The sequence below is a fragment of the Vigna angularis genome, chromosome 3 (assembly GCF_016808095.1).
Source record: "Vigna angularis cultivar LongXiaoDou No.4 chromosome 3, ASM1680809v1, whole genome shotgun sequence".
NCBI lineage: Eukaryota > Viridiplantae > Streptophyta > Magnoliopsida > Fabales > Fabaceae > Vigna > Vigna angularis.
Window position 1 is genome coordinate 21087512 of NC_068972.1, and position 72089 is coordinate 21159600.

At 33.9% G+C, this 72089-nt stretch overlaps 5 protein-coding genes and 1 pseudogene across 6 annotated transcripts; 2 read left to right on the forward strand and 4 right to left on the reverse strand.

Annotated features, from left to right (window-relative positions):
• The first annotated feature begins 296 nt into the window (after positions 1-296).
• On the forward strand, positions 297-5494 carry LOC108324153 (E3 ubiquitin protein ligase DRIP2). The gene is made up of 8 exons (XM_017557003.2): positions 297-517; positions 628-868; positions 1543-1642; positions 2894-3224; positions 3361-3803; positions 3931-3981; positions 4852-4924; positions 5088-5494. Exons 2-8 carry the CDS (start codon positions 751-753, stop codon positions 5259-5261), a joined length of 1290 nt encoding a protein of 429 aa, XP_017412492.1. The 5' UTR covers positions 297-517; positions 628-750; the 3' UTR covers positions 5262-5494.
• A 3339-nt stretch (positions 5495-8833) lies between these two features.
• On the reverse strand, positions 8834-9887 carry LOC108325389 (PRA1 family protein D). Its single transcript, XM_017558457.2, has one exon. The coding sequence runs from the start codon at positions 9672-9674 to the stop codon at positions 9096-9098; it is 579 nt and encodes a 192-aa protein (XP_017413946.1). The 5' UTR covers positions 9675-9887; the 3' UTR covers positions 8834-9095.
• Positions 9888-9979: 92 nt separating this feature from the next.
• LOC108325552 (GABA transporter 1) lies at positions 9980-12674 on the reverse strand. Of its 2 annotated transcripts, none has more exons than XM_052875492.1 (7): positions 12370-12674; positions 12014-12136; positions 11766-11860; positions 11462-11603; positions 11213-11343; positions 10773-10988; positions 9980-10550 (listed from the first exon to the last, which is right to left on the reverse strand). In XM_052875492.1, the coding sequence occupies exons 1-7, from the start codon at positions 12533-12535 to the stop codon at positions 10149-10151; spliced, it is 1275 nt and encodes a 424-aa protein (XP_052731452.1). In that variant the 5' UTR covers positions 12536-12674; the 3' UTR covers positions 9980-10148. The 2 variants fall into 2 exon arrangements, with proteins under 2 accessions (XP_052731452.1, XP_017414128.2); XM_017558639.2 differs by having other exon boundaries at positions 11462-11648; positions 12370-12578.
• Positions 12675-16819: 4145 nt separating this feature from the next.
• LOC108325438 (pentatricopeptide repeat-containing protein At1g52640, mitochondrial-like) lies at positions 16820-18403 on the reverse strand. Its single transcript, XM_017558512.2, has one exon. The coding sequence runs from the start codon at positions 18386-18388 to the stop codon at positions 16820-16822; it is 1569 nt and encodes a 522-aa protein (XP_017414001.1). The 5' UTR covers positions 18389-18403.
• Positions 18404-20392: 1989 nt separating this feature from the next.
• LOC108324632 (CBL-interacting serine/threonine-protein kinase 5-like) lies at positions 20393-21332 on the forward strand (annotated as a pseudogene).
• A 2776-nt stretch (positions 21333-24108) lies between these two features.
• On the reverse strand, positions 24109-35088 carry LOC108326339 (uncharacterized). The gene is made up of 17 exons (XM_017559792.2): positions 34787-35088; positions 34025-34127; positions 32981-33050; positions 32834-32872; positions 32626-32743; positions 32478-32535; positions 31595-31659; positions 31398-31404; positions 31226-31286; positions 28626-28685; positions 28493-28512; positions 28331-28396; positions 27337-27504; positions 26457-26714; positions 25739-25951; positions 24981-25252; positions 24109-24635 (listed from the first exon to the last, which is right to left on the reverse strand). The coding sequence occupies exons 1-17, from the start codon at positions 34870-34872 to the stop codon at positions 24494-24496; spliced, it is 1806 nt and encodes a 601-aa protein (XP_017415281.1). The 5' UTR covers positions 34873-35088; the 3' UTR covers positions 24109-24493.
• Positions 35089-72089: the final 37001 nt, after the last annotated feature.

A 72089-nucleotide genomic window follows, 5' to 3' on the forward strand; every position in this document is an offset into this window, starting at 1 on the left:
AAATAAAAATAAAAACTGGTCATTTGAAGTTAAAAGTCAAAATGGAATAATTAAAAGTATAAAGGACCATAAATACTAACAACTAAATGTGAAGCTAAAAAATTCAGTTGAGGTGCGAGTACATTGACCTTGGGGTGCAGGTGAGCGCAGAGCAGAGAAATCCCCGCCAACCAAGCGATTACACGTAATAATCTGTTAATCTAGAGTGCGCAGCATAAGGTAGGATAGCGCAAAGGTGCACGTTATCTTTGCATCCGACATCACAATCCATCTGCTCGAAGAAATCGAACAAAATAAATGCAAAGTTTGATTGAGAAAAGGAAAAAAAAAAAGAATAAAAAGACAAAAGAGAGAAAACCAGTTTGGAGCGTTGGTTAAAGGCTTTTCTCCTTTCGATTGAGATCAACCTCAACAACACCAACGCTGTTCGAATCCAACAAGCTACCCCTAAATCCACGTCCAATCTCACCGACCCATCTCCTTTCTATAGCATTCTTCACCGATCCACACTACCTAGGTCCCTTTCGCTCCTTCTTTCTCTGCTCATAATATCTTATTATTCGGCCTTTGATTCTTGATTTCGGAGTGTTATATCTATGCTTCTTTGTCATGGTGGTGTTAATGCAGGTGATTCTGCCGAAGTGGACGTAAATTTGCATGCACTCTGGTGGATAGCATAGAATACACACAGACACACACACACTCATATACATACATACGTGAGGTCTGAGAGTTAAGGTTGGGTGATCCATGACGATGAAGAGGCTGGTGAGAGTGAAGAGGGATGCGATTGCAGCATGCATGACTTGCCCGCTTTGCAACAAGTTCCTCAAGGAGGCCACTGCCATTTCTCTTTGCCTTCATACGTGTAATTAATCGCTTCCTTCTTAATCTTTTCTCAGTATCCCTTCTATTATTCCTTCCCTTTTGCCTTTTTATTCACCGTCATCTCAATTTTCTCAAATTTTTATTCTTTCCGCGTTTTCCATTCATGGGGTTTGTCCCGGTTTCTGCGTTGTTCATTTGGGTTTGTTGCTTGTTATACTCAAGATGGGGAGTATTTGGTATTTGCTTAATTACAGATATGGGTGTTTTGTAAGTAAATACTTTTGAAAATTCTATTTTTACTGCTGTGAGTATACCCATGTTACACACCATTCAGAACGTGGTTGTTACACAATAGGAAGTTCTGTGCTTCGATTTGGCCCACTGTGTCAACAGCTAGTTTTTTCTTTTCCGTGATAGGAACTTTTCTTGCTTCTGTACTTTTCTGGTGTTTTTTTTTAGCTAATAAACTTTCTTGTTTTTTTTTAATGCCTATATATTTAGGAAAATAGTATCCAACTCTATAAACCATTCAACAATAGTCTTTCTTAATTTACTTGGCTTCATTTCTTATGTTGTTAATTGGGGAGGTTTATACGGTAAGTAACTATGCCTGATGGTTTTTCTCGATTCTCATGGACATTGTGATGTGAAATTTGTGTTTATTATGGATGCTTCATGGATGAAGGACAAACTGATCCCGTAGAATTTATGCAGTTTGCAGGAAGTGCATTTATGATAAAATTACAGATGAAGAATTGGAAAATTGTCCAGTATGCAACATTGATTTGGGCATTGTTCCGCTGGAGAAAATGAGGTCAGTCCCTTCAGATAATTGTGACTAATCCCTCTTTTGTTGTACTTTTTCTTCAAAAGGAAGTGGAGGGGGAGGGGGGGGGGGGAGTAACTACAAAAATGGAAGGTGTTGATTTACCTTGTTCTATTGTTCCGGCAAGAGATTCTGTTCTGCATGTCAATTTTTGAAAGCTGCTAAAATAGAGATGCAAGATACACCGTTTCATTTAAAAATTTAATTTATTGTTGACGTGTCTAAATTTGCACTTAAAAGCTGTCTAATACTGCTAAGTTGCTCAAACATTATGGAAAGAAAAAGAAAACAATCATGCTGCAATCAGATCTTCCTCTAGGTTGGTATTACGTTGCAACATCACGTAAGAAAGAGAACTGTTGATGTGATGTGGTCATCACATAAAGTCATTCATTTCTTAATTTTTTTGGGAACTTGCTCCCGAAATCCACTTGTGGCATCATAATAACTCGTTGTAATGTTCATGCAAGTGAACTATGACATCCAAGGGAATACAATACATTCAGCTTGTCATCCATAGATAACATAGCCTACTATTTTCGTAGTATGCTTGCAGTTTATTTTCTGAAGTTTTCCATTCATGTATACATTTTACGCGTCTGATGTTTGGCATAGAAAATACCAAAGCATTTAAGATGCATAAAACCAAAACTTAAAGCAAGAGAAAATTTTAACCATTGTGCTTTAACTCCATCAGATGGATTAATAATTTTTCATCTGAAGTATTAGCTTGAATCAGATAAGGACTAATCATAAAAATAGTTGTGATCCCATTAATAGATGGAATGGCTGACATAATTGACCCCATTATTTGGGGTTTAGAATATTCTTTAGCTGAGTATCTTTAAGTTCAATTTATTAGTTTTGCTTTGTCTGTAGAAGATTTCATTCCGAGGTAGGTTGCTATTGGTTTTAGTCCTTGCCCAAAATTGGTGGATTTATCCTATTTGCAAAGGTTTTGGACTATAAGAGCATATAATGTTAATATATTGGCAATACTGGATCAAACATTGTAGGCATTAGTATTGGTGAATTAGTTAGAGACAATACATAGATAGTTTTGCAAACTGTCTCAAGTCTCAACCAGATGTGAAAAACTTGCAAAACTTAATAATATATGCTTTATATTAATTGCCTTCATCACTATTCTTTATATGCATGGAAGCACACAACTAAGTTTTTTTTTTTTTTGAAATAGCTTTTCTCTTTTAATATGTTGCACGTCTTTCCTATTCCCAGGCCAGATAACAGTTTGCAGGATTTAAGGAACAAAATTTTCCCTTTCAATAAAAGAAAGCAGAAGGCACCTGTAGCCATCCCTTCAGTACTATTACCAGCTAGAAGAAAGGAAAGATCACTGTCATCTTTGGTTGTCAGCACTCCAAGGGTATCTACACAATCAACCATGACAGGGAGAAGAACAAAACCTACAAGAAAGGCACTAGGCCTGCAGGGCTCTGGTTTCTCTGTTGAAAAGCTCATTAAAAAAGAAGAGGAATTACTGGAAGATCGCCAAGATAGTTCATGCTCACCTGACACTTCAAACAAGTCTGCAAAGAGTGCGGGACAGGTAGGAAAGACGATCATGCTCTTCTCGTTGTGCTCACCATATATGTTTCTGTTGACTGTTTTATTTTTTTTTGGTTTATTTGTTTTCCCTGATGGCACCTGCCTAAGTTTACAATGTGTTTTTCTTATTGGTTTAGAGTTTGTCACCTTGTAAAAATAGTCAATCCATATGCAATAGAGGACTGCAGAATGGTGCTGAAACACAGGAAGCAAAATGGGATCTTTGGAAAACTTTGAATTATTTAGCAGAGGCTGCAAGTAGGAGTAAGTCTTTCAAGTCTAATGTGCAATCGTCTAATGCTAAACCAGAATCCGTGAAAGTAAATGACAGCGATAATAAAGTGCTGAAAGGCAAACATGAGGAAAATAAGCGCAAGGCAAAAGTTGAAGATGAAAAGATTAGCACTGATCATGTCTCTCCAGATACAGCAAAACCCAACAAACTGCGAAGAGTTCGCCCAAAAAAGGAACCTGTTTTTGGAGAATCTAGAATATCCCCTCAGGCTGTTCTGGATGCTAATGATAGTAACCTCTTATGGAATGACTCAATTTGGTTCTCCTTAGCAGCTTCTGAAAATCAGTGAGAAAACATAGCTTTGAAACTTGAATTAACAAATTCTATCTTGGCATCCAGTAATTATTATATATGTTTCGTAAATCATCTTTTGAATATTTCTACTTGTACTGAGTTCCCACTAATGTTTCAGGGAAGGAGATGCACCTTTACCCCAAATTCCTTCAAGTTATGTAAGAATAAAGTAAGTTCCTTGTCATTTTCTGGACCAATGTAGACAGTGTTACAAGTTAATTATATCTTTTAAATGAAAATATCCTTCTTTGCTATTCATTAATATTTATATAAGCCCATTCACAGCAGGGTACGGATTTGTTTGAACAAACTTTTTCGTAAGCCCTTTTAAGAAACCAAAAGGAAAAGAAAAAACTGAAATTAATTTCTTCATAAGCTCAATTAACTTATGCACAAGTTAAAAAAAAATTTTAAAAAGTTATGAGAGAACTTCTACATGTTAGTTAATACAAAAGCTAGTTTTAGTTATGAAGAAGTTAATTTTAGTTTTTCCTCTTTTATCATGAGATCATGTTAGAAGTTTGCCCAAATAGACTCATAGTAAACTTTCATGCAACTTATCAAATAACACCAAAGGAAGTGATTGGTTTGACCTTTGGCTGATTATGCCTCAGTAGTCAATGATCTATTATTCCATCAATTAGAAAGAGGAGAATTGAACTAGTAGGAACATATTCATATCAAGGTAATATGTTAGCTATTTAAGCATGATACTGGAAAAAGGAAATAGCAAAAGGACAAGCTTGATAAAAATCTGTGACTGTCCCAAGGATGGAAAGAGGCCATGGATGCACGAAATGATTGACCACTTCAAAATTAAAGAATTCTTTGAACAATTCTAGTGTCATGCAGGGATGCATCCCTCCCTCCCCTCTTATCAATAACTGTAGTAGCACTATTAGTGTATAATGTATTTTTCTCTTTTTGTACAAGTTTCTACTTTTCCATCTGGAAGAATGCTTGAGAAACTGGTTATGCTTTCAAATATAGAACTAACCGAGCTCTGATTTCTCATGTCTGTCTATTCATTTTGCTCAAGGGACGGAAGCATACCTGTCTCATTTATCCAAAAACTGTTAATGAAGAAACTGGGCCTGAAAAGTGAGGATGAGGTAAGTCTTTGTTGGATATGTAAAATAGATTCATATTCACGCAAAGGGTTCTGGGGTTTTAGCATTTGCATTTTGTTATCATTAAAGTGCATGACATGTTGCAGTATTCTATCTTTAAAGACGAGCACTTGTAGCTTATAGTCTGAAGTTACTTTTGTTGCAGGTTGAGATCAAATGCATGGGACATCCTGTGCTTCCTTCACTACAGGTACAGAATTTAGTTGAATTGTGGCTTGATACGGCATCTACAGGCCACAGAATTCCTGCAACCATAGGATCCTCAGGGAAAGATTTTGTGATGATCCTAACCTATGGTCGGAAGGTCCAACAACCTTGACCATGAGTTGCCAATAGCTACAGTACTATGTAGCAGGATAATAGGCTGAATAATTATGAGGAATCTCCTCTCCTTGTAGAATGCTAAATGTGGAGTAGCAGAGGATGATGTTGAGTTAGTTATGGTAGTGATTGATTTTTATAGAGCATGCCTTTTCATTTGCACACTGGCTGCCACAGATGGTTTCTTTCTTGGATATTTGCCACAAAATCACATTATATCTTCTTGTTAAAGCAGTGCAGTGTCTACAAATTAAGCAAAGGCAATCCACCATAATTTCTATAATCCACCCTGCATAAGCAATTATTTGTTTTACAATGTTATCCCTAAATTATAAGTTATAAATATATGATGTAGGATTTTAATAATTTTATTTTTATTTAATAAAATTAGTAAAAATAATAAATTTTATAAGTTTTTTTTTAAATAAGTAATATTCATGATTTTATAATTTTTAATTTTTAAGTATAAATCTATTAAAATTTTTGTAATCGATGTTATAACTAAAATAATAATGAAAATTAAATTTTAAATAATTAAAATTGTCAAATAAAAATAATAAATAAATAAACTTAAATAATGACAAATTCAGGCAATAATATAGCGGAAATATCATAAGCTATTAAAATATTTTGAGACAAATTTATATAATAATTTATATAATGTAAATTGTGAGATTGGAATGTCCTGTACCGTCATTGATTTATGTGAGCTGCGAGTCATGCATAATAAAACTAAATAGACAAATGAAACAAAATATTCAGCTCGTTCTACAAAATAATTTATCATTTCTCCTTTTTGTTCATGATTTACCTGTCTGTAGATGTTTTACATAAATATTCATAAGAATGTCTATTGATACTAACTATTCATACACGCAACTTTTTCTACGGCTATATACTTTTGGAAATATTTATATTAATTAAATCTATTTAATTATTGTTATACACATGTATTGATAAAATGATGAAAAAGTGTCTATAAGAGTTTGCAAATTGTCATGTCTAATTGAAGTGTTTTTTATTATTAGATTTCTAAAGTTTTCATTAATATTTGTTTATTATCATGAATCATAAATATTTTCTCAGAATTTCACTTAAGTGTTCTCATGTACAATACTTCAAACAATATATTTTGTTTGAATATTTTTTTTTTCTTGCTCTTGATTATAATTAGTACTATCAATATTTTGAAAATTATCGATAGCTGAATTGTGCTATAATTTTTTTTATCATTTGGATTTGTTTTATCTTTTTATGAACAATAGCAAATTCATCCAGAGCTTCAGGCTTAATTGATTATCTATTCTTCTTTTTCTTTAGTTTCTGAAACCATATTCATATTTCTATTTGACATTTCTATCATTTTAATTTTGTAAAATATAAAAGTCCACAAAATGAAGTAAAAAAAATTGTAAAGTTAAATAAGAAAACACGATGAAATGGACAAAAAAAATATATTAATGATGAATGATAGAGCATGGAAATAATAACAATTGCACGCATAAAACAATCTTTTTGGATTTGGTAAAAGTTTGATGTTGTATATTACTTCAACTATTCCAGTCTTCAAAATTGAAAAGAACATGATCACAGATGAAAAATAATATGAAGATGAGAATAATAACAAGGAAGGCACGAGATAAAGAATTTGTAGTTAAATATAAAATTTGCAACATATGTATAAAAGTCAACATAAAATAATCGTAATTATTTTTACTCAATTAGTAATTAAATTGGAAATAAGAAACATTTAGTTTGACGGTAAAATAATTGATATAGTCAATGAGATAAACAATTATAAAAAAACAGAAAAAGAAAAATAATTACACTTGTTTGTAATTGCTAGTACTCAGTTAATTCTGTATTAGTTAATCATACTTAATTATAGTGATAATAAATAAGAAGATTAAATAAAAAAATTGAATAAAATAATAATTAAAAATAATTAAATATATCTAAAAAATAAGTTAAAGAATTAAGGATAAAATTCACATAATATCTGTCCAGATGGGTTGATTTATCAAAATATGGGTAATTGCCATTGATAAACATTTAATGCCCAAGTAATTGCCAAACAACGATTTTTTGTCCTAAAGCCCAGAGTGACAGTCTCCTATTTCTAGCAATTATGTTCAAAATTATTTATTTATTTCCATCACATGTCCTGCACATACGAAGTACATACAAGGCAGTACTTATACACAGAAACTCCTATCCTATTTGTCCTCTTGGTACGTCTACAACATAACTTCTTTCTTCACACAATAGCTTCAAATAGAATTTAGAAAATAATACATAGATCAACAATCTTTATCAAATATACAACTATTAAGTAGAATTTCAGCACAACTAAGCATGTCCAACGAATATAAATTACCATGATTGATTTTATGACTATATTTTAACATGATAGTAAGAAATCTGTCAAGGAATCACTCTTAAGGAATAATTTTCAGGCGAAAAAAATCAATTTTTCCAAGCAGAACAGTCTAGTATGGAGGTAAGTGATGAAACATGGACAGATTACATATATTTTATATCTTAATAACCAACAAATATTTGGTAATTTAAGAACCAGATTCAGTTTGCGGGCAAAAATGTTATATTTCATTTCCTGTTTTCACTCATCAATACAAAAGTGCTATATCATTCTCAACAATTTCCTGTTTTAGAATAATTGCACAAGAAATAGTAAAAACAATAAAAAGCTGTTTGCACCACTTCCTATAGACACATATTTTAAAACAAAGTGAAAAATTTATAGTTATTGGTAAAACAAGAAATGAAAACATATTCTTTTACATATCCAATTTACCCATGACCCTAAGAACTACAGATCCAATCTTATGATGTGAAACATCAGGAAACCCATTTCCAACATTCCAGAAAAGAACCCACAAGGGTACTCAAGAATGGATGAGGGAAGAGTTTCAACCCTCAGTCTGATTGCGTAACCTTTACATTCTTCCCTTCCATGTTTGTGAGATTAGATCTCAACTTCCACCCAACAGTTAAACTAGGTAACCAAAAGGAGGCAACTGGCATTGATTAAATTAGGTGTCAGCTAAACAGTCAGGCAGTTACTTTGACATATTGTTTAACTAGACCATAATAAGTTGGCAATTCTGTGGTTTTCTTTTCAATTCTCTCAAATGTTGGACACTAGCAACTTAGTAAGTCTCAATCAATACTTGATTCACACAGGGAACTAGAAGACGCTCTGTAGCGCATTGTCTTCACAATATAACAAAAGCATGTCTATCAACAAAATCAAATCTCAAAACAACTGCAATCAAGCCACTCCAAAAAGCATAACATTACACAAAAGGAAGCCACTATAGAATATATGTTCTTAATTTAATCATATTATATACTCACAAAAAGAGCAAGAATAGCAAAATGAAAGTAAAAACAACAAATGAGTAACCAAAATGGTCCACTCTTCAAAGCAACCAAAATCTATCTATACTTACACTAGACAAAAAAATCAATTTTTATCCATTATTACTAACATATTATAAATGCAAAAAGCACACCAAACCAGACCATAAACCAAATTGGAACTCAAAATACAGAAATTGAATGCGATTGCTTCAACCTATGAGTACTTATTCAAGAATTTACACGAATTCAGTGAACACGAAAAAAGAAAGGGCCACCATCGAACCCATTCCATGCTAACAACACGGTACGTAAAACTATCATATTGACACAATTCACATTTCCAAGTGACCAAAACCTAAACTGGAGCCTCTATATTCTTCGAGTAGATGCAATGCAAGAAATACAACAACGATTAAACGAAACAAATTGTTGTATATACCACAGCCAACTATATTCTAGTTTGCCCTGTTCGTTTCGTTGGGCTACCGCCAACAACCGAGACCAAACCCCCATCAGAAACTTCCAATTCATCCATATACAAATCATCGGTGTTCCGAAACGCCGCATGCAGCGCCACCGCCGCCGCCGCAACGAGCAGAGCTGAAACCACGTTCAGCCAGACGCCGGTAAGGACGAGCGCCGTCACGGTGAGGGCAGCGAGCGCGGCAAGGACGAGGCGGTCGTCGAGCGTGCGGTGGAGCACGACCACAGGGCCGTCACGGAAGAAATAGAGAAAGAACCACGCGGTGAACACGGCGATGAACACGATGAGTGAAATCGGTTGAAAGAGGAGGCTGAGGAACAGGACGAAGAGCGCGATCATGACGTAATTCACACGAAAGTGTCCAAGATTGCGCTTGACACGAAGCGTGGCTTCGCCGAGGGAGTAGGGGAGCGTGAAGGAGCGCAGTGCAAGAAACTCCTGCCATGGACGCCGCGTGGAAAAGGCGGAAGGAGGCGTGGCGCGTGAGATGGAAGGGATTGAATTGTAACCAGAGGAAAGGGGCGAGAGATTAATAGACGACATTGGGTGGAAGTTGGAAACCCTAACCCTAACCGGAACGCGAAGAAGAAGTTGGTGTTCTGTTGAGGAGGAACGTGTTTGAAGAAAAGGTGCTTCGTGTCGTTTCAGTGTAATAAAAGTGTTATTTTGTGATTGTGACGAAGCTCTGTTAAGTACTTATCAACTATTCAGTGCGAAGCGAAGCACGTCGGTTACGGGGTTTTGCCATCTATAAAGGCGCCAAAAAATCAAAACAATAATGGGACTTTCATTTGACTATTGTTTCCGCTATCTATAAATAAATAAAAACCTTTTCATATACCTTTTCATGCCTTCTCTAACAAGAAATTGATCACTACCTAAATGCATAGTGGTATATTGTATAATGAAATTATCACCAACCATGATGTTTCTTAATATTTATAGCGGGATCAAGACTATGAAGCTGCTGATTTGGGAAAAAAATGTATGATAAATGTACAACTTAGTCCAAAATCCTCACATATCATGGAAGAACTTGTAGGTCTTGATATCTTCCACTATGAATCTGACTGCACCAATGCAACCCAAGATAGCAACTAATGAAAACCAGGTAGCTATTAAAATATTTAATGGTCGCAGGAAAGGGCCAAGTTTGGAGTTATTGGGCGTTTTTCCAGCCTTAAGGTATGCTAAAGCAGGGAACACAAAGTCCAAAGGAGTAAACCCAATTGCCCCACAGATGGACACAAAATCTCCAAAGAAGGGCATTGCGGCAGCAATAAGAGTAACAAGAACCATGTATATGGAAGTAAAAATAAGTCGTGTCAGCCGATTTCTGAAGGGAAAATAGCTCGTACGTTTGTTAGACTTGAATCCTGTTCCTTCCTCAAAATAGGCATATGTTGGCCTGCAGTATATCTGACAAATGATGCAAGCAAGGAACTCCATTAGCAAAGGAACTTGAACCATGATAGATATAAGTTTCGTATTCGGAATAACAAAAAATTATTAGGTCATCTCATATCATCATAACATTATTCATTCGTTCTGGTAAGTTAAAAAAGAACACTAGTGACATAAAGATTGATTGACATTACAAATGTTATGATATATGCTTATATTGAAGTGCAAGAGAGGTACCTGAAAGCATCCACATATTTGAATTGCTGCAAACAAATTTGCCATAACAACAGTCCATTTTGGAATAGACAGTGAAGCTAAAATATAAGGTTGGACTTCTGATCCAAATGCCCAGTATCCAGAGAAGGCCAATTGCCAGTAAGTCAATACAATGACAGTATATGCTGCTGATATGCTTTTGTACATATTCCTCTCAGCAGGCTCTCTCACCGTATTCTGCAAAAGGAATACACTGTCACAAAAGGCCCAGTGACCATTTACAACATCAAGGTTTTTTGGAGTCAATGATCACAATTGTTGTTGGCCACATTTATCTATAATTTTTCGCAACAACATCAGGGATCATGGTGATACCAGGACCGCAAACTAAAACCTTGTTTACAATATCAAGGCAAAAAGAACACGTATAACAATGTAAGAGACTTAGAACTAATAGGTACCTGTATTTCTGGAAGCATTGCATCACCAAATGAAAAGGCAATGGTCCCAAGCGCATTGAAGGCTTTGAAGAACTTAGAAGCAGAGCTACCGTGCAAACTATAACTTACTGAAGTCCTATCAATCTTCTTCCCTAAGACATGTTGGAAATCAAATATTCAAACAGTTTATGTCCGTGAAATAAAGAGGAGGAATCAATCAGGTGTTGAGGCTTTGACAGACAAGAAGAAAAAGATCCATCACCAGCTTACCATTGTAAATGGTAACACCAATGGTTGTACCAGCAAAGCCTATTGTGCTGAAAGTACAGAGTGCATTTACCCATCTCAGTGAGTGAATATCCGGGAGCTGGGAGAGAAGTAGTTCAAAGATTCCAAAGAAAATAATAAAATGCTGCAGGGTCAATGTTCCATTATCATGATAGTGCTTGTAAACTGCCTGTATAAAAAGAACATATCCACATCCCCAAAAATGGAAACAAATGGTTTTTATTGTCCATAAGAAGATTTACATAAAAAGAGTTGAAGTTAATTAAACTCTGGGTAGATGCATAACCTTAAGGCTGCTGCCAGCTGCAATTTGAATGGCAATGTTATTTCCCAGAGAAGCTACCTGCTGAAAAATGGCAATAGACCAGTACCCCCACAATCCTTCAGGAATCAATAAACAAGAAATTAGACTGTTGAATTTGACAATGATCATAGCTATTAATGCCACAAGCAGAGAAATTAAATAACATGTACATATTATAGGACTAACATAAGGATAAGGTGGTAAAGGAAACTATTTGCAGTAAAACCAACCGAAAATACTATGTGCCAGATGTCTGTAGGTAAAGTGCTTCTCCCCGTTCCATTTCCACAGAGAAGCGATCAAAAAGCTAGAGTACCAGGTGGCTAGTGTTGCACTCACCAGACTACTCACACCTGAAACCATTCATAGAGAGAAACACCAAAAAAAACCAGTTAACTAATTATCCAACATAAGTCGAACAAAACATACGAAAGTGACCTCATTTGAAATGAATAAAATATATAAAATTTGATCAGCACCCTGGTGGAGACAAAACGCCACTACTGTAGAATTTAATTATAAATTGTCTGATTATGAAATTTCCGTTAAGAACAATTCAGGAATGAATAAATAAATAAGAAATTACCAAGAGGCCAACCGAGAGAAGCAATAGCAAAGGGCAAAGGGGCATAAGCAGCAGGGGTGGCAATGGTGGTTGCAACATGGAAAGCTGCTTGCTTCCATGTTCCTTTACCTCTCACTGCTTCTTCTGAATCGCTTTTCTCTGTCTCCAATTCTCGCGTTGACTCCATTCTGTTTCTGCTCCTATTACTTTGTTTCTGCCTTTTCCCACTCTGTACACAGATATTTTAATTCATTTTATCTTTCTGTTCTCATTCATGTTGCAGTTGGAGTTTACACTATTATTCTCCATGTTTGTTGACATTTTTCCTTGCCCGTAGCCGAAATCATGGACACACAGAAAGCGACATAATTCTACTACAACCTTAGTGGCAGTTAAAAAGCAAGATTTCATGGTCCGACACGGAAATGGGAACTGATTAACTATTAGGAGCATTTTAGTCTTTTAAAAAGCGTCATGAGATGAAAAAAAATCAAAATCATTTATTTCATAGCAACAGACCAAACCACCATTCATTATTTATACAAGAGAGGTGATATTTTGACATTACAAAAGACAAACGAATGTCAAACATTTTTTAAAGAGAATGTCAAACAAACTTTTTCCTTTTTACAAGTTTCAGCTTAACACATTTCAATAAATATAACAAGGATAACAAGGATATAATGATGTTGAAGATGACATAAATATTATTTAATAATAAGAGTTAAATATGTTTTTAGTTCCTAAACTATCTGACGATTTTGGTTTTAGTCTTTCTTTCAAATTAAGGTACTTTTTGGTCATTCTCCTTTAGAAAAACATAATTTTTCGTCCTAAAAAACCAACGACGTTAAATAGAAGGTGAGTTGGCTAACGGTGGAGTGTCACGCTGTAATATTTGAAACTCTCCCTCTCTCCACAACCATCACCACCTTCGCTTCTTTTCATCCTCCGTCAGCAGCGACGCCGGCGTAGTGACACTTTTTCCTGTGGGAGGAAGAGAAAAGAGGTTTGGTGGCAGAGGGAGGGAGAAAAGAACTGATGACATCGTTGCTGACGGAGGATGAAAAGAAGCAAAGGTGGTGATGGTTGTGGAGAGAGAAAGAGTTTCAAAGATTACAACATGACACTCCACCGTTTGCCAGCTCACCTTCTATTTAAGGTCGTTGGTTTTTGAGGACGAAAATTATATTTTCTTAAAGGAGAAGGACCAAAAAATACCTTAGTTTAAAAGAGAGACTAAAACCAAAATCGCATTAAAAACATATTTAACCCTAATACTAATAATAATAATAATAATGAAATGGATGATAAGAAATTTTGACAATAATAATAATGAAAGTAATGGTAATTGTCATAACAAATTTAGAACTCTCATAGTATTAATAATTGATATTATAGTGATGAAAATGATTGTAAAAGCATTGCATTTGACGTGATAACGGCATAAAGATAATCTTAAACGATGATGACGTGATGAGAGTAATAATAATCATAATCAAATATTAAAAAGAGTAAGAGTAAGATAAGATATTTTATACCTTATTATCTTTTAACTAAATTTTCTTCTTTAAGATAAAAAGAATATACTGCATTGACAAGATATTATAGGCAAAATGATAAAGAAGAAATATTATCTTAAAGTTACATCAAACAATTAATTAGCAATGTTATGGACATCGGGTACGAAAAATATCAAAACCTAAAATTCCTTTATATGCAAATATATCAAAAATCGTAATGGGTTATATGAAAGCATTACGGATAAAAATAAAATAGAATATATACATATAGATGATATAAAAAGGTAAAATATACGGATATAAATAATTTAAAAAGAAAAATATAAATATAAATAACTAATAATAATATTATGTCTAAGAAATTTAAATAAAAATAAAATCAAGTTAAAACATCTCAAATTTCAGACTCAAAATTAAAATACAACAAAATATGATGTAAGAGTTGCACACTTGTTGCTGTTCCTTTTGCCACGTCCATTACGCAACGCTATTATGTAACACCCAAAGCGGCCACCATGTTAAAAACTCCACATTGCCACCGCCATGTTTATAAAGATAAACTACAACTGTGTCTGTCATACCGCTATCATAGCGGTTTTTCTGATAACATTGTTAATTAAAGAAAAGTATCTGTCTATCTACTAAACGAGTTCATAGGTCCATATTATTTTTTTTTATTTAGAGTAAAAATTTGTGATCCAAAAGTTACTTACATACACCCTCCACTAGTGCTAACCATTAGTTTCACTAGCTGATAAGTGATAAATGAAATCGAATCAGGATAGTGGGAGAATAATTAAGATGATACCTTATAGTCTGACACTTCAATGAATTCTGGCGACATAGGAAGAATAATTTTTAAATCAGTATTGATCAAACATAAAGCATGCATAATTATTGATGAGACACAATAAATGACTTGGAAGATACAATTGGTTAAAATCATCTGATGTGTCAATTCATCATGGTTAACAAAATCAATAGGAAAAGAACGACAACTATTTTTGTGGAGAAAATCGCATAATCTTGGTTCAAATTTCTCAAATACCTATTGAAACCATTTAAATCCATCCAGAAATATTTTTAACCAACCATTTTAAGAATGATTGAATAGACATTCTTGTCATTTAATCCAAATACAAATATCAATAAATACTTACAATACAAATATGTTAACAATAGTAAACCCAACTCCGTATTTGTACACATCTGTAAAAAATGAAACCAACTTATACCTCAATCTCTTTTAGCATACAACCAATACTCAAATACAACCAGAAACGTGAACCATCAACATCATATCTGGCAAGCCTCAGCAAGACATGGATTTCGGTCATGCAGCCTCACGGTACTAATTTATGTAGCAATCTGTTTTACTTGCCACAATTTCTTTCTTTTCATTGGAAAAACATTCCAATTCTTGACCAAAGCTCCTGCATAATTTTAGACAACAGCCTTAGGCCAATGCTCTAAGAATACATATTGATGTAATTGATCTAGAAAATGCAGAATATTGAATTAAAACTATTAGAAACCAATCATTATGTCCCTTCACCCATTTTACTAAGAACTCTGTCTACAAAAACAACAAAGATTACAATTTTAAGAAGAATTGCATTCATAAAATAAGCATGTAACTAATGCAGCTATGCAAACATGACAGACAAACTAATCCAAACTAACACATTCGATTGTTGGAAACAACCATTTATATTCATATGCAATGCAACCATTTTAAGCGCGAGTAAACAGGGGAGGGCGTACACTGGACCTGATAAACTTCAAATGATGATGAATTATCATTATCTAAGAGTTAAATTTTCGTCAATAGCAAAAGTATAGGGACTGTCTTTATCAGCAGGCCTCCAGTAGTGATTCATTGCAAGTTATCTCCTATAAAATACAGATAGATAAGCATGATGTGGAACCACTATATTTCGTCATTTTCAACCTCCTGGGTAGTAGGAAGAAGATGCAACTGCAACCCCTCACAAATTAACATTTCAAAACTCAAGCAAAATGTTTCCATTGCCTAAGGTACAAACCAAAATAACAACAAATGCATACACGGTAACCTCATTGTATTTATAAATCTAGACAGTGTACCTGTTTCAATATGACTAACCTCAATTTAATTTAATTTATTTTTTAGAACAAAAAAGGCTTACCGTTGAAATCCACCAAGCTTTATCATTCGTCCACATATTAATCAATTCACATAGCATTGAATTACGAACACACAAGTCCACTTATGCAAAGAAGGTAAGGATCATTCATGAATTCCGTGTTAAAATGCAAGGGAAACAAATCATGCAGAGAAGAAAGAAATAAAAAACCTTAGGAGGAAGAGGAGGTATATCCCAAGTTATAGTAATAATTTTCTTCAATCATATCCCATGCAGTAGAGTATCGTAACTCTTAATGCATGTTTGTTCCCCATCCATTTGATCAGCTACACACGCTTTTAACTTTCCTCTTATTCTTTTGATGCCTATTTTATACAAATATCAGGACCAGTTTGGTAGCATCCAAATGCGGGAGCAACTTCTCATCCATAACATTATGAGAAATGAAAAGTTTACAAAATTCACATGCCCGAAAAGAAGTTGCATAATGCTAAATCTCAGCCACACCCATAGTGACTAAAGGTATAAAATTCATAATCTCTGCCGTAATGAATGAACTGAGCTGGCAATCATTTCTTCATGATACAGAAACTAAGGTGTTTCATGTAAAATTTCCAAGGGTTAAAATTTAGATTAACTTGCATCATACAAGCTACATTGAAGGATTATAGTAACAGTTAGAACCTCAAAATGCGTCAGTTAACCATAGCCCACAGATTTAACATCTCCATTATGTGCTCTGCAGCAATGAAATGGTTTCCTCGACATATTCATCAAAATAGAATAAGGAGAAAGTAGTATGAGAAACAAATAGCCACTTCCTCAGTCACTTTCTATATCTGTCTCATCACATCTCAAAGTATTATGAGTTGCTCTATTACCAATCATAATATTTTCCAATTCTTGAATTGCATGGGAAGTGCTCTGCCTCATTTTATCAACCAGTATTCCAATGTGATCTAAAAGCCCTAAACCCAAGAGTCGATTCCTCAGTAGCTCAACAGTAGTAACATAAGGTGGTATTCCTTCATCAATCATCATTTCAAAATACTTACATGCCTCCTCTAGTTTTCCTTTCTTCTTACAAAAACCATGAATCAAGACAGAATATGTTGAGACAGATGGAAAATAATTTTTGTCCACCATGTTCTCCCAAACTTCAGCTACCCTATCAAACCTCCCTATCCTGATCAACAATTTGAGGACCATGTTATATGTATGGCGATCAGGAAGACATTTATCTTTTTCCATTCTAAACATTAACCTCAGGGCCCTATTGACCTCACAATGATCACAATGGTAAGCTTGTATTGCATTATAGCTCCAAATGTCTGGTTTAACTCCTCTTGAAATCATTTCATCCAACAATTGATAAGCTTCTTCCACAAGTTCATTCTTACATAGTCGTTTTATAATACAATTGTATGTAAAAACGTTAGGCAAAAGGTTGTACCTTCTCATTTTATCAAGAACCCTGAAAGCTGATTGCACATCATTTGCACTGCAATACGAATGAATAAATATTGAATAAGTAAAAGCATCTGGCTCAACTCTTTTTGACAACATATCGTGAAAAACATTCTTAGCTTCATCCACACAACCACCTTTGCAAAGAGCGCCCAACAAATTGTTATACGCAAGCAAATCCACTAGACATCCTTGTTCAAGCATTGCTTCAAACAGTTCGCGGGCTTTATCTGAATCACCAATCTCACCCCATCCACTTATCAAAATGCTGTAAGTTTTAGCAGATAAAGAGAAACGATTCTTAGCTTTGTCAAAAAATTGTTGAGCCTGCTGGAGATGCTTCCTTTTGCATAAAAAGTACAACAACTTATCCAAATCATGAACAGTTGGCATAACTCCAAACTCATCCATTCTATTGAAAGACCGAATTGCACCATCTGGTAAATTAGCCCGGCTATATGCCTTGAAGATGAGCCAGAAAATCTCACCGTTGATTACATATGAACGAGAGTCTCTCATTTCTATGAGAAAATCCCATAGTATGGCAAACTGTTTGCAACTTCCTAATATCTCCACCAAAATGTGGAAGCTCACATCATTGTGCTGAAAACCTGGAATTGATTTAGCCCAAAGAAAGAATCTATGGGCTGAGAAGCCACGATTCTTGCACCTTTTCAAGACCTGTTCGACCAAATTAGTGGATATTTGTGGAGAAAATGGCTTGAGAGAGAGTTCTAGATCATGGTGAGGGTATCGATGGTCACTGAGTACACGGGATATCTCATTGACAAGGTCTGGTAATGATGGCCCTAAGACTTGAGGGTTTGGGAAAGAATGAATGTGGTAATTGGGTTTGTGTTGGACAAGGGTGCAAAAGAAAGAGGGTAAGGTTTTATACTTTGAAAAAAATGACTGAAAAGCCATATGGGACAATGTGATATCAATTCCAGCACCGGGAAGGATTCAACTTCGTTAAAGCACCTTCAATCCAACATTTTTCATTGCTCAAAATCTGGGTTTCTGTGAAAGTCATCATGGATGTGCGTGCACAAGGCCATGGCAAGCACAATTTGCACTCTTCCCCTGTTTAGACAAAAAACAAATTCATATGCAAGAACAGCAAGTGGGAAAATATTCCTCTATATGATAAACAGATGTAAGAATCAGAGTAGCAGTGGCTCCAAGCAACAGAGCAATTTCTCCATATGAAAAGCCCAATATTGCTTACTGTCCTCTATCAGAAAAACCGAATTCATTCGAAACCCTAAAGAATTATCAAAGGGCAAAATGGAAATTATAGTCAAATGGTAACTAACCTGAAAGCATAAATTGAAAAGAATAGAATTAGCATGGCATTGTTACAGTTTTGGTGTTTCCCACAATGAATGACCATTGGTAAAATAAGCGTGTGGCTACCTCCTCCACCATCCCTTGTTCCCTCCACCTCTCCGATCTATCTTATTTTCAAAATTACCCATTTGTTTTAACTTTTTTATTTTTTACCTTTGGAGATTCTTTTAACATATTTCAAAACCCTAATTTACCTCTCAATTTCACTCCCGTGACAGCTCTACCCCTCCACCACACCACATCTTTCACTCTTCTTCTCTTCCCATCTTCGTTCAAGGTTTTCTTCTTCCTTCTCTTTCTTTTTCTTTTTCTTTCAACCTTCTTTTCTCCACTTTCCTTTCCCTTTGCTTCTTTCCATTGTTGGTGTTGATTCCTAGTGTGGAGAAGTGTAGAGGAGGAGCGTAGATCTAGCGGTAGATCTAGTTTTTCATTTCCATCCCAAGTTAGTTTAAATCTGTATATTTGTTTATCATGTGCTGTTGTTGTGCTTGGTTGTCTCTGAGAGCTGCGAAGGCCAAAACAAATGTGGAATATCCGTTCGGCCTTAAACGGATGTCGACATCCGTTTCACCTTAAATAGATGTTGACATCCGTTGAAGGATGACATTCGTTTAAAGTTTAAATCTTTATTTTAGGGTTTATTTGATTACGCACCTGAACGAAGCACTACTACAACCTTTGAGCACCACCACACCACCAAGACAGACTCCTGGCACTGGATCAATTCCTTCCACCACCACTAACCTTTGCAATCTCCCACGCACACCACGTAATGAAATTCTACCGCAGTCTCACATAGCACAACGAATGAGAGAAAGAAGTTCAACGTGAAAGAGAAAGAAGAGATTATGTGTTTGCCACTGCATGTAGGGTACCAAGTATATGTCACTGAAATGGGTTGGGAGTGGGAAAAAATTCAAAAATATTAACCCTAAAAATAAAATTTTACTGAAGGGCAAAACAATAATGGGGAGGTGGAGGAAGTACGGGGTGGTGGTGTAGGGAGCAACACCCATAAAACAAAGGGAAGAAACACATTCGGGTTTTGATTAGTTTTCACAGTAGCAAATCTGGTAATTAAACAACCCACTAAATAAATTAGGATTTGTTTTATGTCTTTTTGTTGTTTACACTCCCTGTTTCCTAAATTCAATTTACCCTCCACATCTTAATAAACGATTCATGAGTTAATCCTAATAAAGGAGATCAAAGAAAACTTCATTTTTCAAAACTCAAGTGAGTTAGGATTAGAATTAAGGTGAGTTTGATTCTATTATATTATTTTAATTAACTTTTACAAACAATATCATTTATATATAGGTTTAAATATTCTGATGATCCTCATATTTAGGAATCTCAAATGGGTTCTCTTGTTGAAAATCGTCTCAATTGAGTCCTAAATTTTGAAAAATCGTAACAATTAAGTTTTTTCCGTTAAGTGTTGACAGACGACATTAACTGATGCTAACATGTTGCACAGTTAATATGCTGATGTTAATTGTTTTATTATGTGGAATTTTTATTTAAATTAAGAGATTTTGACATGACAAAATTTGATTGGTTTATGTTAAAATAATAGATTAGGGATTTTGTTTTCTTCTTCTCCTTCACGGTTCATTTGTCACCACACTGTATTCTTCTTCTTCATCATACTTGCACCATGAAGATTTTCAACCCCTCTTAATGCTTTCTTCGGTGGTATGTCCCTTGGACACCATATTCCTTAAAAGCATAAATCTTTCCCATCTAGGTTCTTCCCATCTCCACCAATTCCTCCCATGGATCTGTTGAACAAATTTGACCAAGCAAACCCCAGAAACATAATATTCAGTAAATACGGGATGGGGCAGGTCCTAGGGTAAGGAAACTTCGCCAAGGTCTACTACGACAGAAACCTCGTCACCAACAACAATGTCACCGTCAAGGTCATAAAGAAAGAGAAGCTAAAGAAAGAGTGATTGGTGAAGCAGATCAAGCGCGAGGTTTCGATCATGAAACTGGTGCGGCATCCCCACATCGTTCAACTCAAGGAATTCATGGCCACAAAAGGAGAAATATTCCTCGTCATGGAATACGTTAAGGGTAGCGAGCTCTTCACAAAAGTCAACAAAGGAAAACTCTCTAAAAACCTTGCCAGAATGTACTTCCAACAACTCATCAGCATCGTCGACTACTGCCGCAGTCGCGGCGTCACCTACCGCGACCTCAGGCTGGAGAATCTCCTTTTGGACCAGAACGAGGACTTAAAACTCTCTGACTTTAGACTCTCAGCGCTGCCAAAGCAACGCCACACACCAAGGACATGCTCGTAATGCTGTGTTGGACCCCTGCTTACGTGGCACCGTATGTTCTGAAGAAAAAGGGCTACGATGGTTCAAAGGTTGATATATGGTCTTGTGGGGTAATTCTTTACGCCTTGCTTTGCAGCTATTTACCCTTCCAAGGTGAGAATGTTATGAGAATCTATAGAATAGTGTTTAGAGCTCAGTATGAATTACCCGAATGGGTTTCATCGTAGGCAAAAAACCAATTAAATTTTGTCACGTCAAACTCCCTTAATTTAAATAAAAATTCCACATAATAAAATAATTAACATCAACATACAATTTTTCAAAATTTAGGATCCAATTGAGATCGTTTTCAAACAGAGGACCCACTTGAGATTCTTCAACAAATATGAGGACCATCCTAGAATTTAAACCTTATATATACATATAAAATTATGTATTTTATTAGATAATTTAATATGTTATAATTTTTAATATTTGTATATCATACTTATTATTATGTTATTAAATAAAATATATAATATATAATTTAATATTGACTATAATTTATTTATTAATTTGTAATGATGTAATTTGTGTTATAATATATATATATATATATATATATATATATATATATATATATATATATATATATATATATATATATATATAAAGAGTAAATGTTTAACTCTTTATAACCATTAAGAGTAAAAATTTATTCTTGTTATTTTTTATAATAATTAATTCTTTATCTTTTTATCTCTTACTTTTACTAGCATACACAAGTCTTTTGTTGCTTAAGCGTAATCAATATCTCATTTATAGAGATGATGATTTCAATGGAATCATTTGCTTAAATATCTATCACTTAAGTAAGTTTCATGAGTCTTAAGCGAGTGATGCTTTAAATGAAATTCAATTTAATTTAAGATTTTTCTCGAATAAATGATGCATTTGTCTCTTTTAGGTGAGAAGCACTTCAATCATTTTTCTCAAATCAAATGGTGATTCTCATTATTTCTTTCCTATATTACATAAGTGATCGAGTTAGTAAGTTGCACAAAAAAAGAAAGAAAAAAAACTCTTCTCTAAGAGGTAGTTTCTCATGTGGACAACCAAATCTTTTACTACCCTACACAACTATATAAGCAAATAAGGAAGAAAAAATTCATTTTAAAAAGAATGGATGAATCACAATATTAATGAATTTGAGTTAAATCTTGACACGAATTTCGGTGAAAGTATAGTTAGAGAACAATATGCCAATGCATATCACAAGAAGGTGACCAAATAAGATGAGGAGTTTGAATCATGGATATGGAAAAATTTTGGTTCTTGATCATTTGTTCTTTAATAAGCCATTATTGTGTATGTTAAGAAGTAGACTTTAAGTCTAACTCAATACCATAAAACTGACTTGTAAAGTATACATGTTGAGAAAAAAAAATGATCCAACTACAAACAACACCACCTCTATAAGACGTGCAACAAGTTGTAGTTGCAATTTTAGAAAAACAAAAAAGGTATCAACATGGTTACGAAAACATTACATGGATTGATTTTTTGCATGTTCACTATTGTTCCTAGGTCATTTTCATATCCCATACAATAATATGTTGCTTATGTTCGTTGGTCAACAAGATTTAGGACAATCTCCCATTTTCTTCCCTAAGCTCTAAAGAGACTAACTCTACCTTTAACTCTAAAGAAGATGAGGTAATAGATGAGGCATAATAGACTCTTGAATTTTTTTAACTTAATTTACAAATTTCTTATTTTAATGTTCAAAGTAATGAAAATTTAAAAGTTAATTACATTGTGCATAAAGTATCATATAACACCTTTAAATGTATGTGTGTAACAAATGCAAATCAACAATAAGTCAACATCATTACCTAAAAGTAACTCCTACATAAATTTTTAAACATTTTAATTAATATTATTAGTACATATGAAATAAGCCAACACCGCTTCATAAAATTAACTATTACACAACAATTTTAAATCTTAAACCTTAACTTTTTAAGTTAAATAAAATGGACGAAATAAATATGATAACCATTGACATCATGCTAAGATGATATCGCTTAAATGCTTACACAATTTCACTCAAACAAATACTTAATAATATGAACTTCATCAACTTACATAAATTTGCTTAAGCACATTAATATTTGCTTAAGCATGAATGATCAAAGAGAAGCAATTGGAAAAAATTTAAGTATATAGTTGTTGTCGCTTATGTGTCTAAGGATCACTCTAAGAGGTTATTTTGCAATGTGAGCTAGCATGCATTTGCTTCAGCACCTATGGGTATCCACTTAGCCATAAATGTTCGAAACGAAATACATAGAAAATTTTAAGTTGTGTATAAGCACTCAAGCATTTTAAGCAATACAAAGTTCTTCAATTTACATACATTCACTTAAGCATGCATATATTATCTTCAAAGCGTCCTTCAAACCCCTTGAGCAATACATTTCAATTTGAACAGTGCACAACGAAAATAGCGACCACTGAATTTTTGTTGTCTAAATAAAAAAATTAAGCACTTAAGCATCAACTTAATTTTGTGTAATGTTTGTGATGTTAGTATGTTTTCATTGTATATATTTATTCATTTACATTTATTACAAACTTAAACTTTTGGTTCTAACATTTATGACTATTTTTGTTATCATAAATTGTCATAAAAAATAATATTTTCAATGATTAGCTATATTTAATTTTCATCACATCATATATTATCCTAAAAAATATCCTTAGTTATTAGTTGTATTTAATTTTCATCGTATACTTAAAATGATGCAGTTTGATGTAAATTGTATACAACTAATCCACATGTTCCATTAATGAAAAAATTGTGGTTTATTCCTATATTTCTCAGTACTCAGTGATGATGCTAGTTTTAGAGAAATTAGAGTAATCATAAGTGTGGAGATATTCCCCATCCCGCAACGTGGATAAACCCCAAATTAAGTTGTGATATCAGGGATCGCTCTTACTTACCGAGTGCAAACAAGAAAAAAGAATAAACATTTTTTCCTTTCTACTTTAAATTTACCAGTTTACAAGTCCACACATGACTGTGGCACAGCGGAGTATATATAACATGTAATTTACTCTAAAATCCTATATAAGTAATTGGTAAATGATACACAAATAAAATCAGATACAGTGCCATTGTGGCAACAAAGAACATCTTTGAGGGCCCAAAGTTGTAGAAGTTACTTGGTCAGTCACCCTCAGTTCACCATTTTATACACTCGGCAGAAGAACCTTTTGAAGATGAAGGGGCCAGCGAGCTCCAAGTAAAAAATAAAATAAAAAGCTCGCCATATAAGACAAATTGCGGAGCAGCATGCCAAACTCTTGAAACTAGCCGGCAACTGCAACCATTATCACAGATTTAGTCCGTTCGTGGTCGATTAGAACCATTTTTATTGGTTCTGTATAAAGGTAATAGCCAGTGGGAACCATGTTTCCTTTTCCCATAACACCGCCAATAAAGAATAAACAATAATAGCACTGCACCGATAGGAATAGCCCATCTGTTTTTAGCACCAAAAGTATTATATATCAATATAAAAATACCAGCATTGCACAAAAACTCATAAAGACAAGCATGGAACAGATTACAAACAGAATTTTAATGACAATTATCATGAATAGAAAAATCGAACTAAGGTGGAACTCAGACAAGAAAGTGAAACTAATGCATTTACATGTTTTTTTTATCACATCTAGTTTTCTTGGCTTCAACTTTTCATTACCATGAATCAAATGCAGAAATGTGACACTAACCAATCATATCTAAAGTGGATTTTAATAGCAACTGATAGAAAGGTTTTGACATAAATTCAGTTCAAGGAGCCAAAGGAAAAGGTTCAAATTACCTGTCAAGATCCAGAACAGGGCTGTAAACCACAGTTTCCCAAGTTGCAACTATAAAATGCCAAACTGGGTTATAGTAAAGTGCCTCTGCTGACCAAAACATTCTTGTGTATGTCTCCAAAAATATGAAGAGTGCCCACGCTCCAATTTCAATCAAAATGAATTTTATAAAAAAGCGGCCAATCACTACCATAACTAGAGAGAAGGCCACCAACCAATTGAAGAGTCTTTGGTTGTAATCCTTTATAAACAGAGACCGAGACTTCCCCAACATCTGCATAGCAATTAGTTACAACAAAAAGCAGTAAGAATTCAAACCAATCTCTCATTCAGGGAAATTATGAATTAGCAAAATTTAGATACTCCGTGGAGAATTGCAATAGTTCCATTTTTAATGTTAAGTAAGCCAAATATGGCCAAAATGGTCAACTTGAAATATGTAAGGAATACTGTCACACCTACACTAAGAATAGAGATACAGACTGACACAGAAAATATGAAATTAATAATTTTTATGTACTGAGATGAGGCGCTATGAACTCCAACGTTAAGGTAAACACAAAAGGTAATAATAACAATGAATAAGCCTCACAAGTAATAGAGTGACACAGACAGACACATGAAATTAATTATTTTTGCATACTGAGATAAGACGCCTTAAACTCCAATGTTCAATTAAATACAAAAGGTAATAATAACAAAGATGATCCCCGCAAGAAATAAATTAGGAAAAAAAGAACACACTGTTAATATATCAGACCTTCATCATGCGTTGCTCATATTTTGGTTTTGAAGGTCCAACACATTCATGCCCAAAACTATTATTGCATTGCAGGAAACCTGCATTAAATTTTGCCAAGGAAGGAAGTTTGAGAACTTGAAGTTGATCCATTTTGTCCTCACATCTGGTGTACAGACCCTCACACAGCTTTGAAGATTGAAGCTCGTTTTGCACAACAATATTCTTATACACCTGCATAATTATCCCCAACAAATTTTAAGTTTAAATCATCAGATTCAAATTCCACGACCAGGGAAGAGCAGAGCAAATTTCCAAAGATTACCAAATCTACAAATATAACCCAAAGATCACCAAATGGTATATTTCACTAGGTACAATTCCTCATAATCTCACTGTTCTGACTCTACCACTGTGCACACTATGATAAGATTCAATTAGCCCACATGGTCTTTGTTATTTTCCGGACAGACATGCTGCTCTATTTGATTTATTGAAAACTCCAAGATGAAATATCATATACAGGATCTTTCCAAACATATAAAGTACCAGTAAAGAGAATTTATTTATTAACTTAATTCATTTAATTTTGGAGAGAACCTTTTTAAACTAAAAACATAAAATACATTTGACATAGAAAACTACTGAACTAGCTTTTGCTAATATAACTTTAATTGCTAACAGAAATAAACCAAGGATATTTTGAGCCTTCAGCCTACTATAATAATTCAAACGCTACCTGTTGGATTTCTTCATCCAGCTGCACAACTGATTTCTTTGCATGGTGACGACCAAAATGCTGCTGATCAAAAACTTGCATGACTTTATCTTTAGTCCTATTATGGGCCCCTTGCAGAGATTCCTCAGTAAGAGGTAGAACTAACGTTGCCATATTTTCACTGTATAACTTCAGACATTTCTCAAGAATATTCTTGTTGAAAACCTCAACGAGAGAGCCTGTTGATGGAATTTCTCCTTTGTTCAAGGCTTCAAGTATCTAGATTTGAAAGGAGAAAATAAGTCGTGTAATGGAGATTCACAGAGTGAAGTCACATCAAAAGCCTTAATTCATTTAATCGTTAGTCTAAATCTGACCATATGAGAACTGACGAGTAAAATACTCGCAAAAAGAAGATTCTTGTATGACAAAGCAAAAATGGTAAAATATGAGCACCTCGTTAAGTGTCATGTTTAGAAAAATATTAGGAATAAATTAATTATACTCTCACCAACGAAAACAATTGCAGAAGACAAATTCAAAAATTCCGTTTCCGATAGTTTAAATTATTCATAATTAAATTGTCTCCACAAAAACTTGAATCCAAAAGTATAACTTACTTCTCTTTAAGAAAACCAACAATTACATAAAGGACGTAAGAGAAGTACATCACTATGAATGAGTCAGAAATCATTTGTCCTACGTAATTGATCTGCAAATTCTATTGTACAATAGTTATGAGATCGGATAACATGCAGAGTCTTCTTTAAAGGTTCTCCATTGATTATTACTAAAAGAAACGTGTACACTCCGTAAATATTTTGATATTTCACTCCATACACAATTATGATCAATTTGTAATTGGTCTCTCCTCTAATAGGAACATCCAAAATGAAAGTACCTGCTCCAAAAAGGAGACAAACTCCTTTCCAGTAAGAGTCCTTCCCTGTACAATCTTTGGAGAGATTATGCTAGCAACAAGCTCTTTCAATTGCTCCCTTCTCTTAACATATAATTGATCAAGCTCCACATCCTTCATATCACAAAGCTTTGTCCGCTGAAGATGTGGCTGTTAACATCAAGTCTCGACAATTAGAAATATCAACTCACAAATGGTTTTATCAAAAATTAAACATAAAATATTGATAAACTTTCTATCAAGAAATATGTAAACACAGATGGCAACTACTATGCCAGGCAGGTGAATAAAAAATAAAAAGAAAACTATACATAATTATTATTTGAAAAAACACCTAAACTCGTTTGTTAGAAATAAACTACTTCCCATACTACAATATCCTTCTTCATGACCAAAAAAGTCAAAGGTTTTTCCCAGTGACATAATCCTAATAAAGAGAGCAATAAAACAACAATACAAATAAATAACTCAGCCTTTATGCCTTGTAGGCTTAACCTGCCATTGGTGTTCCTCAAATACATTTCAGAACTAAGTAGGAGACAACTAACACAATAGGGATGAAAAATGGTTATGTGCCTAATGATCCAAGTTTGGACACTAATATTATTTATAAGTTTATCTTCTAAATCCTAAATCAAGACATTGGAATGAGAAGACAACAGCGTCCACCAGCAGAAGACGCAAAATTTTTCTTGTGTTAGCTCGAAGAAAACCACACAGGCAAATGTTAATGCCAGATAAACTTACAACATTGTTATTTTTCTTTGCCACATATATGATATACAATAGGGTAGCCATGATAACAGTTAAAATCACTCACTCTCCCATGGAAATCAATATATAACTACAATAGTTTCCATCTTCATACCATTTTACTTACACTCAAGCTCCATATAACAGAAATCAAAAGGAACACCATATTTGAGTTGAAAAAGTAGGAAATCAAAGAAAAGTTGAACAAAGGGACCAGACATACTTGCGGTAAGCTAAAGGCAGTGCTGTTGTCACCCATAACAGCCAATGAATCTCGGATTTGATTGACCTGATGGAGTTGACTTTTAGTGTTATAGAAAATATTCAATCCTAGAGTGGTACTATTTTACTGAAAATTGGAAATTGAATTTAGAAGATAAAATACCACATCAATATTTTTGTTCCCTGCAATTGAATAGTAAGAAAACCTTCCATCAGATCATTGAATTTAAAACAAATGGAAACCCAAGCCATGGAAAAAGTAAATTTTATGCAAACAAGCGATGGTGTAAACAAACCATCAATATTGGGGACTCGTCTGAGAGCTTCATTTACCATTTCTTGCACCGATTTCCCTTCTGTAGACAATTAAGGAAAATATCACATTTCTTGTCCATTCACAATATAACTGGCTGCTTACGCAAGCACTTTTAGCTAGAAGAAGTCAATGCACAAGCTATTTTTACAATATGTTGAAACTCAAATTTTATTTCAAAGAAAAATGGATTGCAAGGATCAAACTTTTGGCTACTGAATCAAAAGCTCTAACATCATGCGAAGGACCAACCATCCTAAAGCTTAATCTATGAGGTGAAGACTTGTGAATGATTTTATTATGTCTAATAATTGACAAGTGCAGTAACAAGGGATGTGATGCCTACAATTCATTACTAACTCAAGCATTTAATGAGATGGCAGATTGGTGACCGTGAACAAGAGGGATAAAAGACTTGGCATAGAAAATAAAACACGAGCAACAAAATTATTAATGAACTTGTTCAGATTCTGTCTAAATTATGTGACATTGCCTCTGTGATTTCGTTGTGGACATGATTATATAAGCTGAGGTTATGTTCGACTATTCATTGATTGCCACTAATAATCTCATTTGTTATCTTTACATCATATTAGTAACTAGGCTAGAATGTTTCCATGGTTATGTATGATAAGATGATTGTGAATATGGGACGAGCTGACTGTCAACTTGTCACATTTGTGGCAGTCCATTGATTCAAAAATACCAAATGATTTGTTGTTAAACCATGTGTTATGAAAGGAAAGAAATCATGATGTGTTCATTGTAGTAAAACCGACAAGCTGCGTTCTTGTTCTCAATAGACTCAGTATGTAATTGGTGAATATAAATTCCTTATGACCAATTATCAACTATCTAAGATTGTGGACAAGCTCGACAATATTTGCATGATTTATACTTCTCATGGCTATCATAAGAATTATGAACCATCCAAAACCAAATTCTAACAACAAATTTTCCTTCGGTTTAGTTTCACAAGAAAGAGCAGAATCCTCAACTTCTCTTTAGCTTTGCCAGTAGTGACTTGGTCCTCCATAACACCCAAGTTCCTATCATAGCATCACTCATAAAGAGCTGACATCTCGACAGCTTTCACTGTATGACACCAATAAAAACCCTTGATAAATAGCCTTTTGCAAGACACCGACAACCAGCTCCAATACCCATTAGCAAGTACCCATTATGCCAATTATCAACTATCGAAGACTGTGGACAAGCTCGACAATATTTGCATGATCTACACATTTCATGGCTATCATAAGAATTATGAACCATCCAAAACCAAATTCTAACAACTAATTTTCCTTCGGATTAGTTTCACAAGAAAGACCAGAATCCTCAACTTCTCTTTAGCTTTGCCAGTAGTGACTTGGGCCTCCATAATACCCAAGATCCTATCATAGGAACACCCATAAACTATCTAAGATTGTGCACAAGCTCGACAATTATTGCATGATCTACACTTTTCATGGCTATCATAAGAATTATGAACCATCCAAAACCAAATTCTAACAACTAATTTTCCTATGGTTTAGTTTCACAAGACCAGAATCCTCAATTTCTCTTTAGCTTTGCCAGTAGTGACTTGGACCTCCATAATACCCAAGTTCCTATCATAGCATCACCCACAAACTATCTAAGATTGTGGACAAGCTCGACAATCTTTGCATTATCTACACTTTTTTCATGGCTATCATAAGAACTATGAACCATCCAAAACCAAAAACCAAATTCTAACAACTAATTCCTTTGGTTTAGTTTCACAAGAAAGAGCAGAATCCTCAACTTGTCTTTAGCTTTGCCAGCAGTGACTTGGGCCTCCATAATACCCAAGTTCCTATCATAGCATCACCCATAAAGGGCTGACATCTCGACAGCCTTTTGCTAGACACCGACAACCAGCTCCAATACCCATTAGCAAGTACCCAAGCACTAGGGCAACTCACCCTCAAAAGCTAGTTATAACGAGAGAAGAACCAAACACTTAAATACTCTACCGAGCATCCCATACAACTCAATGTGGGACTTGAACAACCTATAATACCCAAGTTCCTTTCACAATGCAAATTGCTTCTACTCCTATTTTTTCACAAGCAAAATAAAACAAAATTGGATTAATTGCTATTTTGTTCATGAGAGAATTTTTTCTAGAGAAATTATTACGTCTTTTATTAGTTCCAATTATCAACCTGCTTAAACTACCAATTTCTTCACAGGAAAGGTGTCTTACATGCATAGCAAGTTAGATGTATGTGACTTACATGCACCAACTTAAAGGACTATCTTGAGATTATATGTAGATAACGAGATTGGACCAAGTTTCTTTGTAAATTTGATTGATAAAGGCTGAGAATACTGAGATGTTAGAATATTTGTTGGTTGCTGTAAATATCTCCTTTAATTATTTGTTCATTATATTCATTGTTAGGCTTGAATATTTTCCAGATTATGTATGACTCTTTCCATACTTTTTGGGATCTATCTTGTCTTAGTGTATTTATATAATTACAAGCTTGACTTGCTGACTCAAGCAAGTTTTTCCCTCAATTCTAAGTCTCTAATTTCTGTACCAAGTTAACTTACGTAAAAAATCACGTTGGATGAGCCATAAGAGCTTAGCAGGTTCAAATGCAACATCTTGACCCTATAAAATATCCAAACATTCAAATATAATCAATTTATCAATGACAAAGTTTGCATTAAAAAAAATACAAAGAAAGGAATATTAGATAACAACTCTAAGGCCTTGGCGTACCTTCACTCTGTTCAACACACCGGAGTTGCCAATTTAGGATGAGAAAAATTTGCAAATTAAACAAACAAATTAGTAACTATGACTTAACCCCAAAAGAAGTGGTTTTACATTGAAATATTAAAGGGATAGGGAGAGCAGCATTGATAATTAAAAATAAAATTATCAATAACAAACAAAAAGTTTATCAAGATGCAGACCTCCCATAAAATTCTTCAGCTAGCTCAACCGCAAAAGAGAGTCGAGAGATGTCAGCTTCACGTATCTGAACACACAAAATTAACATTTCAGTCTGACCTAAAATTGAGGAGTTTAAGACTATTCAGTTCTAACATGTTGAAACTTGATACCAGAAAATTTTCTTCAAAAGAAAACTGATCTGTGCTCAATGGTTCAAAGACAAAAGGCAATCCATAATTTGTGACAAATTTAGAATTGTAAATACCAGGTAGGTATATTTATCCCGCCCACATTGGACTACAGTAATTTGTAGATGAAAGTGGGCCGAAAAATGGGTGAACAGAGGTACTGGTTAGAAGTCACAAAACCAGAAGCCAAGAAGAAAGGAGAGAATGACACCTCTCTCTCGCTCTCTCTCTGGTATTTCAAAGTGTTTCCCTCTTGTACTTAAATGTACATTGCCCAAAGTTCTAACTAACTAATGATCAAAATAGTTCTCAACACGTTGAGTATATATTCAAAATAACAGCTGATATTTGGGAATTGGGTAATTTCTAGCTTTAGTTTTTATTAGGTGACTAGAAATCCTAGCAAATCTACTGAAGTCTAAACAGTGTAAAACCCTAACAATAACCAATCTAGCACATCATAGGAGAATTTATAATATTAGAACGAGTCATCAAATTATTAATAGTGAGGTAAGTTGTCCACTATTCTATTTTTCACAATTTATTTAATGAGTGTACATGCTTCAATTTCATGGGTTCGCAAATCCTCTCTCCAAAGCATACTCAGTATCCTCGCTTTGAAAGCATCCCTGATACCAATTCTTTTGTGCATTTGACATTACAAGATAAACACCAGCAATAAACAATAAATTGGGAGATGACAGCAATTACTAACCGTCTCAGGCAAATTATATATAAGTACAGAACTCAAGACAGTTGCCAGAGCAAATATCCTGCAAAAGAAAATACAAAAGAAAGCCAACAAAAAAATCACACATAGCATTCAACACAGAAAACAGCATGCATGCTCAAAAAGCAATTACCGATCATCATATACATTGGACTTCCCCACACTTTCAAATCCTTCGGTGTCAAGGTAAAAGACAGAAGTTCTTACTCCATTAATGTCCAAATCTATAGGTGTTCCCCAAACCCATATTCCTGAAGAAGTGAACCAAAAGATTAAAAATATATTTTAAAATATTATATCCAATTAAGTATATCATACGAAAAATGGCAATCTCTACCTACCTTTTGTCTTAGTGTCACGCATGTGCCCAACACCAAATCCTAGCAAACAAAAAATATCACGTTAAACCTTTCAACCAAACATATATTCCAAAACAATCCCAAAATATGGGTATTGTGGGAAAAATCTAGTAGCTATAAAAGATACACCTTCGTAACAAGAAAGAGAGAGAAGTTGATTAAGCAAAAAAGATTTTCCAGAACGATACGGCCCAATCACCTGATAAAAAGAACCATAAAAAGATAAAAGCAGAGCCCATAAAGAGGTAGACAGTGAATGAACAACATTTCTTCAATACTGCACAAGTTTTTTTCAATATGAATCACAAATCAAATTGATTTTGTGGGATAACCAATAACATTAAAATAATCATCAATTATGAAAGCAGTTATATAGGTTCCTATAATGAAACTACAGCACAATAAAACAATTCAATCACAGAAAAAAATACAATGAGGGGAAAAGAATGAAAAATGAAAAACTCATCTTCACAAAACAAGATTTCACTCATGAACTGGTAGACTTACACAACCTAGCATTTAAACTATTTAAACACTCTGGAAAAGATAAATGATTAGGATTCTCTCACATTACTTACTAAGATGGGAGGGTATGTAAGGTACTCATGTATGTCCATGTCACAAGAGAGACACACTAGCAAAATTAATGGACCCTACATAAATGACAGAGGATCTTAACATAATTGATCGTGTCATTTCCTCTCCTAATATGACCTGATGGTCCAGATTTAAAGACTAAAACTGAAAATAGTTTAGGGAACGAAAATCAATACTCAGTATATGGAGGCGGGGGGAGACAGGATCATCAACATGTGTAGTTTTTGAACCTCCAATAAGTTTTAATCTCTTAAGAAGTTATTTTGTCTCATCTTATAGGGATGGAAATGATCATCTTAATTTATGAAATATCAAAAGATCCACACTTAGGAAAACACTTGCACACGAATAATTCTAAAAAGATTAATTCATTCAAATATATATGACCACACTTTGTAGCAGAAGGTCAAATGCCTTTAACATTATATTCATGTTTCAAGTAGAATCTACAGCCTACTGCTGCCTATCAAGTGTTAGAACAAACAAAATGGATTAAATACTCCCACTAATCCGCATAAACAGCAGGCGGAAGTCCAAAACAGATAAAGCAAGTTTTAAAGTTTCAGTCAAACATACCGCCACTGCAGCAATGGGGTTGGTTATTCTCTCGATAGCCTCCAAACCTTCTCTTGAAAGACGAAGTTTCGTGTGACCAGGATCAGGTTCCACAATGGGAAAGCTGCGCATACAAAAAATGGCAAGAATAAGTAAAATTCCCCACAACTTGAAACCAAAAGGAAAACTCACTTCACATAAAGAAAACAATGAAACTCGGCGGTACAACGCCCTAAAGAAGGTCACTAAAACCACGATAGGGAACAGACAAAGAATAACAATACATCACAGAAAGTTGTTCACTACATGCATAAATCATTAATAACAACAACAAACGAATCCCATACTCCAAACAGATATACGCACACAGTGAACGCTATCGTCGGCACAACTCTAATGCGAAAATAACACCGCACTAAATCTACACATATCAACACACATCTGAGGGAAAGCACAAATTCGAAAATGTTCTCTCTCTCGTTGTGGTCACAAGTCTGTAGTGTCTCTTTTGCCTATATTCGTGTTCTGAATTATTCAATAAGCCTACAAGTCAACGTACAATAAACATATCTCACACGTTACTGGCAAAAATCCATCCCATCACCCTTCCCGTTTGTGTGAAACAGTTTTAGCATTGCGGAAAACAATGCACGCGTATCGAGGATCTAAAAGGTGAAGAAAAGCAAAGTATTGAAGGCTCAGATCTCGGAAATAGGAAGGAGAGCTGAATAGAAGTTGAATACAGAAGAAAGCGAAAGAAATGGAGAATTTAGCAATACTCACGCTTGGTGGAAATTGTCAATGGAGAATGAGGGAATGGGAGAGAGGCAGAGGAAGAGCAGAAGCAGAAGCGGAAACGGAGAGTCCATAATGCAGAGAGAGAGAGAGAGAGAGAGAGAGAGAGAGAGAGAGAGAGAGAGAGAGAGAGAGAGAGAGAGAGAGAGAGAGAGAGAGAGAGGTGTGTCTCTTCGTGAGCCTCTATCTGCGGAATCTGAAGGAAGGTGAAGGAGAATGAAGTTGGAGGGTTGAAGCAATGGTATTATTCATGACCAAGGGAAGAATGTGTTGGAAAATTGGGATCTGAAGCAAGACCTGCTGAAGGGGGAACGTTTTCGTTCTCACCGGTAAAACGAAGACCGTGTAAAAGGAAAGGCCCAATCGGGGTTGCTATTCCCAAACTCATATATCTAAGTTCACACCCTATTTTTGTTAATATTCTTTCTCTACAAATTACCGGATTTATTCTGGTAATACGTTGACGTTTTTGAAGCGTATTAAATGACATGTTTACAAATTCGTATTTATTTTGGCAATACGTTTACGTTTTGAAACGTATTAAATGACATGTTGAGATATTTTATACTTTTATGATATGGAACTTCAAGAAGTAAGGCTTATCAAATTCGCCAAGTGTTATCCACATTAATTTTTGCAATTGATTTGGTCATGCTTATAAGCAACTTGAGACTTGTATAATTAATAAGTGATGTATTATAACAATGTTGAATTTGCTTGTTTGAAAGGAACGAGTCCTTCTTTTAAAAGAAAATTGTTTAACCTATAATACAATTACTTTCTATTGATTTATTTTAAATTAATGTAATAACGATTTTTCTCTTGATCCAACAATAATGGAAAAAGTTTTTTTTTTTAAATGTGACATAATAAAAGTAAAAATTGTGTAGTTAAATGATTGTATAGAAAATTATCATTTTTTTTTCTACCAATTACTGCATTTGTCACTACAAAAATATGTAATTTTATCGGGGTTTTTTTTAATATTATCGACGGTTTTAACTCCCGCAAATCACATTTCTCGCTATTGGAAAAATCGTTGGAAAAACGCTCGTCGCCAAGTAAGTACTGGCGGTTCTGGAAAAAACTGCCGGTATTAGCGGGGGTTTTGTGAAAACTGCCGGTATTAGCGGGGGTTTTGTGAAAACCGCCGGGAATAGCGAGGATTTTGTGAAAACCGCCAAGAATAGCGGGTTACTCAAAAATCGCCGGAATTAGCTGGGGTTATCTCAAAATCGCCCCTATTTTGCATGGTTTAGTTTACCGGGGTTTTAAAACCGTCGGGAATTTATACAATTCATTTTTTTGTTGTTGTAATAAATTAGATTATGGTAAAAATGGTTTTATTGACAAAACAAATAATAAATTAATATGAACTAAAATTGAATAATATTGTATAAAATAAACTACATTGTTCAACATAATATCATTCATACAACTAATTGTTCATACATAAAAATTAAAAAGAAAGATGCTCATTACATATGTTCAATATAGATGTTCAATACAAATGTTCAATACTAAAAGTATGACTCATAAAGATATTCAATAACAATATCTAATTTTTTTCTTCATTACATCCATTGTTTGGCCCACTCCCTTGATGAGATACCTACAATATAACATAATAGTTAGTCAATAATATATTTAATAAAAAAATCATACAAATAAATTTAACCGTTATTACCGATGATCGTTGAAATACTGCAAATTGTGAAGGCAATGGACCTTGATGATTTTGCAACAAAAGTGTCATCATTGCCTTCAATTTATTGACTTGTGATGTCAATGAAGATACCTATAACAGAAAAATTTATTTAAAAAGTGAGAAATATGATACTTAACATGTTAATCTTAAAAAGAACAAACCAAGTAAATATTTATTAAAATTCATTAACCTGAGATTCTAATTTAACATTAGAAAAAGTCAATGAAGATACCTATAACAAGAAAATTTATTTAAAAAGTGAGAAATATGATACCTAACATGTTAATCTCATTAACCTGAGATTGTAATTCAACATTAGAAGAAGTAGATGAAGATGATCCAATATGAGAACGAGCATGTACTCCAAAGACTTTAGATGGGCAAGGACCCAAACCTAGACCGCGAACACGTCCACAATGCTCTTGGCTTCCTAAAACATGAGCCAATGAATCTAAACTTGATATTTCTTTTGATTGAGACAATGTTGTAGATTCATATGTTTGAATTTTTTCCTGCATACAACGTAATCAATGATGCCAACATTAAAAACATTGCATTTGTATAAAGAGACAAACTATTGAGTTGGCAACGGTATACTTATATTTAAACTTAAGATGTGTGCAAAAACAGTAGCAAGAATTGTCAACCAATAATTATATCACTAAAGAGATACACCATGAATTGTCAACCAAGTCTGTAGCTAAGCTCATAGTTAACCACCTTAATCATGGTTACATCTAGAAATGCAAACAATGAAATAAGAGAACAAGTTTCTAATAAATAAACATTAAGAGAGAAAGAACATGGATCTACAGTTTCTTAGATTATGGTGGAACATGATTCACCTTTTAAAAAGTGAAACAGTTTTAGTAGTTGTGTCCAAATCAAAGTTAATTTGAGTGATTTTAATAATGGTGCTATAATGATGACAGGTTTACTTAAAACTGCAAAGTTTTGAAAGTTCTAGGACGGGGAGTAATGCAAAAAACTCATCAGCGTTCCTCAAGGCTGCAACAACCACATTGCTTCATACAATAAGTGAATCTGAGAAGGCATCATATGTTGCACATATAAATAACTACTTGTAGGAGATGAAGTTCTCAAGAAATGCCTTCCTATTGATTCTTCAACCAATGACCTATTTGAGATAGCAAAAGATGGTGTTCTTCTTTGGTACTATACTTTTATTTTTTATCTTCTTATGTTGCTCAATATAGCTCAGATTTTCATCCTTTAATAAGAATTACATTTGTTGCAGTAAGCTGATTAATGTGGCTGTTCCACAAACCATTGATGAAAGGGCAATCAATACAAAAGGATTACTTAATCCATGGGAAAGGAATGAAAACCACATGTTTTTCCTGAACTTAGCTAAAGCAATTGGATGTACAGTAGTCAACATTGGAACTCAAGATCTCATTGAAGGAAGGGTATGTTTGAGTGTTATGTGGTCTCTACATTAAAGCCTTTCTATTTCTCAGCAACTGGATCACTGTGATAATGAATCTCAGAATTAATTATTATATTAGACTTAGGATGTGCCTCTTTCAAGGTAGTGTTGCTAGGTTTCATCATATTTAAGATATTTTATTTCACTATCATAATCTAAGAAACTATAGATCCATGTTATGCCTTTCTGTCCACATCACGAGCTCTAAGGTGGATTATAATTTTTTTTATTAGAGTTAGATCTTAATGTTCTTTCTCTCTTAATGTTTATAGTTCCACCATATATCTGAATTAAAAATATTTATAGTTCCACCATATATATGAATACAATCACATGATATGGGTAAAACATTCACAAAACAAAGATTGGAACTTACACCAATTTTCCTTGCCTCATCACTGACAAAAGCTCTATTGGTCTTCTTATGAGTAGCTATCCAAACTTCTCCTCTGCTAACTTTGTGCCCACACTCTTTTTCCTATGAAAATTAACAAATGCTTATTAGGTATGTCATAAATATTATGAGAAACGGAAAATTGAAGATAAATAACACTTCACCATTTCTTCCCTCTTCCTTGCAATGCTCTTGGATCCCCCTGTGTGAGCAAGAGTTTGTGATGGAGGACCATCCAAGCTCAACATACGACCTTTAACAAGAGCCATGTCTAAGAGAATCCAAGAGGAAGAGGGAGCACTAACTACTTTGCTCTTATGGAGTATTAATTACTAAAATCTTCCTCCTCTTTAAATAACTTTACATTGTTTTGTAGGTCATTAAATAAAGCTTGGCAAAACACTTGGAGGAGTAACCAAGAAAGGAAAAGCAAAGGAGATAAAATTGAAGATGTTGCTGTTACGCTCAGATACATGAACACTGCAGACAGCAACTCCATCTTCCTCTGCAGTTTTGCTTAGCTGGCAAACTTAGCTTGCTTCCCAAGCTTCTTTTCATTGTATCACGTGCCTTTAGAATAGCTTGCATCACACGTCTTAGAAGTTCTCCTTCATCTATAAATAGGGGGCTTCATCCTTTGTAAATTCAACTTTGAATTGATAATGATATGCTGTTGAGATTTCTCCAGACATTCTTTCAGAGTTCAAACACTTTGTGCCTATTCTGCACATTCTCCTCTAGCTTCCTTCCCTCTTGGAAGGCTTTCGGAGCTTGAGATTCCTTGATCTACTCATATACCTTCATTGAAACATTCATCAAACACTTACCGTGCCTCATCGTCATCCAACTAACTGCTGCCTTCTCTGGTTTTGGAAGTGCTCGTGATTGAATTGCAAGGATGCTTCCATCATTTGGCATCAAGAGCCAGTCGTTTCAGTCACGCTTCAAGAGCTAAGTGTCTCGTATCCATTCCTCTGTTTTTTCCGTCTTGTACTGTTCATATATGTCACTGTTCCATTTTGTTTTTCTGGTTTGATTCTGTGTTTGAGTGAACGTTTGATTCTATTCACTGTTCGTTAGTGTTTTTCAATCATTTTAATCAGTGCAAATCATTTGTGTTTGGTTCAATTCAGCCTGCCTTGTTATTTTCCAGTTTGTCTACTGTCATGTTCAAAAGTGTTGCAGTTTTCATTCTGTCAAATGTTTGATTTTGTTCAGCCTTTAATTTTTTTTCGTTTTAAGTGTGTTCAATGCATTGGCTAGCTATATGTTGATCATATAAGCAATGGCTTAATGTCCAGCTTTGATCATTGGAGCTACTAGCAGTGCAAACTTTGATTCCAGTTTCAAAAATCTGCATCAAAATTCTTCAATGTTTGAGTTAGTGATCACTGTTTCTGGTCAGATTTTGTGGTTTTGAACATTGGTGCAAGTGTGTTTACTATTGTTAAACATGTTTCTAGTAGTAGCAACTCTTATTAATCAATAAAATGCACAATGCATACCTTAGTTGCCTACTTTCAGTAGCTTGTGCTGTCACTGTTTCACAATTCTGCATCAAAACTTAATTTCTGGTTTGATGAGGTCAATGCTGTTTCTGTCCAGAATTGTTGTCACTATAGCTTTGCACAAGTTTGTTTAATGGTTCTAAACATGTCTCAAATGATAACACCTCATGTTAATCACAAAATTGCAAAATGAGTGTTTAGGTTGATCACAATCTGGTTTTCAATGCAGTCATTTTTTTTATCCAAGCTTTTGCACCGTGCTTGTTGTCATTACTTGTTCATAGGCATTCAAATTCTGCTAGCTGATTATCTGCAGTTAGATCTAGTCATTTAGGACTTTCTTATGCTTTGGATTGAACCAGCCAGCTTTGCTTCTGTTGTCTATTAATTCTGGTCCAGTTTTGCTTCAAATTTTTGCATAATTAGCAACTCAACCTGTGATTTGGAGCATCTCGCTGTTTCTGTGCATTGTGACTGTTTGAACAGGTGTATTTGGTCATTTTAAACTTGTTTACACTGGTCATTTGGTCATTTTTCAGTCCATATTCAAAATCACCTTCTAGACCATTCATTTTGCCTACATTTGGAAGTGCACTAGTGAAATTCTGTTGTAGTGTATTCCTGGGCTATTTAAGTGTTTGCACACATCCAATTTGATGATATAAACTTGTTTGACAAATCATTTGAACCTCACATACACTGTTGATCATTATAGCCACTGCTGTTAATTTTTTCCAGCCACTTTGTAAGGTGCAGAGTTCATTTTTATTGCTGTTTGCTATTGTTTTTCTTTGGTTTTTTTTTCATCTTTGGATTGGCAAAAGCTGGGTTTAAGTATCCAAATACATTTATATGCTTATCCAAGTGTATAGCAATCATAAAAAGCACTTTAAACCCTGCAATCCAGATTTGAAAGGTCAAAAACCATAAAACACAAAATCTGCTGTTCTTTGTGGCATTTTATCAAACAGTTTTGAATTTTCATCAAACACTTTTACAGCACAGATTTTCCTCACTGTTTTGAGTCTTTTCTTGCTTTTATAATCTGTTCTAGACCCTATCCTAGGTTCCTTTTGAGTGCTACCTTTTGTTCTAGCCGTATATCACTTGCATTCATCATTTTTGGCTTCCAAACTATGTTTAAAAACTGGTTTTTGGTTAACTAATTTCTAGTGCATCAGATTTTCCATCACCTCACGGTTTCAGTGTTTGACAGTGGAGTGTGACTTCATTTTGAGGTGATCCAAGTTCCAACAAGCTTCCTCCAAGAGGGTAGCATACTAGGAAGTGGAGAGTTTGTAGAATTGGCTACAAAGGTTGTTCTCCAAGCTGCATTCTTGTGCAGTTTTCAGCAGCATTTCCCCACCCTTCACACCAAAAATTTCACATACTTTTGGAGCTACACTACATTCAGATTTGGTAGCCTTCCTTGTATACATAGAATAGCTCATTTTTCTCCAATTTTCAGGTTTGTATCACGGAACCTTTGGAGTTTAATTGCTTTACATTTCTCAAACTTAAAGTAACTTGGAAAAATGCTATCCAAGCAATTCCAAGTCTACTAAGCAACATTGTAATAGTTAGTTTCCACTTATTATAGTGAAAGTGTGTCAAGGGGCTCCAAGTGTCACTTGCACTTTCACATAGGGCCGGTTATCATTGTCTTCCATTTCCATTCATTTATTTTCTTGCTTGATTGTCTTTTATGTTTTAAGTCTCTGTGATACTTAGGAGCGCGTTTCACATAGTTAAACCTTCGTTTGGTTTCTAGGAGCATAACATCTTTGCATTCCAAAAAGGTTTTGAATGACTTCTATCTAGAAACTTGGGTGAGAAGCGTCAGGAGACACTCTGGCTAAGGAAGGACAAGGTTTCTAAGCTTGTCCATTGTGACTCACCTCTCCTTCCTGGGAGCTATTCGGTTTCATCACCTTTAGAATCTCTATAGAAGTCATTTACCAAAAACACCTCAAATTCTCTTTTCAAAAGTTTTGATTCATACTTGTGCAAGGTTTTCAAATCATTGTGAAAACAATTTCTCTACTTCACAAGCATGAGTCACTCTAGTGTTCAAGGTAATGTCACTCAAGATCAAGAGAACATAGAGTTGCGAGAAGAGCTCAATAGAACCAAGACTGAGTGGAATGAGCTAAGGCAAATAGTCGCCACTCTTACTATCAATCAAAGCAGGCACACACAGGGAATTCACTCTCATAGGCAAAATTATGATCACGATGATCATTCCCACCATAGTGATCACCATACTTACCAACCTTATGATCACTATCAACACCCTCCTAGGCGACATCACAACCATAGAGAACATCATGGAGAACCTAAGCTTGACCTTCCTCCTTTCTATGGTAGAGATAATGTTGAAGAATACTTTGAGTGGGAGATGAAGGTTGAACAAATTTTTGAATGCTACAACATAGATGATAGGAGGAGAGTGACCCTAGCCACCTTAACCTTTCAAGGTGCAGCCCTTTATTGGTGGACATCCATCATAAGGGACCAAAGGATGAATGACGACTACAAAATCCAATATTGGAATGAGTTGAAAGCAGCCTTACACAGGCGACATGTCCCAGCCTATTATGCTAGAGAAGTCATGGACAAGCTCCATAGACTTCAACAAAGAAACATGAGTGTTGAAGAATATAGGCAAAAATTAGAGTTACTCATGTTGAGAGCGGGAATCAAAGAGGAGGAGAGATTCACCATAGCTAGATTCCAGAGTGGTTTAAACTATGAGATTAGAGATAAGGTAGAACTCTTACCTTACTTAGATCTAAATGATTTTGTCCAGCTATGTGTGAGAGTGGAAGAACAAAACAGGAGAAAAGCTTCCACAAAAAGAACCTACCCTACCACATCATCATATAGGAGAGATCTTAAGAGGGAGGGTAGCTTTCCAAGATATGAGGAAACAAAGGAGAGAGAGCAAGAAAGGACACAAGATAAGTTCAAAAGTAAAGATAGAGAGCTAAAAAGGGAAAAAGAAAGCTCTAAAGGAAAAGATCAAAGAATTCCAAGAGAGCCACCCAGAGATACCAGAGGTAGGGAGACTAGATGTTTCAAATGTGGGGCCAGAGGACACTATTCAACTGAGTGTCACTTTAAAAAGTCAACCTATATCCTTGAACATAAAAGTAATAGTGAGGAGTCATCCTCTAGTGTGTCTGAGTTGTCCTCATCTGAAGAGGAACATGAAGCTCCACCTTGCGATGGAGATCTTCTCATGGTTAGGAGACTTCTTGAGGCAAAGCATGTTGAGTTAGAACAAACTCAACGAGAAAACCTATTCCACACTCGCTGCAAAGTTCTTGATAAAACATGTTCTATGCTTGTGGATAGTGGTTCTTGTTGTAATTGTTGTAGCACTAGAATGGTTGAAAAGCTAGGCTTAACTCCTACTCTTCATCCTAACCCTTACAAACTTCAATGGATAAAAGAGGATGAAGGAATAGTTGTTAAGGAACAAGTAAGTGTTCCCATTTCCATAGGCAAGTATGAAGACCAAATCATTTGTGATATTGTTCCAATGGAAGCGGGTCACATTTTACTTGGACGGCCTTGGCAATTTGACAAACAGGCTTTGCATGATGGAGTCACCAACAAGATCACCATTCAACATAAAGGCAAAAAGATTATCTTGAGTCCTCTTACACCATCACAAGTGCGAGAGGATCAAATAATACTTAAGAAGAAGTTGGATGGTGAGAAGAAACTTTACTCTAATAAAGTTTCCAAAGAGAAGAAGTTGAGTTTGGTTGAAAGTGCCTCAACCAATGAAGTTGTTCCACCACACACTTCCAAAAATCTTTTCCTTGGACAACCTCACTTTCTTCTCTATTGTAAGGAGGCACTTCTTTCCATAAATCATCCACTTGATTCTCATCCAAAGGGGTTACAAAAGCTTTTGAAAGAGTTTGATGATTTATTTCCTAAAGAGGTTCCAAGTGGTTTACCACATCTTCGGGGAATTGAACATCAAATTGATTTAATTCCAGGAGCCAGTCTTCCTAATAGGCCAGCCTATAGGACTAACCCCACAGAAACCAAAGAGATAGAGAAGCAGGTTAATGATTTATTGGGAAAAGGGTGGATACAGAAAAGCCTTAGCCCTTGTGCGGTGCCAGTGTTGTTAGTACCTAAGAAAGATGGCTCTTGGAGAATGTGTTCAGATTGCAGGGCTATTAACAACATTACAGTCAAGTATAGGCACCCTATTCCTAGATTGGACGATATGCTAGATGAATTACATGGAGCAAACATGTTCACCAAGATTGATCTTAAAAGTGGGTATCATCAAATAAGAATTAAAGAAGGAGATGAATGGAAAACCGCTTTTAAGACCAAATTTGGCCTTTATGAATGGTTAGTCATGCCTTTTGGCTTAACTAATGCTCCTAGTACCTTCATGCGATTAATGAATCATGTCCTTCAGGAATACATAGGCAGCTTTGTTGTAGTCTACTTTGATGATATTTTAATTTATAGCAAAGGTCTTAAAGAACACCTTCATCATGTGAGGAAAGTATTGATTTTGCTTAGACAACACCATTTATTTGCCAACTTTGACAAATGTACCTTTTGTCAAGAGAGCAACTTTGACATAGGCATCATTTATTTCTTGTTCAACTTCCAACAAAGTATCCTGATTTTCATCTTGTTCATGTTCATTTTGTACATGAGAATTTCCTCCTACTTGAGGTGGTGAATGAAGAGCATCTTCATTTGAGGGCTACACAAATGAAGATATATTAATTATAGTGGCCTACTTCTTTAAATTCACATTTAAAATCAGTACATCAGATCAACATTGACTTAAACTTGTCCTATGTACAGTGATGTTTGGATTCCAATGAATAAACTTTATAAAAATTTTGTGAGGATTTAGTAGAAATAAACTCTATCTTGTTACCCTAATTCAGCCAAAAAAAACATTCTTTTACAATTTCATAGTATGCAATCACGGAAGAGTATTTGTGAGGATTAACTCACTAAAAATGTTATTAAAGTTTTTAAATCATCTAATATTGTTGGATATATCAAGATTGTCTAATGGTTTAAGTGTTTTATCTTGACTAGTGCGTCTCACTTTTAGAGTGACTAATGATATCAATTTGTCTTTATTGTATTTACTCTATTGTAGATAATGTCTTCATCCCACATCTACTAAGAATATCTTGTAAAGTTCATGTTTACATCACGATCTCTTAAAAATGTTATGGAGTGAGGATTTAAGTTTTGAAGTTCTTTTAGAAGTGAGAAAAGAAGAGTGGTGGAAATGAATAGCTTCCATCCTCTGACATCCTCTGAAGCTTATAAACTGAGATCTGTATAGTGAAGCTACCAATAATTACTATTTATATACTTTGCCCTCACACTCCTTTCTTTCCTCACAATCCTATTTTGCTTAGTTGTCTTCTGTCATTCTAATTATTTTATCCTTTTCTGTTTACAATTTTACTAAAAATTATTTCTTTCCTACTGTAAGAGGAATATTTGTATTAATTCATTTAATAACTTCAAAAAAATTAACAAAGTTAAAAGGGAAATATCATTTAATAATAACACTAGAAGGAAAATAAACTGGCAGCATGTTTAATACAGTTTTGGAAGAACATAAGCAAACAAAAGATGAGGAAACATACATAGTGATGAAAAGGGAACAATAAATTAATTATTGAAGGAAACAAAACACTTACATTAACTTGAACTGATGACTGAAAAAAAAAATGCATCTGGCGACTGAATAGGTGCAGGAGTCCATGCTGATTGAAAAGCAAATGTATTTGGGGATTGAATATGAGTAGGAGTGCATGTGCTTTGGCTTGTGGAAGGTAGCTTTAGTTTGTCTGTTCCTACAAATAAATGAATGACAAAAAATGATAACAACATGAATAAAACAAGTATTAGACATTTATCAAAAGGGAACTTACTTCTTTGAGGGGCAGAAAGAGAGGGAGAGGATTGGACTTGAGGAGTTGGTGAATGATTAGTTGTGTGACCCATGTATGAGAGGCACTTTGTTGTGTATGATGTTTTCTCTCCTTCTTCTTAAATGTCATTTTCTTCATCTTCAAGTGGTCTACAAACAATTACATAAATAAAAATTAAACCACTTATATAAGATATAATAAAGAAGAAAATAAACAGAATAACTAAATTAAAATTAAAATTAAAACCTTGTTAATGGTATATTTCTTTCATCATCGGGAAATAATGTTTCTAGGTTTTGTTGTTGAAATGGTTCACATTCATGAAAGTTTTCAACATCATCTTCACCCATGTTGTACAAGTCTCTAGGCTTTATATGTACAGTGAGGCACCAATTTTTATCAAACTCATCATCTACATAATATACCATTTGTGCTTCTGAGAAATATACCATTTATGGTTCATCATCATCATTATCACCGGTGTGAATGAAGCGTCCAAAACATACACTTGTAAATCCCAACTCATCAGTCACAATCCACCTAGAAGTAGCTGTATTATCCCACATACATTTGAACAACACAACTGAGAAACGACCATGGTAGTTTATTTCAATTATGTCCACTAATCGACCATAATAAGGCACACCTCCAAATTGCATTTGATTATCACTAGTACTTGCATAAATCCTTGTCCCAAATGTACCAAACACTCCACTATTTTGTGTTTTAAGCCATATGTCACGCTCCAAGATCCTAAACTTGAATCTATTAACATTGTAGGCACTATATCGCTTTGCAATATCAATTGGACCCATGGCTAAGAATTTGAAATCAGTTGAGTGAAGGCTAGTTGAGTCATTCCTTATCTAAAAGGAAAAACAAAATAACATGTCCAAGTCAATTATTAATTATAACATAGAATGAAACCAATCAGCAATGGACCCAATATACGTACACGACGTGAAAACTAATCTACAAATTCCGTATGAACTCTCTTGTTTATCAAAGATGGTTGTCGACTCTGATTTCTCAATTGTCTCCGTATAGTGTCTCTAAATTCCCTACACAAAGTGTCCAAATTATACATAGTTACTTCCTAATAAAAGACTTATTAATACAATTAATCAAGTGAAAATACTTACTGAAGAAATGGGTCAACTATGGCACTGTTTGTTAGGATATGACAATGTGCCTGTAACTTTTCCTTTTAAGATAAAGTAAAATAAGTGAAACCTCCAACTGCTTTTTCGATCGGTGGGAATAAAGTGCTTACAGTATAAGAGGCAATGCTCGGTTCATCATTAACACGACGCAATCTATTGAACACAATCTCAATTCCATCTAAGTATCTAGAACAAAAAGTTAAGCACTCTTAAGCCATGTACCCTTCAGCTATTGAGCCTTCAGCTTGTGCCTTATTACACACATAAGACTTCAATTTTCCCAAGTACCTCTCAATAGGATACATCCATCGATATTGGACAGGTCCTCCACGCTTGGCATCTTCTACTAAATGCACAATCAAATGAACCATCACTGTGAAAAAAGAAGGAGGGAATAACATCTCCATGTGACATAATGTGAGGACAACTCTATCTTGTAATTGGACAAGTTGATCTATCTTCAAAACTTTATTGCATAATTGTTTAAAAAAAGAGCATAGATTAATCAAAATAGAGGACCCTTCTTTAGGGAGTGTCTTTCTTATTGCCAAAGGGAGAAGTTGTTCCATCAACACATCTGAGTCATGACTTTTTAGTCCTCCAATCTTACGTTGTTTGACATCAACACATCTACTGATGTTACTTGAGTAACCATCAGGTACAATTATATTCTTCAAAGTTTTTAGAAATATATCCTTATTTACATTTGACAATGTATATATAGCAGGAAGATATCTACCATTCTCATCAGGCCACAGATCTGGTCTAATACCCCAAAGTTGTAAGTCTTTTCTTGCCTTTAGAATGTCTTTGCATTTATTATTTGTACTATCATTCAACAATGTAAACAATATATTGTCACAAACATTTTTTTCAATGTGTATAACATCTAGATTGTGGTGCAATAAGTTATCTACCCAATAAGGAAGGTCAAAAAATATATTTTTCTTTCGCCATTGTAGAGTATCTACCTTAGGATGATCAACTATGCATTGTCTTTTTGACCTTTCTTCAACTATAGGTTCTTTCCCAAATTCAACGTGAACATTCCCAAGTTGTTGTAGGATATCATGTCCTGAGATTGCCATTGGTTGGCTTCTATTTTCAATAGTTCCATCAAACCTGCTATGAGCCAATCTAAACTTATGTCTTCCATCTAACCACCGACGATGACTTATAAAACAAAATTTCCCACCTTTGACAAGCTTCTTAGGAGTAGTGTCAAAATTACATCTCGGGCATGCCAATCCTCTATGTGTGTTCCACCCAGATAAGATTCCAAGTCCTAGAAAGTCACTAAGAGTCCACAATATGGCTGCACGCATATCAAATACTTCATTCCCATATGAATCAAAAGTTTTAATGCTAGTGTTCCAAAACTCCTTCAACTCCTCTATTAATGGTTGTAAGTAAACATCAATATCATTGCCCGGTGCTCGCTTTCCAGGAATGATCATGGATAAAATGAATGAACTTTGTTTCATACACATCCAAGGAGGAAGGTTGTACGGTATGAGAACAATTGGCCAAATACTGTGATTGGTGCTCAAGTTCCCATATGGATTGAACCCATTAGTAGCTAAACCGAGTCTCACATTTCGAGGGTCTAAGGCAAATTGAGGTTGCATCAAGTCAAATTTCTTCCATGCTTCAGAATTTCTTGGATGTCTTAACATGTCTTCATCCGTACTTTTTGATGCATGCCATCTCATATGTTCAGCTATTTTAGATGACAAAAACATCCTCTGTAATCGAGGTTTCAAAGGAAAATACCTTAACACCTTTGTAGGAATCTTCTTTCGCTTATTAACAACAACATCACCAATTGTATTTCTTTTTTTTGGCTTCTATCTTGATGTCTTACATTTCTTACCTAAGGTTTTAATGGCTGGAAATTTTCGGGGTTTCCAAAACCCCCAAAAATTAACCCCTCCTAAAATATGTTATTTTTGTAGTGTGTAAAGACTTAATGACATTTTAGAAGTGCTAGTAATTTTAAAATAATTGATTTTGATATAAAAAGTTTTGTTATGAACGAATTTCATTATTGTAAAACACATCATCTTTCTTAAATCAATTTTCTAAAGGTTTTTAACTTCTCACTAGGAGTTCTCATTCTTTGCTCTTGCTTATTTGATTGAAGAACTGAGACCGTATGATTGATATTGGTGACGAGCTCTTCAATTTGGACTAATCAGTTTTTATGTTTGAGTAAGTTGAGTTTCAACCATTTTCCTTGGTCTTTTCTTATATGTGTTGTATGTGGGTCTCGCTCATCTTGCATGCGTCTTTTGAGTCATTTTTTTGAGTCTCTATCGATCTGTGGTTCTAACGGTATGTACTGATCATGTTTCTGTTGTTCGTAGAAGTAGATAGAGGTTCCTATGATTTTGGAGTTGTTTTAGGCTTTTTAGAGTATTTTGGTCATATGTTAGCTAACGAAAGCTAACTACCACTTTTTTATGTTTTTGATGTTGTAATAAATTGTACTACATATTTGTTTTGGTCTGAAATTAGTTGTATGACATGTAGAAATTTTGTTATGTTGCTTGTTGTGTGTTGCTTATATTTTGATTGTTTTAATGTTGAGTTGAGAGACTGAGACTGAGAATAGCCTTTTAAGCAAATTAGTTTCATTCTAACATCTAAATCTATTTTTGAACCATACATTGATTCAAGAATAATAATTTGGTTATCTGAATAGATCCTTAATTCCCAAAATCACATACCTGAATATGTAGGTTTCTGATATGGTGTTGAGCAGTACTGGTATGTCATTGAATGCAAACTTGGTTGTGATGGTTTGGAAGTATTTTTGTTCAAGACCATTGAGTGACACCCTTTCATCATTGAGCAGCCATTTTGTGAATGATCTGGTGTTGAGTAGTGGCTTTGTATGAGTGTTAGTTACCACTACATGTCTATAACCCTTTTAAATGTTTTTCACTGAGTGACAGGATCTTTGCGTTGAGCGAGAGAAAATGTGAAAGCTTTAGCATTGAGCACCAAAAACCGACGTCGAGTGCTCCCTAATGTGAGGGGCTTTGCATTGAGTCCTACTGTGTTTTTTGTGTTTTCCTATTCTTTGTTTGTTTGAAGTGGTTTATTTTAGATTTTGTGCATGATTATTATAGATTTGAGATGGGTTATGGTGTTTTTCATGTTTGATATGTGTGATGTTGTTTCTCTGAATGGAGAGTATGATTTGAGATGTTGTTGAGAGAATTTCAAGAAGAATTTCTATGATGTGGTAATGTTAATGTATGTTTGACATATGGGATCTCAAAAAGGAGGTATCCTTGTAAGACCATAGGAAAATGTGGTAATTAGAGAGTAATGTGGTTGTGAGACTTGAATATTATTGTTTGGTAGGTGTTTGATGATTAGATGTTTTCTAGAATTATAATTATTATGTTTATTATTTAATGTTATTATTGATTAAGTGGAACACATGATTGATATATTGTTATTTGGATGATTTGTATGGTGTGTTGTTACTAATATGATGTGTTGGGCTGATGGTAGAATGGTGATTTAGGATTGAATAGGTGTGAGCCAAATTCTAGAAAGAGAGTTAAAGTAAACTTTTGGTTTTAATTTGTATTTTAGGGGGCTCAAGGACAAAAAGGTCATTTTACCCTCATTACTTAGTGTATAAATTAAGTTGTGGAGGTGTAGAAAGTAAAGGAAAGAAAAATAAATTTGAAATTAAAAGATTTAGTGGTTGTCGATATTATTTTAATTAAAAGGATAGAGATAGAATAAGAGAAGATAAAAATGAGAAAGGGAAACTAGGGTTGCACATATTTAACCTATATCTAAAACGAAAAAGAGAGAGATAGGGAGAGAAAGAGATCGAGAGGCGATTTTGGGGAGAGAAGAGGAAGAACTACAGAAACCTTAGAGATTGATGGTGTTTTAGAGTGTAGACAAAGCCCTATGATTAGACAATGTATGAGGAAACTTATCTTTGTTCGTTTATTGTTGTATGTTATATATGTTCTTGGTTATTTTGATTAATACTCATTGTTTGATGTATGTTTATATGATTATGATTATGATTGTATGTTGCTATTCTTGGGCAAGGGTCTGTGTATGCATGGGCGTAGGGTTTATGTAATATTTGTGTTGGATTTTCCCTACGAATGTATGTATGGTTCGTTGGGTTATCCCAACAGAGGATTTGATGTTAAGGGAGAATAAAGTTGTGAGGCTCGAGGGTTTTCCATGCAAATGTATATGTAAAGGTGTGGTAATAATCATATGCAATATTTTTTTGGTTTTTGTTGAGTATAACATGTCAATGATTGAATTGGTTGATTCAAGTGATGTATTATATGTGTTTGAGCATATTTACATGGGTATGTGATGCTTGAATGCATGTATGATGTGTTAGGTATGTTTTCACATGATCTAGGGTTGAAGACTGTGTGTTTTGAATGCTTGAATCATGCCCAACATGTGTTTCATTTTGGCAATAATCGATTATCATTAGTGATAATCGATTATCTACACATCGATATTGAGTCTGATTGCGAGAATAATTGATTATTTAGGATGATAATACATTATCCCTTCCTGCGTGATGTTTCTGTATAATTTTTACTGAGATAATCGATTATCAAAAGTGATAATCGATTATCATAGTGTATTTTTGTGAAAAATGACAAATTTGATGAAGAATGGACGTGTACCAAGCCTGAGAAGTTGTGGGACGTGATGGTAACCCTAAAATGTGAGTAATGGTTATGTTTAGTGTCAACTTTGACTTGTGATTGGGATTAGAGAATTAGTGATTGCTGAGATGTACTAGAGTATGTGATTGATGAGCATGAGAGTCAAGGATAAGTCTACTAGCTATACCTCATAAATCTTGGGGCTATCTAAGGATAGGTGCTTCCTTTTGCCTTGTGCGCATTGTAAGGGTTATTCGGGTATTGAGCCTTCCTTGTGTGGGGTGAAGGTGTCTTTCTTGTCCTTGTGTGGCAGGATTACATGTTTCTTAGCTAGATTACAGGACAACTCAAATGTATCTGTATGGGGAATCTACAAATGGGGATGTAGGAGCAACTACAGTCGGTGAGGTAGGGTACAAGAGTGTGACTGATTATTTATACTATTATGTTTATGGTATGGTAATGCTTGTTGTTCATGACTGGGATAATCATGATGGTGGTGTATCTATGATGGTGATCATGCTATTTGAGATGCTTTAGGTGATGTTATGTGATACAGTGTTACTATAATAGTTATAAGGATCCACAAAATCTTAGTATTTTTAAAAATACCTGAATCAGGTCCATCCAAACTTCATCCTCAGCATGAAGTGTCATACTAACCGGGTTCCACGCAAATCCACTCAATCCAGAAACAGGTCATGTACCTCACGCCATTTATCTTTCAACACTTTCTGACGATTTTTAACATTATTTTTCGTAATTGCGACATACCCAGAGCTATGAAGATGATCAACTATGTTACTATATGCTTGGGATGTCCAACTTCAGTCAACCCTATTACCGATTCGTGATTTCTCAATCATAGAGTGTAGAAGACGTGCGTCCATGTCCTCTGTCCACTTCATGAACTCTCTAGTAGGAGCAGAGGACTCAATGGCGGCTGCCTTACCTCTGTTCATTTTATACCTATTTCATAAACAAAATGGTAAGAAGTTAACATTAAACATCCTAAATATATAATTTAACTTGTCATACCCATAACATCAAATACTCATACAACACAATAAAATACAATAACTACGAGTTTTGATAATCTCGTCACATATGATCTGCTATAGAATCCCTGATACTACTACCAATCCTATGGTCCTCTTCTCTAACTTGAGATGATGAAACATTATGGTGTTCCCTTTCATTCAACTCATTATCAACTTCATCAAGTAATGAGTCATCGTTATCCACGCCACGAAGGAAGTTGTGTAAGATACAACAAGCTAATATAATGTATGTCATTGTCTCCAATCCATAGTGTGGTTCAATGCCACTTGCAATGATAGGGAATCGTTTTTTCAAAACACAAAAAGTTCTTTCAATAACATTTCTCAACGATGAATGTCTATGATTAAACAACTCCCGTGGATTTTGTGTTCCTTTACGTGTATATTCTTTATGGTGATATCTTACGCCTCTATATGGAGTCAAAACTGTGCTTTTCAACATAAATCCAGCATCACCGAGGTAGTATTTTCCTACAATTTTGTGCATATACAGGTAATTAGTCACTACTAAATAAAATCTTCAACATTGCAATGTAGACACTGACCTTTGGGGATAACCAACAGATCATCTCGATTAAGAGCATTTTTTAAAATTCTTGAATCAGATGCAGTGCCTTCCCACCCAACAAGAACGTATGTGAATTTCATGTCAAAATCACACGTCGCAAACACATTTTGAGTTGGTCAATCTTTTCTTCCTCGAAATCTCAGAGCTTCACATCTTGGCACCTTTACTCGAACATGAGTACCGTCTATGACCCCTAAACAATCCTAAACATAAAAATAAGAAGTCATCATATAACTCAAAATTTATTATCATCTTTTGATCAAATAACATCTACAAATATGTTCAAATGGGTACCTTAAAGTACGGATAAAATCGATTGTTGTTCAAGACATATGGATGAACCTCATTTCCTGAGGGTTGAATTAAAAATTCATATTCCAAAGTTAAGATAGCATCCAAGACATTGTGAAAGTGTCTGTTAACCATTGAACCAGATCGATGAAAGAAAAATGCGACACTTCGATTCTTAAAATTATGGCCAATTATATGAAGAAATTGAGCAACTTGTTGCTCCACTGTCGACCGAATGGCGTCCTTAACTAACCCAGTTGATCTTAGTCTCTCACAAAGATTAATAAATGCCTCTGGACCCATCCTAATAATGTTGCGGCATCGATTAGTATGCACAAGATATGACATTAATTTCTCCCTACGGCGGTCTCTGTCTGGTAGGTAATTGCTTACACTACTCGAATCACTGGAGTACATATTCAAGATACTCAACGTGTGTGCATAATTTTTCGCGGTCCAAATATGACAAATCTATATATTTTTCCATCTAGATTTACTTAAACAATTACACATACTATAATCAAAATCATGCATTCATATATTCATTAAACATAATTCATATATACATTAATACATTCAACTAATCATTATAAATAAACAACAGTAAATAACCTAACAGAACAACAACATTTCATATCTTTATTATGAACTACATACATATACATATAACAAATCAAATTCTTATTTAAAATATTAATACATTCATATATTAAATAACAGAAATATAAATCAACATAATACATTCCATTCATATATTGAACCTCGTCAAGCTACAAATAACCACCACTGATTCAATGATTCATATATATATTATAGCCCACTTAACTTTAAAACACTTACCTCTTGAAGACCTTCAACACGTATGCAAACTTCAAGCTGGATTGAGCAAAAAATTTCTAGAAATGACGGGCACTAGGATTTTTCGTCCAATCACGTAACCAATTTGTCCTTATGTAGATGCTATGTTCAATTCTCAATTTACAAAATCACTCTGAAACAAACCTAACCTGCAAACATAATTATATTAGTTGATTAGATAAGAACCCCATTTTTCAATGCTTGCACAAGATTGAAAATAAGTTTGAATGTTACATTTTCAAATGTACCACTTTGCTCCCCTGATGCACCACAGTCTCCTACTTTCACAACCAACCACACAGCCACGTCTTTCCTACCAATGCAACTGTATAAAAAGTGGTTAACAACTCATACTTAAACTATCCAAGTCATGACAATATGCTTTCATTTTCAACAAACAAAAACAAAACACCAATACAATACCAAGTACACACAATGATGGTGTTGATGAACCTCCACCACCTTTCGTAGCTCACACACTGCTCCACGACGTTGCCAATCTCCACCACCTTCACGCACGTATGTCCACCACGATCACAATACCTCCAACCAGTCAACACCTGCATCACAAACGCATTGTCAGAGCTCATGATCTTTTAGCCACCACCATTCACTCCTCTACATGGACTACACATGTTTCACTCCTCATCCGCATTCTCTTACTTCCTTCTCCACCTTCGTTTCTCATGAGATTGTTGCTTCCTTCTCCACCTTCTTATCTCTCAGATGGCCTCCGCCACCTTCACCACGTCCTCCATAACAACCTCCACTGTAACCTTCTCATTGCCTACGAAGAAGACTGATTCCAATGCTTCTGTTCAGTACACACAACAACTCACCCCTACCATACCTCTCCACTCCGGTTATTCGCCTCCTCCACGGTGCCGTCAAAGAACAACCTTGGCCGAACGCTTCCACCAGTTGCTCCCGACATCATGTTTGAACCCAATACCCCTCCTTGTAACCAAATACATTTTGTTGCAAAAATTTTCCTAGCCGTGTAACCGGATACCTCTTTGAGGGAACCGAATACACATGTGCCCACATAACTTTATACGACTATAACCGCATACGTCTTTGTTGTAACCGATTACGCCACCCTCTTCCTACATTGTCCATCGTCTTCTTCGCCTCTCAAACACGCGAATTCATCTTCATCTTCAACCCACAGCTTCTTCATGCCATCAACACGCACAACGTCCTTCTTCCTCCCCGTCTACAACCTTGCAAATGAAAACCAACAATATGTGCTTGGACATACATCACACTATCTTACTAACCTCACCACTTTGTCTTCTTCGTTTGAGCAAAACAGCCAACAACTCTCCCTTCGCACACAGCTTTCAACACTAGCAACCAATATATTATGCTTCTGATCACTCAATAAATAAAATGGCCTACCCACTAGCAACCACATATGAAGTCTGTGTTCTGGTCAATGGCGCTTTCATATCCATATTGCACTTTCACTATGTGTGGCTGCAAGAATCTTTGCTGTTGAATGGCTGTATGAAGCAAGGTAACATCAGTTGAGGAAAGCTCAGGAATATTTCTGTAGCCACGCCACCACACCAAGCCAAGCACTCTCATGTATGTACAGTAGTAAAAGTAAAAGTCTGACCATACAATTGTTATCAAATTTTTTAATATAAACCCCTTGGAATCGGTTCTGTGTTACTGCACTGTGCTAGGGAATCGATTGTACATGGTAAATTGATATACAAGAATGGAATTTAGCAAATAGGTTGAGGGCACACATGACTTTTTGCTTACAATTTGCGCAAATCTCTTCCCATATGCGGGTGACAAAAATTCCATGAATCCTGCAAATCCATCGTCGTTGATCCCTCTTCATCCTCTCAAACGAATTGCATAAGGTGTTAAAATCATCACTCACAGTTTCGCATGAACACAATTTCGCATTAAGAGTGTTATCCGTTCATGGAACACAGTGTTATGTATCTTTCCTAAATCTAACATATATCTAAATAAATTAACTACTTCTACAATTATTCCCTTAATCCTACGTGGCAACTTAAAATAAAAATTTATTTCCTAGCGCTTCATCTCCGACAATAATAAATGAACCTACATCGCACCAAAACCTTATTCATTTCTTAAACACGTTAGCCCTTACCTAATTGTTTCTTCTTTATATACATATATATCACTTTTCCTATCATCTACCAATCATAACCCATAAAAAAATACTATATGTTCTCCCGAAAATTTATCCAACTTACACCTCCATTTCAATCCATAAAATCCTACTTAACCCCATCAGGAAGGTTCTAAAAATATCTACAATAAAACCACAATAGTAAACTTTGTCTACTAAATACCTATTCCCACGAAACTTTTATCAGATTCAAGGTTATAACCACAGAAAGGTAAGCACCCAATTTATTTTTATAAAAACTCAAACTACACAGCAAGGTTATCATCATACCCTCCTGACACATATTTTATTCTCTCTTCCACTTCATTTATTTATTTTTCTTATACAAGAACCTACATGAAAATAAGATTTTATACTAACCCCTACACGTGCCTTCTCAATATATACCAATGTTTATTTTCTACTTCATAATGTTTCATAACTCACTCGTAAACTCTCAGAAAACTTATGCCCTACACTAGTTTCATACCCAAAAGAGAGTCTCTCATGCAAACCCTATTCCGTGAAAACCTTACCGTATATTAATGTCTGTCTTCCAACCTTTTCAAACCAATTAACGCTAAACCAACATAGCCCATTCATGTGAGAATTGTTTACCCATGAGGTTATGTATCCCAACCTATGATCAATGTGCCCATCAATACCCAAAAGCGAGAAACTTTCTCATGACATTACAAGGTCTTCCTACGGTTCTACACACTGCAAGTTTCCTCTTAAACAAAAATATCCAAATCATATATTATATAAAAACAAAACAGTGCCCAAGGAGTGATTATAGTAACAAAACACCCCTAAATCACTTATCCACCACAAAAAGTAACAGAAACAAGACGTTGGAAACTCACCAGCTCTCATGCCCGCTTCCCCAGCTTTGTGCGATCAAGAAAAATTTCACCAGAAACCCACGGTTCTCAGAATCATAATAATGATATCATCAACATACAAAATACACAACCCCAAACATAGAAAGTTAATAAGTTAGCTTCCCTTACCTTAGATAAATCCTAGATTCCTTTCTTTGCCCAAGGTTCACCCAAAAGTTTCACCTCCTCCAAGTTAACGTTCTATTTGGTTGTGTGATGCGGTAAGAGAGTGGTTTGGTTGTGATGACTCTTTTGACCGTGTGATGCGGAAAAGAAATGGTAATGATGACTCTTTTGGCCCTATGATACGGGGAGAGGATGTTGGATGATTCGTAATGAACTGGTTATAACGATTAGGTGGTGTGGTAGTGTAGAGGGAAACGACATTGTTAATGTTGTGATGATAATGTTGTGATGATAATGTTGTGACGATAATGTTATGATGATAATGTTGGGATGTTAATGTTGTGATGATATATGTTTACGATTTAGTTACTATGTGTTTAAATTGTTATTGCATATTGTGTTATGATAATTCTGGTTGCTCACCTTGAAATGTTGTGGTTGTGGTTTTCACCTACGATGATCATACTTGTACGGGAGTAGATGACATTGCAAATAAGACTGGATCGAAGTAGCTGACGTGAGAGTTGAGATCTTTGATTTCGAGAATGATTATTTATTCTAGGTTTAATCTCATCAGAAGTCCCTATTTTTTTCTGAAATCTTAAATAGGTCCCTTTTCTTTTTGGCGTATCAATTGGGTCCCTATTATTGTAAATTTGATTCAATTAGGGATCTGCCGTCAAATTCACTAAACGGCCGTTTAATATTTGGTGACGTAGCATCCTCAGTTGAATGAATAATGACATGTGGCATTAAAATTGAATTATTTTAAAAAAAAATTATGGAAAGAGGTGATATCAGATTGTAGGAAGGGCAAAGCTGGAAAAATTAAAAATTTTAAAGGCTGCCTTTTTAATTGATATGCAACTGAAACGAAAAAAAAAAATTGGGGATTCTTTATGATTAGGGTTCTTAGATGGTGGGGTTCTTCTTCTATCTATAAAGCAAAGGGAGAAGAAAGTACAAATTGTTCATCGTTCCAGAACCGTAATCTTCAAACCTCTCATCGAAATGCGTTTTTTTTCTTCTAGGTTTTCAATTTTCTTCTCTGGGTTTTAGGAATTATGCGTTTATGCTTGAAGGGTTGGCAATCGAAGGGCGAATCGATTTCCACGTTATCCGCCATGAGGGAGCGCCAAAACCGAACCCTGAACCTTCACTCCCCAGGTTTGATTTTTGTTCACTTTAATAATTCCGCAACAAAACGAGAAATTGAACGGTGAGGAGAACGCAGAGACAATACGTGCCGGTAAAAACCCTAATGGAATTTTCAGAAAGCCCCAAATTTTCAGAAAGCCAAGCCCGAAGAACTGAAACGGATCGTTCGGGAAGGCCACGTTGAGGTCTCCAGGGATGGGTTTCCATCATGCTAATTTGTTGAAAGGCCCTTTGTTGTCTTAGTGATTGGTCAATGATTTTAAGCCTCGGTGTTTCGCCCCTTGTTGTTCCTGGTGCAACGGGGTCTTTCTCTCCCATAGCTTTTCTGGTGGTTTGAATTTGTTCCATGATTCCATCTTTCAGGCACCTAAAATGGCGACAACTCACACTTTATTGTGATGACGACGATGACATATTTTATATAGATATGAACACCGTGTAAGAAGATTTTGATGAAGACAGTGATTGTGATTTTCTGGAGAAAATTTCATGACTCATTTCAGATATAAATATCGAAGGTTATGTTGAAGACACAACTGGAGGAGTTTCTGGGCAACAGGAAAATGGTTCATGTACATCTTTTGAAACATCCATAATTTATGGATGCTGATAGATTTTTACATGTTGCAACTTCACCTGATTCTACTATTGGTCAAGGTTCTCGTGGTTTCAGTGATTTCATTGATTACCATTGACTACCATGGATTTTCAACTTATCATCTACCCCATTTTCAGAGATGGATAAAGACAGACAACCCTTAAAATTTTTAATCTTTCCAGCTTTGCCCTTCCTACAATCTGATATCACCTCTTTCCATAATTTTTTTTAAAAATAATTCAATTTTAATGCCACATGTCATTATTCATTCAACTGAGGATGCTACGTCACCAAATATTAAACGGCCGTTTAGTGAATTTGACGGCAGATCCCTAATTGAATAAATTTACAATAATAGGGACCCAATTGATACGCCAAAAAGAAAAAGGACCTATTTAAGATTTCAGAAAAAAATAGGGACTTCTGATGAGATTAAACCTTTATTCTATTTAAAAGTTTTCAGACTTAATATTTTATTGTAAAAGAGATCACTTGATATTTTCATTTTGAACCGACAATGTTATTATTATGTTTTGTTTCTGCATTTTAATCAAATAAAGTTTGATGGTCTTAAAGGATTTACACGGTGACATCCCAAAAATCGGAGTGTTACAATATATGTTTTTCTACATGGTTATTGGTTAGTAATCCAAATACAAAAAAATGTGTAATGAATTAAAATCTTTTGAAACGAAGGTGCATTGGTTTGAAGTGCATTGAATTGAAGCCTTTTGTTACTTAAATGAAAAGATGTTGAATGAAGGTGTTGAACATTATTTATGGCATTGACAAAAAAATTAAGAATTAAAAATATCAAAATATAATAAGTAATAAAAAAGTTAAACAAATAAAAACGTAGTCAGTATAACGTGTAGTTTCTAAATTAAAAACTCATAAAATAATCTATTTTAAGAATTTTTATTAAATACTTTTGTAAAAATCAATATAATCTTAGTAATTAGCCTATTTACTCTAACTAACATAGTGAAATAAATGATGGAGCTTATGGAGATGTAACATTTATATTAAAAAATATTTAGATAACCTAGAAAGAAACACTCCACTTCATGATTCAGATTTTCAACAGCCCCTCCAAAAAAAAGAAGAAAGAAATAGCTTATCCCACACTCTTTTCGATCAACTTTCTCCAACAGTTTCTACCTTCTTCTTGTACCTCCATAAATTTTACCGACACCTCAATATACGAAAATTTCACTTTTATCTTTTTTTTTATTATGTAATCTCAAAGTTTTTTTTTTAAATAAAATTATAGAATATACAATTTAAAAGTTGAAAAAAAGTTAAAAAAAAATAACTTTCGCATTGTATTATGATTCCGAAGTCATATGGCTTATAAATTAATCTGAAAATTACTTTTGGTTTTTGAATTTCACAATATGAAAGTATTTTTGACTTTTAAATTATACAATCCAAAATTCATTTTAACTTATGAATTAGAAAAAAACAAAAATTTATTAATGTGAGAGTGTAGGAAAACATTTATGGAGGTGCAGGAAGAAACTACCCTAAAAGTTTACAGCTTCAACTGACCAGTCCATCAATAAATTCATTGGGTCAGGCCATTCATTTGTTTATACATTAACATGAAGTAATGTTAAAAACAATGTGTGTTTTTTTTAATTATCATTCTATGAAATTAATCATTTACAAAACAGTCTACAGAATATTATATGTATATATTCTCGTATTTTAAAAAATGAAAAAATATATAATTTTTTTCTTCAACGTTTAAATACAGATTCAGGGCAGAAGTACCCCATGGTGACATTGTAGATTTGAATTGAAGGTCCTCAAAATTCATTGAAAAACTTTAAAATAGTATCTGTTAAATTGTGTTTTGAAAATATGAGTACAGTCCAATTGAAATTGGTGTATGAAGATTGTATTATAGTTGTGTACCTAAGTACGCGAATTGAAAAAGTTACCAAGTGTCTGCTTGGAACTAAAAGTGCTCCCAAACTGAGTACTCCCAAGTAGAATTTTTTTCAACATTTCTATCGTTTTCTTTCTTTGTTAATAATATAATATAGTGTGATATCACTGATGAATAATATGATGTCAAGTCACCGATGAATATTAAAGGATTTCTTTCACATTATTCGCTTTTTTACGACTATTGTTTATTAATTTTGTGTATTATAGTTAAGATTTAAATTTTAAATCTAATTTAATCTTATAAAATTAATATGATACATTTGTATTCATTTATATATTATAAATTGAGTTTATTTTTAGTTAATTTGTAGTTTTCAACACACTTTTTTATATTGGTATATATACATCTCAAACGTAGAACTATACATTAATATATGGTTTGGTAGTGACTTAATAACGGATGGAACCATATAAACAACAAACAACACTAGGACAAACTTTAACACATGTTCTTATATCATGTTAATAAGTAGACTTTAAGTCTAATCCAACTTACAAAACTGGTGTTGTTTGTTGGGACTCGAACATGAAACTAGACATTAATAGGTGGTATAATAATGGCCGGATAACAAGTGGAAAAATAAACCTAACAAACAACAAAATATATTGAGATTTATTCTGCTATCTTATTAAGAAGTAAACTTTAAGCCTAACTCAACCTTACAAAAATGACCTATAAGGCGAGGTTTGCACCATTTATATATTCTAAATTAGCATTATCTCTAATCAATTTAAGAGTTCCAACATTTACAATCCATATAAGTTTGCAAATTTTAATAAGATTGAGTAATTTCAACCTCCCGATCCCATTGTCAATTTTTTTTATGGCGTTTCTTCTTTTAAGAGTATAGACAAGTAATGATTGAGCTTTATTGAAGTGAAGGTAGCATCAATGATTGCAAACTCCCCAACCATGGCCAAACACATACAAGAAAAGTTGAAGTAATTTGTGGAAGGTGAACCCAAGCTCATACAATCACAGGTCATCAATGAGTTTTGTGTTTATTTGGACCTTGTATTTTGGACCTAATAGTATAGGATTTTCTTAGGTCTTTATAATGGGTCAAGTAGTCTAGGTTTTCATTTGGGCCAAGTAATGTAGGATTTTTGGACTTGAAGATGACATAGCTTGGAGCGATTTTGTAGTTGACTTCATAGTCAACATGCGCTAGAGTGACTTGCTCTTCTTGATTTTTAACCCTTGGGAGAGTAGTGACCATGTGGTATGTTCCTAATGGAGAAAAATACTCCTTAATAGTGACTATGTATCATGTTCCTAATAGAGAGAATTTCTCCTTAGTATAATAGTCATGTGTCATGCTCTTAATAGAGAATTTTTCCTTGATAATGATCATGTGTCACGCTACTAATGGAGAGGATTTCATTTTGATCTCCAAGTTAGAGTATTAGGATTTTGCTCTTACAATTTAGAAAACCTTTAGGGTTATCTAAGCTTATAAATAGAGACGTTTTCCCGTATAAATTACTTTTGAATTAAATATTATCATGCTGTCAAATTTGTATCATATTACTCAACGTTATCAAGTCCAGGAAAAAACTTTCTTCTAACTACCTTCCTTAAAAGTTGGCCCAATTTGTTTTAAGAATTGTGTATGATAGAAATAGAAAGTAGCGAGAATATGTTATATATGAAAAGTAGGTTTATTTATTTTAGTTTGGAAAATTGATGAGAGATTTATAGATTATATGAGAGGGGTGTGAGAGGAGAAAAAGTGAAAAGGTGAGGGTATGATGAAGATGATGAAAGAGGAAACGGTACAAGTCTCGTGTGGCTTTTGCACCGACAAAAACTTATAATTGCAATCTTGCTTACGCAGAAACCTTTGAAACTCTGAACTCACGGGAAACAATCCCTTGTAACTTTTTTTCCTCTTTTGTGCTTTTCTTTTTTTTCCTTCAAAAAAAATCAACTCCTTACTCATTCAAACTACAACTACTCAAGTACTCTCTTCTCATTCTGTTGTAGATTCGGTAGGCTCTCTTTTTCTTCTGTGGTCCTCTGCTCCCCTTCACTTCATTAATCCTCTCTCTTAATTCTGTTACATTTCACAATAATTCACTGTCTCTTAAACCATCATCACATTAAATTAACACTATCAAAAAAAGTAAATGATTCTTTGCTTCTCTTCCTCTCTTTCAGTTTTTTATGTCATATTCGGATGCTCAATGAATGCACTTTCCCTTTTTACTAAAGTCAAAAACATATAAGATAATCAACTTAAAGTTACCCCTTTCTAAACATCTTATATTTGCTTCTTTCGTCACTATATCATGGTTTTATGGGAGAGCCTTTCGATTTCGGTTTAGTTTCTAACTCAATTTTCAATTTACATTTTATTGTGAATTTGGGTTTATACCTGTATATATAAGCACTTATGTGTATAAGTAAGTTATAAAATTACAATCCATGTCTAACAAAAATTAAAAGAACTTTCTTAAAATCACGTTATTTTTATTGTTTAATCTTACAAATTCTTATTAAGATTTAACAATTAATATATTATCCTCTCGATTTCAAACAAGAAAGACTTACATGCTATAGGTAAAATTTTAAATAAAATACATATATATATATATATATATATATATATATATATATATACATATAAAATTCAGCTATTAATATTTTAAAAAATAAATTATGCAATTAAAATAAATATGATACATGACATACCATTATTTTAAAATTATATATATATATATATATATATATATATATATATATATAACATTTCATTTTTACAAACATAAAATAAAACATTATAAAATCGATAAAAAAAATTATCTCAAAATATATATAATGTTAATATAATTATTTAAAAATAATTAACTATAATAATAAATATATATAAAACAACTTAGGATAAATTAGAGTTTATGTAAACTCCTATACAAGATAACTACTAGAAGTTAAAGAAGACTACTTCGCAGTATCACTTATTTTCACCGTAGGCTTATCATCACTTAATTCCTCATCTACTCATATTGTTAAGTAATCATCACAAAGAAACAAAAAAAACACACAAGAAATACAAAAGAAACAATAGGGTAAGCTAATGTGCAAAAGAATTATTCTAAAACAATTAAATCATATCACATATAAGTTAAGCATGAATTAAATACAATAAATCATATAGATATACAAAACAGTTGACACTAGATTCAATTATCCAAATACATGTCCTGTGGTGATTTCTAGATTATATAGAGTCATAGCCTCAAGGGTTTATCACAAACCACACACAAGGCTAATTCCCTTCACGCATAGGACTAACAAAATTCATGGAGTATGACCTTTTGCTATTATTCACGACATAACACATTCTACTTTATTTAAATGTGAATGATTATTAAAGCGTTAGAGTACCCCCTTACTAATTGCATATCTTAATGCATACACTAAAGTCATCACCACAAAGAATTTCTCCTTGAAATTCCTTCAACATTATCACCATACATGTCCACAATCATATCATCACCTTAATTAATAATAAATAATATTATAAACATACACCAGTTCCATCACATATCTATCTCAAACAACCAAAGAAGAAAACAAATTCAATCATACAAACTGTCACTCAAATGTGGCGCTCAACCCCAAACCTTTTGCAAAGTAGCTCTCAACGACAGTAATGACGCTCAACGCCATTTTTTTAGCAAAATTTTGATCTCAGCGACACTTTCTATTGCTCAACATCCTATAGGTTAAATGATCAAGAACTGCAATATAAAGATCATGTTCAGTGGTGCCCTACTGTCATTCAACACTAAAGCATTCGCAAAATGTGACGCTCAATAGTATAGTCTGTCACTCAGTGGTATAGTCTGTCGCTCAGTGCCCTGGAGATAAAATACTCCCAGACCTACAACACAAGTTGGTGCTCAACGCTACTTTGATACCACTTTGTGTCATATCAATTGACAACAAATGAATTTTGTGATTTTAAGTGAATTTTGACTTGATCAATTGCTCAATTGGTACTCTTTTATCAATTATTAATTCAAAATAGTTTTAAATATGAAAACTTGTACCAATTTGCTCAATCGCTCAGATTCTAAATTTTCTCAATCACACAAACCCAAGCACAAACAAACACAAAAATCATGAACCAATCATTCAAACCATGCAAACTAAATCATCCATACTCACACAAACCAAATTCATAAAAACAACTAAAGTTCATTCTCAACATAAAATCAATCATCAACATGCATTCATCTATTTAGCAAGAACCTTACAAAGCAAGTCAAGACTAGCTTCCATTACCTAACCTACAGCTTATAAGACCCCGTCCAACAAAACTCTTCTCAACTTTCAAGATGTTTTATCTATACATAGAAACATCACAAAAATGGTCAAAACATATTATTATAATCATTAATCTGTAGAGACTCATATATATAACTAAAAAGACATATACAAATAGAACAACACTCACATGCATAAAGAAAAAAGATAAAAAAAAATAATGAAACTCAATTATCGATCCAAATTAAAGAGCTCGCTACAATAATTAATCCTATAATTTGGATTCTTCAATTAAACAAACATAAAAAGAATATCTTAAAAAGGTTAAATAACTCTAAAAAAATAGGTTTAAAAAATAATGTACTTTAAAATAATAATTCTCCTTTACTGTTTATATTAAAAAAAAGTAATTTAAAGTAATCCAATTTTACTATTTTTAATCTATTATATCATGTCATTTTCTATGTTTTTATAATATAAATTTTGTTTTATTAAATAAAGATTAAAAAACATTACATTTCTTAAAGAAATATTATGTTTGGGTGTACTTACTGTTAAAGTATATTGAACTTCAACCACATATAAAAGGATGAATTATATTAAATATCAATACTTAAATCTTTTGCATTTAGTAGTTTTATTTTTCATATCTTTAATTTTAATAGTATCATAACTATATTCAAAGTTATCCTAAGATAAATTAGGTTTATAAATTTTACATAAAAAATAATTATCACTTTAAATCGTTATTTTGATTTATTATATATTAGTGGAAAAACGTGCATTTAAATGTATGTGTGTCAACTCCTTTTTAATGAAAAAATAAAAACATCTCATATTATAATTTATTATAATAAAAAATATTATTAAAATTAGAAAAAATAATTATAAATTAAATATTTTTTATAATTTTATTTTGTTTAATTAAATTTTATAGTAGTTATTATAAATGACTAATTGAATTTAAAAACAGTTAAAAATCTTAAACAGTAAAATAATAAAATAAATATATTAATAAAAATAAAATAAAAAGTTAATTATATACATTAAAAAATAGCTAAAAATAATTGAAAAAAATTTTATCTACATTAATATTTATAGATACAGCTGTCTCAGTATTTTAATTGATATAAAAACAGAGCTAATGTCTTACGGTTTAATATTTAAATTGATAGAAAGAAAAGTATATTTTTAAATAAAATCTTGTGGGTTCAGTTACATTTTTACCCTGTCAAATAGAATATAGTTTTCCATTTTAACTTTTAAATTAAAATAATTATTTGTGTCTTTCAAAATTAAAAAGAAAAATAATATTTAAACACCATACTTTAACCCTTGATTATAAAATATAATTTTATAATATATAAAATATTATTTTTAAAAAGTAAAATTATATTTCTTAAAAATAATTTAAAATTTGATGTATTATAAATAAATCATCATGATTATTATTATTTGATGAGAAATGATAGTGTTAATTGATTGTATTGCACGTTATCTTTTGTGGCCCGTCTTTCCATCTCATAGTCCCTTCTCAAATCTCTATGCAAATAAACAAATATTATAAATATTATTTGTTTAAGAGATTATACTAAAAAACAAGGTTTCATGCCTGCAGCATTGGAACGACAAAGTTGGCTTTTCAGATCCTATGCTTTTTTATAATAATATCTATAAACCTTCTACCTCGTTCTTCCCAGTAAATTATCAAATTTTAATTTAATTCGTTAGTTGTATTAAAATATAATCACCACAATCCAATTGTTAGACGTATTTAATAAATGATAAATGCTTAGTGGGCTAAGCTTATTATCATATATCATGTATAATACATCTTTATTAAAATATAAAATATTGACATCATAATGATGAAGACTGTGCATTGAAAAAAGTAATTAAATCTAAAATACTAATTAAACTTAAGATAAATTTTTGAATAATTTTATATTTAAAAGTTAATTTTTTTATTTTCTAGTCGTAATAATAATAATCAATTATGAATTATATTAAATTTATAATTGATGACTTAAATGTTTGGTCATTTTGATATTCTTGTATGTACCAAGTGTGTCTTTAAAAGTAGCTTATGAGTTAGTTATTAATTTATAACTTAGTAATAATAAGTGTTTAACATAATTAGCTGATAAGTTAATTGGTAATAGTAAAAAATATAACTAATCATTTATTGAATAAAATGAATTTTTTAAAAGAAAAAAAGAGTATTAGTATGTAATTGTAGTTTTAGATTTTTAAAACAATCTTGTTTAAAATTTCAGTACTTCTATTTATTTATTTTAAAGTTGTATATTTTTTTGGACAAGTTGTTTCATTTAAACTAGTTTATCTAATGACAATTAATCAAATTTATTTCTTATTTATTTTTAGAAGATCAAATTTTATTTTTATTTTCAAATTAAACTACCTTAATATTGAATCACTCTTTTATCATTTTCATGAAATAATTAAATTGTAAGAGGTACTCATAAGAGAAAATTAATTAGACTACAAATTAGATGAAATAGCATGCAATTTGTAATGTCCTGAAAAATAAAGAAAAGGGCTGAGCTGTGCTTTAAACTAAGTAGATTAGGCCCTTCATATTAAAGTGCACTGACCCTTAAAAATAGAATTTTTAAGGTGTCTGGTTCATTAGCCTAAACCCAACTTCTCTCTAAACTCTGTCTTCTTTCTTTTGCTCTGCCTTCTCTCTACCCTTTCACAAATTTCAACCGTTGCATTTTCAAATAGGTGGTGTTCCTGCGTTCCTAGAGTCGAGAGCTTCCCATCCATCCGATTAGTTTCTGTCTTGGGCGGGAAAGTAATTCTTTTTCTGTTTCTCCATCTCTCTTGAACCTAGGGCATGCAACTTTGCTAGTTGCATGTAGCCAATAGTTTCCCCCTTTAGATTCTCTGCTTATTCTAGCTCTAAGAGTTATTTCTATCTCCACTTTACTGGATTGTAGGGTCTTGCTGTGTGCTGGCTGTGTAAGGCACTGTCGAGGTCTTGTTGCTGTTGTGAGTTGTATTGTGCGAACCCTAAGGTAAGGGGACCTAGTTATAATTTTTAAATTTGTTTTGTTTGAATATGTTTTATAAATATGTATGCATATTGAATTCTGAATTGGTGTACTGTTTGGACTGCATTCTTGGTTTTAAGCATTTGAGTGTGATGGAACTGTGATGGCTGGTGTGTGGATGAACTTAGTTACTGTTAATTGAGCTTGTATGAAGTGTTTCTGGGTAAGATTTCTGTTGTAGTAATATTTAGATAGACAGTTTAACACTTAGGAAGTATTTTAGGTCATTTGAGAGAAAGTGGGGTAAGGATTCTGAGCATTTGAAGTCTAGAGTGTGTTTGGAGGGTTAATACAGTTTGATTAGGTCCAATGGGGCTTGCTAGGAACATAAAACTGGTTTAGAACATGCTAAAAATGGTAGAATTGGATTTGAGTCCCTAAGTTGTGGAAATTGGTGTTCTAGAGTAGGAATTGAGTCTTAATCACTTTAGAATTGGAGTGAGAATGATTATAATCATGTAGATGAGTTTAAGTAAGTATAAAACACGAATTAGGAGTGTTAGAAGTTGGAGAAAATAACTAGAAATGGTAATGAGTGTGTGAGTTGCATAATTCTGCAAAATTTGCGTTCTGCAGATTATGCAGACTCGCTATGCGAGCTGTCTCGCATAGCAAGACCTTGTAGAGAGTGCTCACTGTCTGAGTCATTCGCTGTGCGAGCTGGTGCGCTGTGCAAATGACTAGAGGGTGTTGCTCTTTGTTTGTAGATTCGCCTGGCGAATCCTGTCGCTATGCGACTAGTGGTGGTCTGGAACCACTACCCATTTAATTTGAAAGGCGAGTGGGGCGCATAACGAGAGTTTTAGGGGGGTTGGTCTTTGTCTGGGCTCTCGCATAACGACTTAGGTGCGCTATGCGAGAGACCCAAAGTTTGATACTTAGTCAGACTTAATTCACAAGGCGAGCTGGGTGGGTGCGCTATGCGAAAAGCGCTAGTCTCGCCATGCGAGGGTGGTGCGCGTGCGACGAGTGTTGGGCCTAGTTCTCTGAATTTTCTCTTGTGCTGCGTTTAATTAGTGTGCTCTTTGGTTTGATGATGAAGCATTCTTTAGCATCTATAGTATTGTATTGTGATGTTCAAACAAGTATGTGGATTGTAGCAAAAAGTGTATGATTATAAAGTGGTGGAAAGATGATCCAAGTTGTAAACCAAGTTCCATTTGTGTAGAATCTCTTGGTGGGATTCTTAGTGTTTAGAATGAGAGTAGGAGCTCAGTCTTGGGGGTCATCCTGAAACTCCATTGGTTTTTCTTCTCACGTAAAGAGGATTGCACCATGTGGTGAGGAGTAGCGGGAGGTCTTAGTCTTGGGGGCTTCCAGTATGCCTCAAGGCCCGGAACATGCTAACCTCAGTCTGTGGTAGGGTGGGGAACCCAAGTTTCATAAGCCACCACGAGTGCAAGACGCGCCATAGCTCGACTATCATTCTAAAGTTCGGACGAGTCAAGTCTAGAACATAACATGTTAGGATGCGTGTTTATTTTGCTTGATTAAAGTTAACTCTTGCATGCGCATATTTTTATATTGTATACTTTTTATATAATTAGCTCACCATTGCTTGTTTGTGTTCGTGCTATGTTTGTGTGTGTTTCCTCTTGCGATGATCATCCACTTGGAGAAAGATGACGCTGAATCCTAGTTTCATTAGGATCTCCTTATTTTAACTTATATATTTTGAAAAACTTTAATATGTAGAACCCATGGTATATTGGAAGACTCTAGTGCTTCAAGCTTTAACTTCCTAGCATTTTAAGGATAACTGTAATCCCAATATTCTGTTATATGTCTCTAACTGCTTTCCAATATTATAACTTGATGACGTCTTTATTATATATGCATGTCGTATATTTTGGGGATGTCACACAATAGGTAATACTTTTAAAATTATGAAGTGAAATATCATAGAACATGTAATAAATAAGTTACTAGGTAACACTTTTAAAATTACACTATTAACTATATTTAGACTCATTAAACTCAAGGTAAATTATTTATATCAATAGAAAATCCAACCTAAACTTATAAAAACAAATAAATGCAAATATTTATTTGAGTACATAATAGGTTACACCACACTGATAAATACAACAAATTGAAACAATTTTTATCTTTAAAAGATACACTTTAGTTAATAAAACCAAACATATTCAAATATCAATTAATATATTTATTTTGAAAACATATATTAAGTATATTCTCTTAAATATTAACATTTTAAGAAGTCAATTCATGACTCATGAAATCAGAATAAGTTCATTACAACTTTCAAAATACATTTAGATATATTATTTTTATTACAAAAATTCATGAAATCATTGACAAAATTTTACTGACGAAATAAATTTGTCAGTAATTTCGAATCATCGACGATTATTGATGAATTTTAAAATTTTAATTACCAACAAATTTTATCAAAGGATGCATTATCGACAAAATATTCGTCCGTAAATCCATCAATAATGCGTATTTCACTTATAGACAAAAATAACTGTCAGTAATTATCGACGGATAAAATCTGTCAATAAATTCATCGGTAAAATGAGCAGAAAATTTTCACCAAAATCTGACGTTCAGTAATATATGTCCATTTTTTTTGCCAAAACAGAACACAATGACCTTCATCATTACCCTTCGTTGCGCTCCTTTGTCATTGACCAAGCTTAACACACCATAGATTAGGCGGGCCACTAATACCGCCACGATATCTTCTTCTCTCCCTTTTGCAGTGTCTGGTTTCAACCTCTTCGACGAGTCCCTTCTCACACCTCTTCTCTGACAGGTTTATGCTCACACTTCTTCTCCAGCGACTATGAACAACGTCAGTGCCTTTCTGCCCTCCCTCTTTCTCTCTAAAACTTAAGGACGCAAAACAAAAAATTGGAGTGGTGGATTCATTATTTTCGCGAAAACAAATATGAAAATAATTTTCTTCCTTTTGATTTTCATTCTCTTCGTTTGATGGTTCCTAAATATTTCATTCACCTAAATAAAGTCGTTGGATTTATTGGATTACTCGTTCTTTAAGAATTGTGAATGCTCTATTGGTAATAGAACGCATAAAAATAGAAAAAAGAAGGAAAAATGAGAGGAGGGAAGAGGAAGAAGGTGAACTAGATCGTAAAATTTTACCGACGGATTTATTGACAAATTTTTATGTTAGTAATTACAAACATATTTTTCATCAGTAATTACTGACAGATATTACCGACAGAAAAATTCGTAGGTAATTATCGTGATCATTACTAACGAATTTTTCCACCGATAAATTTGTTGATGACATTTTTATTGACAAATTTGTGGTCATCAATAAACCGTCGGTAATTTTAATTTACCGACAGATTTTACTGTCAATAATATTAATTTTTCTTGTAGTGGGTGTCCTCTATCTGTTTCTCACCACCAAATTTTGTAGTCTATATGACTTAAACCATTAATG

Coding starts and splice junctions, on each gene's coding strand:
- LOC108324153 (XM_017557003.2), top strand. CDS start 751: ATGACGATGAAGAGGCTGGTGAGAGTGAAGAGGGATGCGATTGCAGCA. Junction 1,643..2,893: donor GTTCCGCTGGAGAAAATGAG/GTCAGTCCCTTC, acceptor TCCTATTCCCAG/GCCAGATAACAGTTTGCAGG. Junction 3,804..3,930: donor TTAGCAGCTTCTGAAAATCA/GTGAGAAAACAT, acceptor CTAATGTTTCAG/GGAAGGAGATGCACCTTTAC.
- LOC108325389 (XM_017558457.2), bottom strand. CDS start 9,674: ATGTCGTCTATTAATCTCTCGCCCCTTTCCTCTGGTTACAATTCAATC.
- LOC108325552 (XM_017558639.2), bottom strand. CDS start 12,535: ATGGAGTCAACGCGAGAATTGGAGACAGAGAAAAGCGATTCAGAAGAA. Junction 11,344..11,461: donor TGGTGTTACCATTTACAATG/GTAAGCTGGTGA, acceptor AACATGTCTTAG/GGAAGAAGATTGATAGGACT. Junction 10,551..10,772: donor AAATATGTGGATGCTTTCAG/GTACCTCTCTTG, acceptor ATCATTTGTCAG/ATATACTGCAGGCCAACATA.
- LOC108325438 (XM_017558512.2), bottom strand. CDS start 18,388: ATGGCTTTTCAGTCATTTTTTTCAAAGTATAAAACCTTACCCTCTTTC.
- LOC108326339 (XM_017559792.2), bottom strand. CDS start 34,872: ATGGACTCTCCGTTTCCGCTTCTGCTTCTGCTCTTCCTCTGCCTCTCT. Junction 32,873..32,980: donor CTCTCTTTCTTGTTACGAAG/GTGTATCTTTTA, acceptor TTTGTTTGCTAG/GATTTGGTGTTGGGCACATG. Junction 28,686..31,225: donor CATCCAACGTGATTTTTTAC/GTAAGTTAACTT, acceptor AATTGTCTACAG/AAGGGAAATCGGTGCAAGAA.